The 71,368-nt window shown below is 47.7% G+C and overlaps 2 long non-coding RNA genes across 3 annotated transcripts; both read left to right on the forward strand.

The window, feature by feature from the left end:
- The first annotated feature begins 236 nt into the window (after positions 1-236).
- LOC134170316 (uncharacterized) lies at positions 237-28,953 on the forward strand. 2 transcript variants are annotated; one of them, XR_009967227.1, is made up of 5 exons: positions 237-328; positions 5,166-5,357; positions 26,290-26,479; positions 27,743-27,879; positions 28,800-28,953. It is a non-coding gene; the product is annotated as an uncharacterized LOC134170316 (long non-coding RNA). The 2 variants fall into 2 exon arrangements; XR_009967228.1 differs by lacking the exon at positions 26,290-26,479.
- A 29,990-nt stretch (positions 28,954-58,943) lies between these two features.
- On the forward strand, positions 58,944-70,802 carry LOC134170083 (uncharacterized). Its single transcript, XR_009967120.1, has 4 exons — positions 58,944-59,030; positions 59,597-59,911; positions 68,202-69,441; positions 69,823-70,802. It is a non-coding gene; the product is annotated as an uncharacterized LOC134170083 (long non-coding RNA).
- Positions 70,803-71,368: the final 566 nt, after the last annotated feature.

The raw sequence follows: 71,368 nt of genomic DNA on the forward strand, positions 1-71,368 counted from the left end.
CTTGTTTGAGCGCCCTGGCAGCCCCTCTCCTGGGAATGCCTGGGCAATGCCCATTGGGAATTTCATTGCCATTGTTTTTTCACTGCCATTGTTGGTCTTTCATTGCCATTGAAAGACTTGTGGGGTTTGCAGCTGCCCTGAGTTAGGCAGCAGCAGCTGGAGACACTCTCCAAGGCTTCTCACCAGCATCATTTCCACCTGGATGAACACTCCCACCACAGAGAGAAGACAGTGGTGGGGCTTTGTTGTGGAGGTTTTGTATCGGCGGTTCTCAGTGATGCTGTAAGTTCAGTGTTGATGCTGCTGTTGGGAGCACGTTTAAGCACAAGTATGTAAAAACTGGGGATGTGATGAGGGGATGGAAAATGGTCCCTATGAATGGGTTTCTATGTAACCTGTGCGGTGCTCTCAGGGGAGTGTACTGTGCTACAAGGCAGGAGGGGTTTGCTCTCTACTTAAGACCTCACAAATGACTTGTAATATGCTCCAAGGTAAAACATGTTGCTTGGATTATGAACAGAAAGTACAGCCCTAAATTATAGGGGACAGAAACCTGCTGTAAGGCATAGTGAGCCCTTTAATAGTAAGGGACTGCGGGCTCCAGTAGGACATCTATAAATGCTGGTGTTGAGATGTTTCTGTTGCATAAAGCCAAACAAATGTACTATAATTTTTATTATCATGATGATAATAATCTGCTGCTGCTCTTCCTCTATTTTATGTGATCTGGCACGTGGAGATCTCCTGTGTGTCTGTATCACTGCAGGGCTTTGTGCTGTTGGGGTATCCTTATTGCTAGCTCTAGGGATCCCAAAGTCATCAGTATTTCACTTCAGCTTTTGCTTAGCCTTGGGCTGTAATGAACCAGAATTTTGGGGTTTGCTCCTGGGATTTTAGGGAAACATTCTCATCAGAAGGTGTTGAGGTGGTCACGATGGAGCATTATTTCCCCCTTTGCTGCCCTTGCTGTCTGGACATCCAAGACATCCTTTATGATCACACCCTTGGACCTGCTGCTTCGGTTCTGCTCATCCAGTTTGGGGTGCAGCTGCTCTTTGCTGCAAGGCTGCATGGTTGGCTCCTGTTCAAGTTGTTGCTCACCAAAACGCCCAGGTCCTTTGCTACAAAGCTGCTTTCTAGCCCCCACCTGTTGGATGGATGGGATTATCCATGCCAGAGGCAGGGCTTTGCCTTTGAGCTTGGTGAGGTTCCTGCTTTCCCACTTCTCCAGCTTGTTGGGGTCTGTTTGAGTAGCATCTCTTCCTTCCAGTGTACTGGCTGCTCCCTCAGTTTGGTATCATCTGTGAACTTGGTGAGCGTGTGCTCTGTCCCATCACCCCGGTCTTTAATATAAGAAGGTATTTGGAAGCATTGGTGCCAGTAGTGACCCTTGAGCGATGCTGCTTGTAGCCAACAAACATCTGGATGTTTTGCTGTGGGTGGTCACCCTTTGCATGTGATGGTCCAGCCAATTTTCCACCCACCTTGTTGTCTACTTGTCCAGTCCAAACCTCACCAATTTGGACTTGGAGGACACTATAGGTGACTGTCAAAGGCAGTTGCAGGTCCTGATCTTCATCAGAAACTTAGGCTGGGGGGTTGTCCCCCAGTATTTTCTGTCTCAAGATCACTGTAAACCTGAGGGCATCTGCATGCACCTTCTTCATCAGAGCTTTTAATTGGAAACACTGCAGCCCACTAAAACACAGGGTGGTTTTTGTGGAGCATGTATCTGGGGAAAGCAAGTCTAGCTGAAGCCTGGTTGAAAAGCTGAGTTAGGATGATGTATTTGCTGCTGTTCAAGTAGTGTTGGCTATTCTGCCTGAGCTTGACGTTCAGTGCTCCTAGGCAGGGAAGGAGAGGGAATTCCAGACTCTGCGAGCTTTTAATTGAAGGCAGAGGGTCAGTGGAGCACGGATGGTCCAGGATGCTGTAAGCAGTCTGGAGCTGGTCAGTGAGTTATGGGTGCGTGTGCCTGGACAGGCACTTTAACAGCCTCATTGAGTGACAGGCACCAGTATTGCTATTGGGTCAATGCCAGTCAAGGTGGTGATGACGAGCCCAGCTTGGCAGTGACTGCAGCACTTGCCTACATGGGGAGCAAGTAATGAGGTTCTGTTTTGGTTCATGTCCAAGTGTCCTACACTGAGGCTGTGCAGTGAGGGAAGGAGGCAGCACTGCATAGCCAGGGCCGTGGGCCACAGATGAGGCTGCTGGGTGACATTCCAAGCCTCCAAAACCACTTTGCAGAGGAAATTATAACCACTGTTGGATCAGCGTGGATAACTACTCTTTTTGGGTGCATTGAGCCAGCACCAAAATGCTGCTTAGGCTTAAAGAACATAATTTGCTTAGCTTACTAAGAAATAATCAGGAACTGTAGTGACAGGACAAGAGGTGATGGGTTTAATCTGAAACAGGGTAAGTTCAAGTTAGACCTAAGGAAGAAGTTCTTTACTGTGAGGGTGGTGAGATGCTGGCACAGGTTGCCCAAAGAAGTGGTAAATGCTCCATCCCTGGCAGTGTTCAAGGCCAGGTTGGACAGAGCCTTTGGAGACATGGTCTAGTGTGAGGCATCCCTGCCGATGGCATGGGGTTGGAACTAGATGATCTTAAGGTCCTTTCCAACCCAAACCAGTCTGTTATTCTAATTGTACTTTTCCCTCTGTAAACAAATCACCTGAAACGATAAAGTGTATCTCTATGTAAAGTGTCTCCTAGGAGAGGAAGCATCAAAGCTGTTATGCTTTGCCATAGAACATTACCTTTGGGATGGGAGGTGCGGTAGGTCTTATAGTGGTTGTTGAATCCTTTTGTAAGGACAACTTGATGTAGCTATTTGTAGAAAAAAGACAATTCTCACCTCAAGCCACCCCAACATCCCAAAATGTCGCTCAGCTCTGATCAGTATTTAAAAGAATAACAAAACATGGCAATGTCAGCACTAGGAACCAAAAGGGCCACCTCATTCCTAGCTGTGCTATAGCATTAAAACCCCATCAATCCAAAGAAAGCCTGAAGTATTTTCTTAACGTCTGTCTTTCAGACACTGTGGTTCAGTCCATGCCAATATTTGAAGACTCTTGCCTGTAAGGAAGTGAGCTCTTGGTCTGAACAGGATTACCTCCATATCTCAGGGTATTGCTGATCCTTATATGGGATTATTTTCAATGTTGGTTTGCCTGGGTTCTGCTCGTATTTACACAGCTGTTAATAAAGTACAGGAAAGCTGTGTGTGAGATCTCATCTGATCATGGCAGCTTTTAGGACAACTTTAACAACTCGATCACTTACTGATGGATGGGGCAGGAACATCCTGGTTCGTTAGCTGAGTCCATCTGTGGCTCTGTCTCCTATTCCTGGTTGGCAGACAGCTGCTGCTCTTTCCAGGAGGATCGATTTCCAAGAGCAAGAGAGGCAGCCCTGTGTATGAGAGGTGCGGCTAGCCGAGGTGGAGCTGCAGCTATATATAACCTCTATTAAGGCTTAATCTGAAGCCAAATCTGGAGGCTTTGTGAGCCAGGAGAAGTTTAACAGGTACTATTTAAAAAGTGAATGAGCTTGAAAATCTCTTCAAGCCCAGTGTCTTCATACTGAGGACCCTCTACAATATTCAACCTGAAATCTTTAATTCTTTAGGTGCTTGGATTTCACTTATGAAGGTGAAAAATCCCCAGGAGTCAGCTGCAGTGATTTGGTTAGGCTAATTTCTTTAGAAGATTAAGCTGCAACGTACTCTTAGGCCCAGCTAGCCCCTAGCCAAAAGGCTTTATCCATCACTCTTGCCTGCAGTGGGGCTGCTATTGGGATTCTAGTAGGAGGATTCCTGTAGACAGGTTACATATGTTCCCATGCAGGGCTGGATAAAAGGTTTTGTGGGTTTGGTTTTATTTTGAGTTGGAGCCATCCTGATGAAGTTCAGTGTAGTGGAAAAGCATTAATTGAATCCTGTGCTGTTGGGTGCCTGCCCTCCTGCAGGACAGATGGGTGGGATAACGAGGGGATGAGTTATTTGTGCATTAATGGTAATAGAAAGCGCAGACTTGGCTTGTGCAACTCATTGCCTGGACCACTTGGGATTCAATCAAGGACATGACGTTTGCCTGGAGAAAAGGGATTAAATGATAGGATAAAAAGAGTAAAGTGGCAAACCCAGGAAACCTCTCCCCCCCATTCCCTTTGCTTGGGAAAAGACAAGCAAACACTGCTTTATCCTCACACTTAGGAGTGATGCCAGCAGTGCCAGAGGGAGATGCTCTCTTGTATCCCAACCTTTCCAAAGTGCTTAATGTGGTAGGAAAGCAGCTTCTTGGTGACACAGCCCTGAGCTGCTCTCTGCTCCCATTGCTCATACCAGCGCTGAAGGGCCTCTTTATCAGTGTCATTGATGACCATGACCTTTCCGTTCAGTCTGTGCTAGAGTTCATGGTGCTCCTCCATGCTGGGGAGGAATCGGGCTGGGAGACCTGGCCATGCTTCCTTCCCATCTGCATCCTGCCTGTAGGTGGGATGAAAAACTCTTCAGGCTACCTGCCTCCATTTCTTGAAGCGAAGGAGATGAGGGGAAATGGAGGAAAACCCCTTACATTGCTGTGATTTTTGAGACATAAAAGCTTTTCTTTGAGAGCAAATCCAGTTTGGCTTTTTTTTTTTCTCTCCCTCCTCATGGCATTAGGGCTCAAGAAATTCCTTGGAAAATAATTTGTCAAGGCCCTGACTGATCAAAGACATATATAAAAGGACCCTTTTTTTGAAAGGGGAAAAAATCCCCCTCCGAGCTCAGAATGAATTGGCAATTCATTTACCAACTGTCAGATAAAGTAGCTCAATCCCTATCACGTCTTTAGCTGGAGCTGTGGCCAGAAGGAAGCAATTCTCGGCCCACTGTGCGTACATGTTTGGAGTATGTTAGTGATTAGAGTATTCCTGCCTGGGGGATGCAGAAAGATATGACTCAGATTCGCAAAAGAGCCATAAATCTCCCTCCTTTTATTCAAAATGTGTGTTTTATAGCCATTTCCTGGCCAATTTCTGCCTCGAATAAATATGTAACATATCTGTGTGTGTATAGTTTTGTAGGTCCAAGAGCTGGGCTCCCTCTCAGGAGTGAGCTATCTGCTCAGGAAAGGTTTGAACATGGTTCTCTGCTGTTCTTTCATTCCCAGAAAAATCCCTCATTGAGCCATAACTGGATGAATGGGGTCCTTGTGGCACCTGCTTCTGTTCTTCATCTGTGGTGGGGTGACCTGGAAAGGGACTGTATGGGAGATAGGATCCAAAGGACCCCAAAAGGTTATCCAGGCCCCAAGGCAGGATCAGCTAGACTGAAAACTGGAATTCTTGGTCCAAAGGATCAGGTAGGATTTTGGTAATCCTTGCTATGAGCCAGGCCTCCCACAGCATTGGATTTGGATGTCAACAGCAAGTGAAGCTCAAAAGCTCCGTAGGTGCTCTGCTAACATCTCATGACTACTGGGGTGATGCTCACCCAGGAGCTGGGATTGCTGCAGTGTTGGAGCCTCTGCAGCTGAAACCATGTCTAGTTCCCAATTTATAAGTAAGTGACAATATACCTCCACCCCATGGTACCTGTGGGACTGCCTTTCCCCATCTCAAGAGCAGCAGCATCCATGTAACTCTCCCTCCCATTGTTATCCTCCCACCCCACATCCTTCCAACCATCTTGGTGTCTCCCAGCTTACTGCTCACACACCCTCTTTTTCACCCCTGTTTCCCAAATATCATCTCTGGATGATACAGAAACAGAAAGGACGATGTAGAGCTGAAGGCAACGGTGGCAGGAGATGGACAGCAATGCAGGAAAACATAAAGGCAGGGCTGTTTGTTTTTAGGTTACCATCATAGGCTGCACAAGTAGAAATCATGCCCCATATATTTTCATATTAATCTTTGGACTCTTTAATTTGATGGGTAATTCTTCATTGAGGTAGCTAAGATGCTCGCCAGGAAAAGGCTGAATCATTTTTTTCTTCTCCATGTTTAGCCAGATGATGACTTGCAGGAAAAGCAACAGGAACAACGCTGGTCTCAGAGAATAATATCACAAAGCTTTCTGTTGGTGTCCTGCTCTTCCAAGTCATGCAGAAGCCTGATTCCCCTCAGTAAAACAACAGGAAAACCAATCCTCTTTGCAAGGAAAGCAGTAAATTTGGGGGTCTGGCATTGCTGATGCTTTATTTTTAGCTCTTCCTTTTAATCCTTTAAGCTCATAGTTCCTTTGTTTCCTTTTCCCCTAAACCAAGAGCTGCAATCACTTGGCCCCGATTCAAAGTCTCAAAGCTAACGGCAAACCTCCCAGATCCCATGCCAGGGAAGTCTGGTAGGGGCCTAAGGTTTATCTCATAGGAGGCTTGATCTGAAAGCTCCTGAAGCTGGTGGGAACCTTACCACTAACCCAGAGGAGCTTTTTTTACCATGCCCTTAAGCCCACCCTGCCTATCTGAGTGAGTTGTTCTAAACTAACATGTTCTTGTAAGAAATGGTGTCAAAAAGTTTCCTAAGCTTTGATTTAAGGCTAGAATTGATCTCACGTACACAACGTGATGCCTTGAATACAGGATAAACCAAGACAGACATAGCAGATTAATGACTGGGGATGATGATAATGTCATTTACTGGAGGGAACAAGATGATCTTAAAGTCCTTTCCAGCCCTAACTATTCTATCTGTATGTACTTTTGCTTTGGATGCTCTTCAGGGCACAGGCACCGTCAGGCTGCTCTTTACTGCTTCTCAGTGATTTCTTTTGGATGAACGTGGGCTTCTCATTGCAGGTTTAGACCCTTCCATGAATCCTTCCCAAAACATGAATATCCCTGCGACTCCCAAATGCTGGGAGATGTTTATTCCCCTGAATGACTTACCTCTTGACCATTGCTACTACCCCTGCATCAGGCACTACTGCTACTGGTGTCATTTATTAGCAGAAGACATCACTTCTGGGTACCTCCCACGGGCTGGGGTTAGTAATTCTGTGCCTGGGGGGGCAGTTTGACTTCAAATCAAGAAGCAGCAGGTCTGAAACCCTCCAGGCAAGTGTCTCTTAGCAATGGCTGCAGCTTTAAGCTTGGTTTCCCTGCTCCTCTCCCTCCCCTCCCTGTGGTATCTCCATTTAGGCCCACTCATGTAAACATTTATAAGCACATGATGGTTTTAACAGTGATTCATCCTATTAAAGTCCAAGTGGCTACTCACAGGATGGTTTCCAGAACTAGGCAATAGATATAAAAAGGACCATGACTTTTCTGTGCTATCTCAAGTGGCTAACACTTTAGACACCACAGGCTTGGTTTTAGAGGAGCTGGTCTCCTTTGGCTATGTATTAAAGCTGCTCAGAAACAGAGGTGGGTTATTTTCCACCCCTTTTTCTAGACAATTCTTTGTGCTCAAACATCCCAAACAGGTTCAGATTGTTGTGGCAGCAAAAGGATTTCAGGCAGCTCCAGTGATGGTTCAGAGCAGGGGGCTCATAAATGCTCCTGGGAGGAGAAGAGTGGGATGCAGCTTTCTATGCACAGCAAGTTTTTGTTGGTGGGGGTGTGAATCAAGTTGGGAAATACCAACTTTTCCTTTTTTTTGACCCAAAACAGAGGACTTCAGGGCAGCAATAGAGAGAGACCATTTTGAAAATCTTTTCCCCCTCAGCTTGTGACACTTACTGTGCTTTCCCAGCCCAAAAGGGCTTTGGAGGAGCATGATGGTGCCAGCTCAGCACAGGCGTTTGGGAAGCCACTCGCGTGCCTATCAGAAGCTCCTGGCTCTGTGTGGGGACCACGTGTGCTGCCCTGGAGAAGGCACTTAGCTCTCCGGGCTGCATTCAAGCACTTCAAATGCCACTGTGAAGTGGCCTGTGCACCCAGAGCAGCTCCGTGGCCCCTGGTCTGGGAACCCCTTTTCAGGCTGGGAGAGGAAGGTTAAACACCTAAACATCAGTGTGCTGCTGCAGACACACCAATGGTGATGTGCTTACATGGTGCTGTCACGCAGCACTTCCCACCACTGCAAGGGTTCACCGGGAGCCTGATGGGATGTAGGGAAAAGCCAGGGAGGATGGAGAATCATGGAATAGGAGGACCTTAAGATCATCCAGTTCCACCTCCCTGCCAATGGCAGGGACACCTCACACTGGACCATATTACCCAAAGCTCTGTCCAACCTGGCCTTGAACACTGCCAGGGATGGAGCATTTATCACTTCTTTGGGTACCCTGTTCCAGCACCTCACCACCCTCATAGTAAAGAACTTCTTCCTTATATCTAACCTGAACTTCCCCTCTTTCAGTTTAAACCCATCACCCCTTGTCCTATCACTACAGTCCCTGATGAAGAATCCCTCTCCAGCATCCTTGTAGGCCCCTTTCTATACTGGAAGCTCCTGTCTGTGGAAGATTATCAAAGCTATTTCAGGAAGGGGTTGGGTTTGGGGTTTCTTCACACCACCTTGTGCATTTAGGCTGAGAAACCGCTTCCCAGAGGGATTTCAGGGGATGGCTGTGTGGTCTTTTCAAGCAGACATGACCTTTGCTGCCCATGCCCTCAGCTGCCTGGACGCCAGCCAGCTCCACACTGGAAGGCATGTAGCTTTGTCAGTGCAGTGCTAAGCATGAGCTATTACCCAAAATAGGAATTAAAAATGCATTCAGTGCTTTTAGAAGTGAGTTTTAAACTGAAAAGTAGGAGGGGTTTGCTAGCAAACAGTGTTTTTCATGTGAGAGTTAGATAAAAGCACCCCCCAAAAGTTGTCCAAAACGGAAGCTATGGTAAAATGAATCTTTTTCACTACAAAATGATTCAATGCAGGGAAATGTTTCACTCTTTTGTAATGATTTATCAACTCTCTTCAAATACAGCAGGCAATTTCAGTTAAAAACTTATTCTATTAAAAACTTATTCTCTTGAGAAATTACATTTTCTCTTCAGAAAATGTTTCAAGGGAATTTCTTTGGGTACCAGGAAAGAGCTCCTGGAGAAAAGTAACTTCATGCTGTGGTGATAGGGAAAAGGAATAGAGAATGCTGATTTTATGTATTTTACATCCAAAATGTAATGGTTTAGATACATTTTATGTATTATATATAATATATTGACATAGATTTTTTATATATTATATATGTAATATATAATATATAAATATATTTATACATAATGTTATATGTATATATAATTTATATGTTTATATATATAAGTTTTACACCTATATGGTATATAGTCTATCAAATATATTTGCCTGTTTGATTGATGGACAACCAGACACTGAGGTAGGGATGCTAACGTAGTATCTTTGTGGGATACAACCTCATGAGACATTCAAGGAAGATCTCCATGCACCATTGAGACTTGTGCATAAAGGAAAGCGGTAGCAGGGTGTCAATGTGGAGAACACACAAAAGTCAAAGCCCCTGAGCATGGTCAGGCAGGTGGTTTAGGAAGAAAGAATGAGAATCAAGAGTTGCCAGGGAAAGCCTGGGGATGATGGTGGTAAGGTTGAGTGAGGGAACACCTGGGGAAGATTGATGAGGAGCTGGCCAATGCTTGTGTGTGATTTGTGAGGTGTGGTCCTGGCTGTAGCAGGAGTTCTTTGGAGATATTGCTGCTATGGTGCAGGACAAAGAACTCCTGGATGCAATGTAGTTACTGGATTGTCAAACATCACTTGATAAGGTTCCACAAGTGAGATTATTAGCTTAGTGAGGGAGAAACAGAATATGAGGGCAAATAAGCTGTGGGGCAGAAACTGTAGTTCTCTTTATGCATCCAATTCAATGTGTATGTATACGGATGTATCTATGTGTATCTCTCCATCTGTCTGCCTGTCCATCTACCTATTTACTCAGCCAACATCAGTCATTCATGATCCTCCCTCCTGGCAGCTGGGAGCAATTCAGTGGGGTGGAGGGATGGCTTCTTCAGCTGGGAGAAGGTTATTTCAGGGGCTTTCAGGATGTCCCTTGAGACTTTAGCTTTCTGGTGAAGGAGCAGCAAGGAGAGGGAATATTCTGATGGAGCTGAAATCAGGAGGATGGTGTTTGAAGACCCAGGAGCTGGTGAGTAGCCCTTTGGACATGCTGGCTGGGAATCATGCAGCAAACTTGGGTACAACCTGGGTGCTTATATCCCAGTAATTGTGAGTACAATGCTTCTCACCTTTAGTCCACTGTGCTTTGTAGATCTGACCTGGTACCCAACCGGAGTGGCTCCCCTTGGGGTAAATGCAATGGCAGAAATTAAAGCAAATACAACTGGGCTGTGCTCTCACCCCATCTCTGCTCCTCTGCATCTCCTCTGGGGCTTCTACCCTTTCTTTTTCTCTTCCACTACCATAATTTTCTGTCCAGAGCCTTCCCAATCCAGGGGTGAGCTTCAAGCCCACTGGTATCAGCCTTTCCTTTGAATGTAAGCCACAGAGCCCCCAGAGAACAATGCCCACAAGGAAAACCATGACTGATAAATCCACCCCTCCTCTTTAAAGTGCTTACGCTCTGTCCAGGGCACTGGAGCCTCCATTTTAAGATCTGATGATGTCTGAAAGATGGATAAATGAATACACAGTGTTTTCCAGTTGGATAAAGACAGGGGAGCAGATAAGAGAAGTTGGATAACTTTGGCTTTTGCTGTGAGCAATGACCTCAAGCTACATCTTGTTAATGTTGGCAAAATGAAGGAGTTTGAGCATCCCTGGAGCCTGCAATGCCCAAGGGTCTGGAGTATGCAGCCCTATAGTATATATAACTGTCTTTCAAATGACATCAGGGGAGTTTTCTGTAGTGTAATCTTTGGGTTTATTTGTTTTCATATCACTTGGAATTCTCTCAGGAATAACGACTGGGCTGTGCTCCCTTTCCTTTGATAAGCTTGTAGCTTTTGGAATTTCACATTTGGAGGTGAAGCTTTGAAAGATGTGTCTAAAAGGGAGTGAGGCAAAGGGGCAGGCAGCTTTATAGACTTCGCTTCTGCTCTTACTCAAGACGAGGTACCAAGCTGCTGCTTTCGGTTCTGCTCTCCAGAGCCTAAATAACAAGATTTCTTTCATTCCTGGTCAATAACCACTCTTCTTGGCACAGAAATGTGCACTTCTGAAACCATATGATGAGACATCAGAATGCTCTCAAGGTCATATTGGGAAGCCAGACTATTAGAGCAAAAGAGAAAGGAGGAAGGCATAAAGCCATCTCATAAATCACAGAGATCTTTTGATGCCTTCAGCCATAAAGCCACAATGGGCTACACCCCATAGCTAGAAGAAGAATATGGGACACTGAGATTCCCTGTAGCAAGGAATCAGGGAATTTAGGGAGATAATAGTTATGGCATCACCTTGGCAGAGTGACTATGCTCAAAAGAATGACTGCTTTATTGTGGTTGGAAGGAAGGTTGTTACTGTCCTATGGGGCAATCGGGATGAGTCCACATCCAAAGCATATTCTTTGCAGGGGGACCTAACTCATAAACTGAAGTTTAGCAATATAAGAAGGGACTGAGCAGGATAAAAACCTCATACTGGTGTTGGGGCAGAGGTGCAAAGTCAGTGACACCATTAGCCAAAAGGGGGTACCAGGCAAAGCTCTTCCCTAACAGAGAGTAGAATGATGGAGGCGTTTGCCAAGAAGGCCACAAAGGCTTTAGGTGCTTTTAAGACCCAGCTGGATATTTTCATGGAAAAAGAATTGTGTGTGGGAAGCTGGGAGGGAAAGGAGTGAAGGTAAGTGTGGAGGGGGATGGAATGCAATAAATGGGAACAGACATGAGTTTTGGGGCTCACAGCCCTTTTGGAGAGCTGTCTGTAGGACTGTCTCCTGTGATCTGTGTCCTGACCTCCCTAAACCTGAAAGGGGCTTTTCCAGGGCAGGATGGGATGGCTGGCAGTGTAAACTCATCCCCACATACTTTTTTCCTTGAGAACTAACTCTATCCTAGCAAAAAAAAAACCAGCACAGGGAGAAACCTCTACCTCCCAGAGAGATCAACTGTTCTTACAGTCAGGGCTGGGAGTCTTCATCATCCAGTTTTAGCTATTTTAAAGGTAGGCATCAAATCTAAGCTACCCATCCAGGTTTTTCTTTAAGCAACATGCGTGTCCTTTGGCTCCTAGAGACACTGCAGGTCAGTACCACAGCAGAAGTACAGATAAGGTGCATGGCTTTAGGGATGCACCAGCAGTGTGAGATGATGCACTGGCTTTGGGTGAGGACATGAAGTTGGCAGAGAGTCAGGTTTCTGTTCTGAGCCTCTTGTATGCCTAGACAAAAGGATAAACAGAAATGGGAAACAGTGGCTGCATCAACAGAAATGCAATTTCTATTCTTCTCTTTGCTGTTGGTGCTGGTTTGCATGCTTGTAAAGCAGAGACAAAGTCAACAACAACACTGTAATAATCACAGCAACAATAATAAGAGATCCTGACTAGGACTGTTTCCTAACTCATGCTTTGGCATGGCCTGTTTGCTGCTTGCTTCTTGTGTTAGAGCACTGTTTGGAAGTGATAAGAAGCACACAACCTCCTGTACTTTAAAGTGCACTAGAAATAGAAAGAGAGATACAGTGCTACAAAAGGAAACCGACTGGCTTCAGGCTTTCCCCAGGGCTGACTTTGTGGTTCAACACCCAGGATCCTGATGTAGCACTGCAAATCAAGAACAAATTTTCCATTCTCTTTGATGAACGCTAGGTCAAACCTGCAGTCAAAACTAAACCATCTCTGCTTCAACCAAATTTGCTGGGATGGAGGCATCAGTGAGGCACATACACCGTTGACACAATCATGCTTTGGCTGAAGGCTTTCAGTCCAGGATCCCCTTTTCAAGTGCAAGATAGGTGTGGACATGCCAGTGTGAGAAAATGATGGATTCTTTAGCAGGAAGTTGCATGGATGATGGCTCAGGGATGGTGAAAAAGAAGACAACCTCCTCCTCCTGTTTGGAAGGAAGGAGATTTGGGTGGCTTGCGGCTCATCAGATGTGGCCACTCTTTGGCTTCTATAGTTCTTTGCTGACTGTTGCCTGTTCTTACTGTTTATGGTACTCATGGCAAATCCCTTCCAAACCAACATCCACAGAAACTGGCAAGCATGCTAGGTGATGGAGCGGGGAACTCTGCCAGCAGATGTGGGCTTGGGCTTGCAAGACCATTGGCAAGTGCCACACAGTCTGGTTTCTCCGTACTTGGTGAGGTATGCATGAGAGGGAGATAGCCTCTGTAAAGAACATTGAAGACCAGCCTTAGACCAGTAAAGCCCATAATATTTAACATCAAAATTTGGTTTAGATCCCTTGACCTCAGGAGGCCATCCAGTCTCTGGCCACAAGGTAAGTGAAGATGAAGATGATGGTGTTTCTTGCTTGAAACCATTGTTGGTCACATGCTGAGCTTGCACTACTGTGTCTTCAGCAGCACTGTTCTTGTGTTTGATCTAGCACGTGCTTTCATTTCTCAGCAGTGAATTTAGCTCAGCACCTGCTCAACTGCTTTACAGAGGTGGACCCAGGAGACCAGTAGCTGCATGAGGATACCTAATCCCCATTTTCCACCCCACTGGCACATATATTCTTCTACCCTCCAAAGCAAACATTTCGGCATGCAAGGAGATGAGGATTGCTTTCCATGAATGGCTCTGCCCTGTTCTCAAAGAGACCTGGGAAAATGTGTGGAAACTTTCTCGCTGGCCCAAGTGAGTTGAGAGAAAAAAAAACATTGCTTAGAGTGAGAAAGTGAAAAGCTTTTGGGGGTTCTTGTGTCCAGAGATGAACACGAAAGGCAGTTCATGAGGGGAAAGGGAAGGGCTGGCTGTAGAAACCACAAGAAGCAGCTTTCTAGGATGTGGCTCCCATCTTGCTGTGCTTGGATTAATCTGGTTTACAACCTGGAGGTCAACAAGGGTCACGCGTGATCAGCTCCTTTGTAAAATGGACCATACACTGAGGGACAAGGGGTCTACCAGTGAAATTCAGGCCAACAAGTAACCAACCAACTGGTGCTTGATCAGAATTAGTTCAGTCTGGATATGATCTTGCTAATCTCTGCTAAAATCCGAGCTTCATCCTTCCTCTTGTGCTCCTCTCCAGCTCAAGGAGGGGGGAATAAACTGAAAGGAAGTGGTTAAAAAAGGTCTTTAAAGAGGAAATTCTTTTCTAATTCTAGGTTATGGCAGGGGCTTTGTGTTCTACACAGGGAGATGATAGAACCTACCATGACTGGAAAAGACATTGGCCATTTTGAATCCAACACTGAAAACTTCTTCCCATCTGGCCCCAAAAAGGGAGGAAAAAGAGAAGTGTTTTTGTGCATGGAAAGGGTGGCTCATTACATGGGAGGAATCATGTCCTGGCTGCTTGGGGAGGCAGGATGTCAATCTTGGAAGGCCAAGCATTTACTTTGGAAAAGCCAGTTCTAAGTTTCTCATCTGCACATGGACGTGCTTCACCCCCTCTTCTCCTGAGTCCCTTCCTTCTTGGTGCCTTTCCCAGCCAGTGTTCCCTGGGGGGAAGAGGAGCTGTGCTCCCAGCCCTCCTGGTGGCCCTGTCCCCCTTGGGCACAGTGTCACTGTCACCTGGCAGAGGAGGGGTGAAGCAGGAGCCTAGTATCCTCTTCCCAAACCCATTGCGGTGCTGCCCTGCTAGGAAGCCTTGGCTTCTTTGGTTTCCCACACTTCAGCTTGCTTGTTCCTTCCATGAGTTTCCAAAGTGCTTTGCAAGAAGCCAAAACACCTGCTTTGTGAACTTGTATCCTTGCGGAAAGCTGGCAGAGATGCTCCTCCTGGACGGGTATGATTTGTTTTAAGATTGCTGGTAGATGTGATTCCTTCTTTCTCTCCTGAAGCATCTGGCACACTGCTTCATTAGTTATCTCTTCTTTCCTCCTTACAAGAGCATCTCTTCCTCAATGTCTTCCCTTCCTGCATTGTAACTGCAGAAGTGGCAGTAGATTGCCTGTGTTGGATGTGTCAACTTGACCCCTGTCCCGGCTCCATGAGTGTGCCATTTCAGAGGCAGCAGTCACGTCTCGTCTCCAGGAGGTGCCTGCTGTCTACCAGCCAATGTCACTCTGCTTTTCCCACCGGATGAATAATGGCATTGCTTGGCCGTGCCAGCTCTTAGTTCTGCCTAATGCAACTGTCTGAAGTCAGTCCAGGAGTCTGATCTTGAATTAGAGAACGGCAGCGAGGACTTAATCTCACGTACAAGACTTAGCTCTAGAGATACAAGCAAAGACACTCAGCTCCTGCTATTCTCTTTTTTTTTTCCCCAGCAACAGTCCAGTAATTCCCTAAATCCAAAGTTTGGATTGCTCGACTATTCTTTTGGAAAGGGGAACAAAAATAACATAACTAAGCCCATTGCAGACCCTTGAAGTGGACTCAAATGGAAATAAAAGCCCTTTGCGGAGTGAGCTTTGGATAGATTTTGCATTTCATGTCCAAAAATGACTTGGAAGGACCATGTGGGCCAAAGGCCAGGGTCTAGTCTGTGTACCTGCGCTGCTGTCCAGATGGAGACGAAAAAGAGCAGATGCATCGAGATGAAGAGAAGGGTTTCAGAATGTGTTCTCAAAGCCTCCTGTTCGCTGAGAGAGCTGGAAAGCAATTTAGAAAACATATCTAGGGTTTCCTTTGAACATGAGACAAAAATGGACTTGGACAGTGCTAACATAATGCCTTCCCAGGCTTACCGCGGTGGGGAAATGTCATTTGCCTGCTAGGAACTCAACCCAAAGCTCTCCTTTGGGCCAGCTGCCTCTCTGTACTGAACAGGCTGGTGTAGGAGGAGACAAGCTCATGGGAAGTTGAATGAGACACTTGAAATATTTGGCCTTCCTGTAATGGAGGTTAAAGTTGGCAAACGGGTTGGTGTTCTTTTTCCTATGGCTTTGCCCAAGTGTCCAAGGAGGTTGTGGTTGTGGTGCTCTCGCAGGTTCATTAGTGAGAGGGAAAAAGAAGCAAACTTCTTTGGCTAGCCCAGATTTGGCTACTCATAGAGGGCTGAGGATCCCATCCAAACAGGGAGGCTGAGCAGTTACACCCACCTGAAGTGGCGCATGTGCCTTGTTGGCTGGTAGAAGTAGGTGCTTGCTTTCTAGTCCCTCAGTGAATCTACTCCATCTCTACTCAAACCTTCCTGTGCCAATAACTTCCTCAGTGTCTTTGGTCATGGGCAGATCTTCTGCCTTGTGCCCCAGAGGACCTGGTTCTGCCTAGGTCCGTTGTCTCCGGATTCATGCAGACATGGATGGATAAATGAAAACTGTGCACCCACTCTCTCACCTCATACAAGGCAAGCAGGAGGTGCAGGGAGCCAGCACCTTCCTGCTGCGGTTGCAGCATCAGAGAGTCTTCAGCTACTCCAACCAGCTACCTTAGACCTGGACTTGGAAATCAGACTCCCTCCTTTTCCTCAATCTTTTAGACATATTTGTTTTTCCACCACAAAGAGAGGAATGCTGAAAACCAGGGATTCGCGTGCTTCTTTTTCCACTGTGTTAACTGTAGGCACAGAAAAAGAAGGAAAGACTAGTATCAGCAACGATTTCCATGGAAACCAGAGGAGGGATTTAACAACTCTTGGAGATGCGTGGTGATCTACGTTCATTAAAAGTGAAGTTCTGGCAGCTGGAGCTAACGCTGAAACCACTGGATTTAACATGGAAATCAACGTGGGACTAATGGTGAGCTTGTGGGAAAACCATGGTACTTGTAGTGAAGTGCTCTAAGGCCAGCCATAGAAATCGGATAAAGCCAATATGGAAGAAAACATTAAACTTCACCAATAACAACCAAATGGAGGGCTGATATCCACTCTCAGATATAGGGACACCAGCTTTCTGTTTATAACATTGCTTTACAGCCTTCTGGCAGTACTCCTGAGCCTAAAAGTCATATTCAGTTCCCTTCACACTGAAGGTCTATTGTGTTCCACCACTATGGACTAAGTTTTGGGATAACTAGGAACTAGTCTTAACATGTCCAGAAACCACATACAATGAGAAAAGCAGAACTGACAAGTGTAAAAGTCTATTTTTACAGAGTCCAATGATGTATTTGAGGCTCAGCAAGCTGTCAAATGCAACGTGGACTGAATTGATCCAGACTCTAGCTTTTGTTGTGGAAAACTATGGAAGTTCCTCACCTCTTTGAAAAACACCTTGAAGAAGAGGCACTGAGGTCTAAGATCCAAGTCTTGCATCCTACTTAGTCTCTATATTTTGCTGTGACTCTTTTTAAGTTAATATGTGCCCAAATCTGTTGAGGAAGCATCCATCACTGGTTTCATCCAGGAGTTTCTAGGCTTGAATGTCTAATGAGGAAACACCTATGCCTTGGGTGTGGAGCCGGAAGAGACAAACAGAAAATGGGCCTGCTGTCTGGAGAGACAGCACAGGGGAAAAGCAGGAAAGATCTTACTCAGGCTCCATGGCAGAGCTATGGATGTATGAACTGGGGCTTGGGGCAGCCTGATCTCTGCCCCAGGGCTTGTTTTCTTACCATCTTCTGGACTTCCTAGGTTAGTGAATTATGATCTTGGAGGACCATGCTTGTATTGCACAATGTAGAGAGCCTGGCTTTGATGGGCTTGCACTCCACTTTACCATGACTGTGCCAACTGGTAGCCTGTGCGTAAAAGAGCGGATGGAGCAAACCCTCAGTATGATGCATGATTTTGCATGGAACAGATTGAAAATTCCTCAGCTAGATGCATAGCAGTGGAAGATCTGTGCCTGAAAAATTGCCTGTCTTCAGCTGTCATCTAGTTTAATAAAGGCAGGGTGGAGAGGGAATAGCTTTTCTTACCTCTTTAGACCATTGCTGCTACAACAGCACTGCAACAAAACTGGATCAGTATGCAGAAAGGGAGAAAAAAAATTGTCTCTTTAGAGAGACAAGCAGACAGACAAATAGACAGCTAGCCAGATCCTTCTTTGTTATATGCATGTAGCTCCAAAGCTATTAAAGGAACTATTTGTAACCAAGAACAGAATCAAACTGCTGGCGTAGTTCACTGTAAAAGATTTTCAGTCCAATCTTTGATGGCATTTTAATAGTAACAGCTACTCATCAGCAATGTCAGGGTTAAATGCTCCCAGCATGTGTGCAATTGCAGAAATACCCCAAGAAGAACCAAGGAAATATTTCCATCTTAAACTCCGATAAGAAGTGAAAACGTGCAACTCGTTCCATATGGTGGCTGAAAGCCCTGAGCCAAGCGGAAAGCCGCCGCGTCTGCCAATGCGTAAGAACTCGCAAGCCTGATAAATGAGTGCATTGCTTTGGGAAAGACAGAGACAAAGTCACAGCAGAAAGAAGAAAACAGAAGAAAAGTGAGGAGTCTTTTCCTTTAAAAAAGAAGGGGAAAAAAAAAAGCCAAGTCCTCCCCATTTGTCTTGTTGGATGGCAGCAAGAATTTCTGGGAATGTTTTACATGTCAAAGATTTAACCAAGCTGGGATGTTTGTGGACAAGCCGTTATGCAATGAATAAATAAATCAGGGGGGAAAAAAAGCAAAGGGAAGAGTCTATCTTCTCTCCTGCTTTACAAAAATGAGCCTGAACTGAGACAGCTGCATTCTTCTGCGATACCCTGCACAAGCCAGGATGAAAGTGCTCACAAACTGGAGATGGATCATTCCTGGATTTCTCCAGTATTGACATGGAATCGTAGAATCACAGAATGGTTTGACTTGGAAAGGAGCTGAAGATCATCCAGTTCCAACCCCCTGCCGTGGACAGGGATGCCTCACGTTAGCTCACATTGCCCAAGGCTTTGTCCAGCCTGGCCCTGTACACTGCCAGGGACGGAGCATTTGCCATTTCCTCGGTCAATCAGTGCCAGCACCTCAGCACCCTCACAAAAGACAATGCTTTGGTCAGGCAGCAAAGAGGGAAAGGGCACAAGGGGAGAGCCAGGGGACAGATGTGGCCAGCGAAGCATCTGAGCACTGGGTACCCTCCAGCAGCAGGATGCAGGCTCCCTGCCGCTCCCTGGCACTGCAATCACTCCCAGCACCAGGCATGGGTGCTCAGCCAAACAGAAGTGGGGCTGTGTCTGGCACCCGGGGTCAGGGAGCAGGGGAGAACCAGGCTGTGCTGGAAGGGAGCAGAGGGTCAGAGCAGATTGCGTGTCTCCTGCTCGGTGCCTGAGATTTGACAGGTCTGCATTCTTGGCTGAAGGGATCTGGCTGTGTACGATCGATTTCTGGAGAGCAGTGGCTGAGTACACAGCTTGGCTGCTTGGAGCAGAGGCTGTGCCTTTGAAAGGGTGTTTCAATGGTTAAGCAAGTCACCTTGTGCAACCTGAACACATTCCCGTGTTAAGTTAAATGAGAAATAGAGGAGGAAATCAGCCACACAAACAAAATCAGCTCCCCTTTTCTTTCTCCCAGCAGGGATTTTTCACTCAGGAGTTGCTTTGAAGCTGTGACTATCGAAGCACTTAGGTTCCCTGCAATAGACAGTAATAGGAAATCTTAGCTGGCTCATTTACCTAAGCAAATTTGTTACAATGAAGTTGTCCTGCTATATAAACACTTCTACATGGGCAGGAAGCAGATTGACCTGTGCCAGCTTGGTGACTTCACCCTGGCAAGGCAAGCAAAGCCAACTGTGTTTTATTAGGTTAAAAAGAGCAAACCCCACAGGTTGTAAATTGCTGGGCAAGGTGGTAAATGGTACATGCACTGGCTAGTATAATCTGCCTGGAAAGCTGAGAAGAACCTTGCCTTCTCATGAGCCTAAACCGTTCCTTTTTTTCTAGAGTACCTTATGTTCCAGCTCTGTGCCATGTTCATTTGCCTGCCAACACTTTTATTCTCCAGTCTGTGCTTCTGTCTTGGAGCTGCTGATGGAACAGACCTCTCAATCTCCCTGGCACAAGGGAAATAAGAGTTTCCAGTATTTGGTGTGCTGTTCTGGGGCAGCTGTGTCCTGACGGTGGTGTCCGGCCATCTAGGTTATAGCTGGGTTACCAATAAGAGGGGGTTATTTGCCCAAGTGTGCTGGAGAGGGTTCAGACAGAAGGAGGAAGTTTTATTGGGATGGAGGGACCAATGTGGACCACTGCAGTGGGCTGGGGGGACCTTCATGGTGTGGATACACAACTAAGGTCAGGCTGGGGCAATGTCCTCAGCAGAGGAAAGGTGTCTCAGCCGCATCTGGACACACAAGAGGTGACAATGTGATGGAGCTACAGCAGTGAAACAGGGAGGTGCAGGGATTTGGGAAACGATTTCCTATTCAAGGATGGTGTCTTGGATCACGTAGAGGTCTGTCTGTATATTTGCCAGTGCCTTAAACCTGCTTGGGTCTCCCATGGGGCTATGAAGTGCTTGATTAAATAGAGTCTGTGCTGAGACTGCTCTGTTTGCTGCTAAACCAGAGCAAGATGTTAAACCAGCCTGCTCCTAAGCCTGTCCCATCCCCTTTGCCTTCCACCTGCAGTACAACCTGTGTGTCATTCCTCCCCACTCGAGTGCTGGCAAGATGCTCCCCCTTGGCCATGCTGTTGTCCACCCTCCGATTCAGCCAGCTTGCCCTGCCACTAAGTGCTGTGGCCTCCCCAGGGCTGTCACCTCCCCTTTAGTGTTGCCTAATGTGATGTGCATGCTCCCAGGCTTAGGGCAGGGAGGTGCTGGATAATCCCACCCCTCCATGCCCACAAGCCTGGCATTTATTATATGCTAAGGCTTTCTTGAGGCAGCCCAAGACACTGCAGAGAAATCCTCTTCAGGCCTGGGCTGGCCAAATGTTCAGTGGGTGGAAAATCTTCAGAGGCTGAATGTTGAGACTTCTCAGGATTTCCTTTTGATTTCCATTTAAGAGCAAGTTAAAGAGCTAATTTTGGTTATGCCATCTCTGTGTCCTTGCAAAATAACCCCCTGCTCAAGGGCAGAAGCCTGGATCTTGGGGCCAGATTTTTTCCTTTGTATTTTATTTTGTGCCATCATTTACAGCTCCAAAAAATGCCTGTAAATATGTTAGGTTTCACCCTCTGTTCCCCTACACAGCCTCTACGTGGCTGAGCAGATCCTGTCAGAGGTCTTGGAGGCTTTTAAGCACCTAATTTTCACCAGTGGGAATTAGGTGCCTGAACACTGTTAGGTTTGGACCCAGCTTTCTTCACTTCAGCCCCTGATGTTATTACACAAACGAGTTTCTGTAGTGGCTGGAGAAGTCCCTGACCTAAGGGCTGGGAAGTTCCATATGTGCTGTTCTCCAGCTGCTGCTGAACGTTCACCCCTGGGTTTGTACCATGCAGAATAGGCAGCAATAGATCTGTGCTACCCCCTGCACCAGTGCTAACGTTAAGCCAAAGGTGAGTGTTGAGTAATCGGCCCCGTTTTCCAGCTGTTTGTTTGAAGAAGATGAAGTTCCAGGTTGCTCAGGTACATTTGAGTTTATTTTCTTTTACTTGTTTTTAAACCACTGTTGAGTGTGAATCAAAAGCTTGCTCCTCCAGGACAAAGATAGCTGTCGGCTCTGCCTAAATGCATGACCTTAACGTGAGTTAGATGTCCAACCCCTGCCACCCAGCCCCAACTAGATGCTATACCAAGGTTGGTCCCAGCAGGTTTCTGGCTGCTGCATGCTTATATTGCTTTTGTGGGAATGTGGATCCATTTTAAATGGTGCTTGTTGCCCTGTGAAGGTTTGATCTCTTCAGACATGAACCTCTTTGATCTAATATAAGTATTATGAGCTGCTGCTTCACTTTCAGAGCAATGGTTAGACCTTTATCTTTATCATCCTTTGCAGTGACTCTTTACTGTCTGTAATCATGCTTTAGATCCCCTGTGATAGAAGGGGATTAGACTCCAGCACCTATCTGGCATCCCATGCTCCTGCAAAAACAACCCCAATTTATGCCGTGCTCTGGGAGCTTCCTTGTAGGTCACTGATCAAGGGAAAGCAGGTCTGAAGTTTTGCCCTGTTTAATGAACATCAAAGTGTCACTAACAGTGGACATGTTTTGAAATAGGTTATTCTAGAAGCAGCTCTTCAATGGGTATCAAAAAGCTTTGTTCCCTTGATTTATTCCTGGCTGCATCGATTTAGAGCAGCAAAGGGCTTGGCTGGATCATTCTTAAAGTACTTGGATTGAAATGAAAGAGGTTTTCCCCTAGTGTAATACTAAGTCGATGAGCAGCTCTGTCAAGTTGACATCTTCCGACACTGGGTTTGCTTGGGACAAGGTAAAAACATAACCACAAGGTAAGACCAAAGCTCCATTGAGTTTCCCCTTGAAGGGGAACTGCTTCATGGATCCTGCAAAAGCAGAGAGGACACAGCTCACCTGGGAAGGTTGTTTTCTCAGGCTGAAGCTCATCTCTTGCGCTTTGGCTATGCTGACTCTTGCCATCACCACAAGTGTGGAAAACTCAGTTGCATGTTCTATGAACTGGGCTGATGTTGATGTTCTCCATGCTATTTATTTAATTTAAAGCATTGCCAACTCGGGCGACCAGAAAACGACATTTGTTTTTCAAGGTTTTAATCTCATTCATAGAAAATTCCATTAATGAAAACTCCCTTTTGAAGGACTTCTGGAGACTGAAGCTTGGAAGATGTGCCAATCTCCTACCCTGAGGTTCTGGCTCAATGCTCTAGATACAGGAGAAGATACAGCTTTTAGGTCTGTATTTTGTGGGCCTTAACCACAATTTAGGCTTGTCTGGCCTGGTGCCTTTTGGAAAGAGTAGATCTGTTATAGAGAGGTCTTGCTATGTAGATATGAGAATGGATGTGCTGGCTTAGATCAAATATGCATCTAGCCCCATATCCTGTCTCTTGTGGTGCCAGCAGCAAATGCTTAGGGCAAGATATAAGACCATGGCAAGCCTCTTGGTGTTACTTCCTGTGGTCCTTCCAACTCATGGCAATTTGCAGCTGAAGGACTTCCTGAGCTATGGATCATATCTGCATCCTTGTGTGCAATCGTCCTTGATGGAGCTTTCAGTGTCTTTAATTGCTATTTGAACCCATTTATGCTTTTGGCTTCTACAACGTCCTATGACAATAAGTGATACCACTTAATTATGTGCTGTTTAAAAACATAACCGTAAATCATAATAGCCTTCACTTGTAATAAAAGCTTTGAATTTGGATAAGATTGCCAGCATGGATAAAGTCTGCATAATTACATCCGTGTATTATGTCTAGAGCAATAAGAGCCTCCTACCAAAGTGTGAGGAATACATATGACTAGATTATGGCAAGATCTTCAAGAGAGATTGGTAATTCAGGATCCCACAGCTCCCAGCTGCCTGATGGCATGTGCTTTGGCAGGGTCTGGTTTACACAGAGCTGTCCATCTGTTTTCTTTTCCCCAGTGCAGTTAGTAGGAAAGGTTTATCCATCTTTACAGACTGTGGTTTAAGGAGAAACATCAGGGGAGTTGATGCTTTCTCTGTGACTTTTGCTTCCCCAGGAATCTGCAAAGGCTTGAGGAGCAATTCTGCTCTGCACTGCTGTTGTTTCAAACCTGGTTCCTGGTTTATGGCTCAGCCTGGAAGAGTTTCCTTGTGAAAACAAGCATAGCCTTGGGCTTCTTACTCATGGGCCACAGAGGAAAACTTGGCTCTGCTGGAGAACTCTGCTCTGCGAGGTTGTTACTGTAAGGTAAGGGAGAGCTTGTACCTGCTTTGAAGCCCAACCTCACCCACCACCCATTTGACTCTGTGCAAAGCTGGACTAACAACTGTTTGCTGGAAGGAGAGAGCCCAGAGAGGCTGGGATCAGCCCATGCTCATTCAAGATGAGGTACCCTGAACATGAGAGACTGAGTCCTGCCACTGGTTCCTCAACCTGTAGGTGGCTTCCAAGAGGGCTTCCCACCTATTAGAGCAACCTGCTCTGAAGCTTGGCCTTCATATGGTAGAGAGACGTGTCCTGTGTCCTCAAGGCAACTCTGAGAGCTAGATCTGATCTGCTTCTTGGCACTTTGACCTTTCCTTCCCAATAACTGATTTTTTTTGGGGGTGGCAGAGGCAAAAACCATGTAATTCTGCAATGTTTTTTGATTGGAAACCCTCAACCTTTTGTTTTTCCTGAGGGTGCTGGTAACCTTGGTACCACCAGCTCCTCAGAGTTTCTCTGGGTGCTTTTCTGCTGTGAGTTTTGGGGGGAAGAAAAGGGGTCCGATTACTTAATCCTTTCAGCTAAGTAAAATCATCTGCACTGGTAAATTCTCCAGGAGATGTACAGTTCACTGCTTGTCAAGCCAGGATATTAAATTAAGCAATTTTCATCAGATAACACATCTTCTGGTTCATGTAAAACGTCCAGCAAATCGCTGCACTCATAATTCAGCCTGATTGAAAGTGAGCTGCTAATCCATTTCATTTTGGAGATAGGCAAGAGCATGGCAGAGGGGCCATCTCTGCAGGAGACTCCTGTTTGCAGCCATGCACATGAATGTGCTCCCCTTGGGTGCTCTGGTGCTGGTCTTTGCTGACCCTTTCAATGCTGCGTAGCGTGGCCTGGATTAGCTGCTACACAGGGAATCCTCTTAAGTGATGAAACCATCGCTTGGGGAAATCATTCTGCTTCACTTCCCTCCTGGTAGGTATGGATGGTGGAAACCTCCACTAAGGCTCATTCCTGGGTTTCTGGTAGCTTTTCTTAGTGGCCCTGAGCTCCTGCCCATCCAGAGTTATATTTGCTTCCCACGAAGGTCTTGCCCAGCCCTCTGTGGCAGCGTGACCTCCCATTGCAGCTGAACCAGGTACCCAATGCTAGAGTATGAATTTGAGCATTCAAAGTTTATAACTCGGGATGTATCATGAAAGGACCTGAAAACATTCTGGGTGTCATAGAATCATAGAATAGTTAGGGTTGGAAAGGACCATCTAGGGTTGGTAAGATCATCTAGTTCCAACCCCCCTGCCATGCGCAGGGACACCTCACACTAAACCATCTCACCCAAGGCTTCGTCCAACCTGGCCTCGAACACTGTCAGGGATGGAGCATTCGCAACCTCCCTGGGAAACCCATTCCAGTGCCTCACCCCATTTCCCAACAGCTCTTGAGGACCCTCCACCACTGAGTTCACCCTCTCTGTGGGAAGAGGTGGGACTGCAAGAGCTCAGTGATGGCTTTTCAAACCTGAAGCAGAAGCAAAGCTGCTGAAAGGTAAGTAATAAAAGGCCTATAAAATTGCCTTTTGTTTAATAAAAATTTCTGTCAGCATCTCAGGAACTAAAATTGTAGCTGGATGTTTGATGGCTGCCAGCCTATCAAAAGCAGAAGATGAATTTCATAGAATCATAGAATAGTTAGGGTTGGAAAGGACCTTAAGATCATCCAGTTCCAACCCCACTGCCATGGGCATGGACACCTCACACTAAACCATCTCACCCAAGGCTCTGTCCAACCTGGCCTTGAATACCACTAGGGATGGAGCATTCACAACCTCCCTGGGCAACCCATTCCAGTGCCTCACCACCCTGACAGGAAAGAATTTCTTCCTTATATCCAATCTAAACTTCCCCTGTTTCAGTTTGAACCCGTTACCCCTTGTCCTATCACTACAGTCCTAATGAAGAGTCCCTCCTCAGCATCCCTATAGGCCCCCTTCAGATACTGGAAGGCTGCTATGAGGTCTCCACGCAGCCTTCTCTTCTCCAGGCTGACCAGCCCCAACTTTCTCAGCCTGTCTTCATACAGGAGGTGCTCCAGTCCCTGATCATGCTCGTGGCCTCCTCTGGACTTGTTCCAACAGTTCCATGTCCTTTTTATGTTGAGGACACCAGAACTGCACACAGTACTCCAGGTGAGGTCTCACGAGAGCAGAGTAGAGGGGCAGGGTCACCTCCTTTGACCTGCTGGTCATGCTCCTTTTGATGCAGCCCAGGGTATGGTTGGCTTTCTGGGCTGCAAGTGCACACTGCCATTAGCAATAATAATGAAAATAGCAGTAGTAGGGGAACTTACCTGATGATGCTTTAAAGGTTCACACTGTTCCAGCCTCCCAAACAATCACTCTGGGAACCATTCCCCCATTTCTTCTATTTCTCTTTTAATTAAAGCTGAGTTTCCCTGTAACTCCATGACTCAAGAAACTGGGGCCTGAGAAAACCCCAAAATGTCTGTTGTCCTGAGGGACACAGGTCCTTTCCCAGGATCAGCCTGCCTCTGTCCTGGTAGGCTAAAGACAAGTGATTTCAGCTATGTCAGGTGAATTGTGTGTTTTGCCTTTGTGGGCATCCATGGCTCGCTGAGGACTACTTGGCATACCTCCCCTAGTGAGTGTTTGTGTCATCTAAATCGTCTCACCCAATTCATTTCCCTTTAGCCAAGATGGAAAACACCCATCTTCTGCTGAAGAGAAGTGAGCCAGGGGCAGCTCCGCACCTCTCCAACGCGATTAGCAAACCGGACATGAACCGCTTCATTAAAGCCAAATAACCCCGAGCAACCACATCATTATAAAAGACCCAGGAAATCCTATCACCAGGCAGAGCAGCAGTGTCCCCCCTCCCCCTGTGAGTAGAGCCTTCCTCTTCAAAACCCGGTGACCTTATGCTCCCTTCCTCCCCAACTCCTGCTGCTTTACTGCGAGGCAAAAGCCCTGTGCGATGCGTGGAGGGGTAGGGCTTTATTCCCTCCTTCCCCTCCACGGGGGGCCCGTTTTCAAAGCCCAGCTCTCTATATCCAGCCCTGCCTGCTCATAAAAGGACTCGCAGCAAAATAAAATGGCAAGTGACCAATCCCACACAACCGGCTCCTGTCTGGATGGGAGGGTTGGGGCTCAGTGATGAGCAGCCAGGACACAGTAGGACAGGTAGTGGGAGGGAGCAGAGGATCAGCAGTGATGGGTGCTGAGAATGAGCCACAGTTAGGCTTGATATTGGTTCTTTGGTGTATATATATCGCAGATAAAAGAGACTATGTGTATACGTAGTCACTCTATTGTTATAGCACCGCAATATAGTTACAGCACCACAATAATGTTATCTCTATAGGTATATTAACAAACTTTGACTGGTTTAGATATAATAATAGCAAGGGAGTTTCTTTCCTTACTCAACTCTGAGTGCACCGTCAGCATTTTCAGCCATTCCATCTTGGCTTCTTCCCACTCAGGCTCTCATTACATCTCGCATCCCACCAGTGCATCCTTGCTCTTGCTGCCTGGTGCTGTGTGAGGATCCTGGCTTCATTTTCCGCTGGCTGGGAAAATCCTGCCTCGAGTCCTTTTTTTTGGTACCAGCTCCTTAGAACTTCTTTTCAAATCGCACAAGATTTCATCTGTAAAAAACCTAGGAGGAGTTTTGCCTTAATAGAGCTGGGTTTAACCTGTTGTTGCCTTTATCAGCTGCTCTGGAAAGAAAATCAGCTTGAAACAGTCAGGTGCTTGGCACATACTCCCCTTCTCTCCATGTTTCAGCTCTAACATCAATGACTTTCAGTCTGTTGGTTCAGCCCGCATTAGCTGTGTGTGGATTTGCATGCCACTATTAATTGCAGAGCAAATTAACCTTCTTCAGACCACATGTTGCTGCTATCATGTGTGCAAATATGCTGTTAGTGACTGTAAAAAAACCCAGAAATAAAAGCACAGTTGGACTCATGTTGTTGCCAAGAGATTAAATGCCAATGCTTAAAGACTTGGCAGTGTTTCCACAATGGGACTTTTGTCGTGTAATGTTGTATCTGCTGGGATTATCCTTTGAAAAGCCTGGCAGTGTCCTCAGAAAATGCAGCCTCTAGCTTCTAATTTTCCTTTTATCTTCTTTTTTTGGCAGCCACTTGAAGAAATCCCTTTGCCATTTTCAGACTGGAGACCTTCTGTTCTTCTCTAGCAAAGTACCAGTTCTGCACGCAACAGATTTCTCCACTCAGCATCTTTGGGACACCCGTCGATCAATGACAGGGAATTTGAGTAAGAGGAGGGGTGACTTGGAAAATAAACTCTTCACGTTCAACTGACGAAGTGGGAAACATCCGCTGCTGGCCTGTCTACACCGGCTTTGATGGAGTTGTGCCAGTGTGGAGTTTGGCCAGGCGTCCTTCAAGTCATTATTCTTTCACTGGTTATTTGCTAGAGTGAATTGAAAGCCTGAGTTTTACATCTGCTTCCTCACGGACTTTCTTTCTTTCTACGATGAACACTTTATTTTCATATTTGGCTTTCACAAAGCCTGGGTTGCAAACATTGGTTTAATGGTGGCCAGGTTTTATGGGGGGAATTATGGGCTATGTGCACGCACAGGTATAGATGCGGTTTGTTATTCTACAGACACTCATCGGCAGTGAGGTATTTTTGTGGAGCTGGAAAAAATTATATGCAGAAAAAATTGTTCTGAAGGAAAACCAGCACATATGAAATCTTCCCCTTTTCTTCTTTAGTTTTAGTAGAGTCCTATATTTAGAAGCAAAAAGCAGTTATAAAGGCACAGACATCTTAAACATAGTCCAGTCTGTCTGTAGTTTAGGTAACTATTTAGATAGTCATCAATTAGATATGAACAATCAATGTTAAGGTAATTATAGAATCATAGAATGGTTTGGGTTGGAAAGGACCTTAAGATCATTCAGTTCCAACCCCCTGCCATGGGCAGGGCCACCCAAGCCCCATCCAACCTGGCCTTGAACACTGCCAGGGATAGAGCATTTACCACTTCTCTGGGCAACCTGTTCCAATGCTTCACCACCCTCGCAGTAAAGAACTTCCTTGTTTAACCTGATTATTATATTATTATGTAGTACTTATACTATCACTATAATTAACTTGATTATGAAAGTGATTATAATTAAGTCAACTGCTTTAATAACAATTAATTGTCTTGCTGCTCTCCGTAGGTCCCCATTTCCCAACAGCTCTTGAGGACCCTCCACCACTGAGTTCACCCTCTCTGTGGGAAGAGGTGGGACTGCAAGAGCTCAGTGATGGCTTTTCAAAGCTGAAGCAGAAGCAAAGCTGCTGAAAGGTAAGTAATAAAAGGCCTATAAAATTGCCTTTTGTTTAATAAAAATTCCTGTCAGCATCTCAGGATCTAAAATTGTAGCTGGATATTTGATGGCTGCCAGCCTATCAAAAGCAGAAGATGAATTTCATAGAATCATAGAATAGTTAGGGTTGGAAAGGACCTTAAGATCATCCAGTTCCAACCCCACTGCCATGGGCAGGGACACCTCACACTAAACCATCTCACCCAAGGCTCTGTCTAACCTGGCCTTGAATACCACTAGGGATAGAGCATTCACAGCCTCCCTGGGCAACCCATTCCAGTGCCTCAGCACCCTTACAGTAAAGAATTTCTTCCTTATATCCAATCTAAACTTCCCCTGTTTCAGTTTGAACCCATTACCCCTTGTCCTGTCACTGCAGTCCCTAATGAAGAGTCCCTCCCCAGCATCCCTATAGGCCTCCTTCAGACACTGGAAGCTGCTCTGAGGTCTCCACGCAGCTTCTCTTCTCCAGGCTGAACAGCCCCAACTTTCTCAGCCTGTCTTCATACAGGAGGCGCTCCAGCCCCTGATCATCCTCGTGTCCCTCCTCCTATTTTAGGTATAAAATGCTCCCTGCTCAATAGTAAGAGCCCAATGAAGCTACAGATCAGGTAAACATTTGGGTACCAGCCATATTTAGTGTTTAGCACATGCAAAGAGGATGCCGTAGTGATGCACCTGACCTCCTGCATGGCTCCTGCAATGGGATGAGGCTGTGGGATCTGAAAACACCCTAGCAGAAAGTGGGTTTGCAATGTACAGGCAAAAGATCTTTGGTTATGGACTTCCCAAAGAGGGGGCTTTGGAGAGGAGGGATTAAAACTGCCTTGTCAGCAGTCTGCAGAAAGATGTGTGCTCACAGATAACCTAGATCTTGTCAATGTGCTTTCCAAGAGGATGGCTGAGGATGTTGCTCCTCAAAGAGCAGCACCATAGCCCCTTGCTGGAGAAGTTCTCTTAATGGCTTCCATGAAGAGCAGGCTCCAAAAAAGCCCTTGGTGGCCAGCAATAAAGGTGATCCAAAGCCCCCTGATCCTCTGATAACAACAGTGGCTTGTAAGCACGTTTGGGGAGGGCTTATCCCCCCTTTGCAACAGGAGTGTGCATTTGGCTGTAAATTTCTTCCAGCTGGAAAGTCAGAGAGAACACTGATAAGCTCCCTCTGTGTCCCCCCCCAGCTGGGAATGATGGATTGACCAGAGGTAACTCAACGTACCAGCTCCTTTCTCCTCCACAGTTGGAGCATATGGAATGTATTGTGGTCTGAGGGAAATACAGCTGAAGTATTTCTCCTGTGTCTCTTCAGGAGTGTTCCAGGGTGGATTACAGCAGGTGTCACACTTAAAGCAGGTTAAGTGACAAGCCCTAGTCACCTCCATCCAAAGTCACAGCAGACCTCAGCCCCAGGCTCCAAAAGCTTTGCTGTTGCTTGGGTTTGGGTGAGATTAGCAATGGAAGCTCCAAAATATTGGAAGAAAAAGAGAGACTTTCCAATGAGAGGGGACAACAAGGAAATAGCTGAGATCTGCCTGGAAAAAATACTGCACAGTGTCTGATCCTGGGCTATGATGAGCAGTTTCCACAAAGTTCTCTTTATTCTCTGCTGTCTGAGGAATAAAACTGAACCACCACTGGTATTGCCTGGGAGATGCAGTGGTAAACGTGAATTACAGGAGGTCTTCAAGTTCTTTGAAGTTAGTAGCAATTTAGGTATTACCAGTGGTAATATTTCCAACCAAAAGCAATAGGCTGCAGTTAGCCAGCACCTTTTATTAAGGTACCCAGCCCCAGAAAGGACGGAGTCATCCCCACAGGACAAATTCACTCTGTTTTTTTCACTAATAGCTACAATTCACTTTGGGTAAAAAGCAGGATCAAGCAGAAACACCAGCAAAGGCACATCCATTATGAGTAGTCAGAGCTTAAGCTGCCAGGCTGATGGGAACTCAGACTTGAGATAAAAATCTGTGCATTGACCCATGAGGCTGAATTACCCACTATATGGAACACCCCTGACCTAATCATCTTCCAGGAAAAGACATGGTGTATTGGAAAGGATACAGAGATGCTTGGGAAGAAAATAGACAAAGAGACCATTTCTGCCCCTGGAAGATGGGACCTACTTGAGGTGGGTGTTTCCAAAGTGCTTTTGCATGTGGAAGAGTTTTCTCCAGTGAAGTTTTCACCACAGCACTGAGCAGGCTCTGATTTACAGCCCTTAGAACACCCAGGACACCACAATTGCATTTGGTTTCATGTCAGCCCTGAATGAAAAGGCAGGACTTCGTTTAGGCTAGACTTGTGCTTCTCAGGTTTTCCTTCTGCCTTGGTGCCTCCCTTCTGATCTGCAGCATCTTCTGTATTATCTGCCCTATTCAAGTCTGTACCAAACCCAAGAGTAACCTGTGCAGGGTGCTGTTGTGCCTGACACTAATGGGAATGTCAGTGGGTTTGTCTACAGTTGGGTTTTGTCCATACCCCTCCTTTTTTCTCCCCATTAAACTGCATTTTGGTGGAGCTTGAGGCTTATAGACATTTGTTTGGGATTTATGGATGTCTTGTCAGCGATAAAGGGTGAAGTTTTTTGGCCTAACACATAACGTGAAGTCGCATGTATGGAATCAGGGTATCACCATAGTCTTGGTCAGAGCCTGGTGGTGAAGAGGCAAGGTGGTCTGTAGCTTCTCTGTGCAGCGGTGTGTGCTGATAACCGCCTGCCTTGTGCTTGTAGCGAGGGCAGAGAGAGTCCAGCCTTCTTGCATGGTGTCTTGGTAAAGGGACAATAACACCCCAGAGCACATGGGTAAGATTCAGGCACAGAAATGGAGCCAGTTCTTTGTGGAAGAAAATATCTCTGAAAAAGCATCTGGACAAATCAGTCCCTGTATTTCCCTGAAAAGGACCTTCACTGGGACTCTGCTCCATAAGGAAAGGCTGTGGCATGCAACCCTGTTGTTACATGTATTTTGATTGCCAAACTCTGAGAACACGTCTGGATCCCATCGCTGAGGGCTGTGAGACCATCCATAGTCAGTGAAGGGTCAGCAGCAGCCCAAGGGGCCACCATTTCAAACCAGTTGCCTTTTTTAGGTGGGCAGAAAGATCATCTGAGGTGTCAGTCCCTTCATGCTATCTACAGATGTGGCCTGGGGACAGCCAAGCTTTGATGGTCAAGGTTGGGTAAATACCAGCCGGCATCAACCCCATTGGGTCAAGACACAGACTGGAAGATGTGCTTTCAAGCAGAGTGATGCAGAAATTCCTTTCCCTTTGAGCTTTTTGTGAATTTGTGACTAAGATAAGGAAGTTTCAAAGCTGGGGAGGTGTTGAACGTCTCCAGGCACAAGAGATGTCTAAGGAGGTAACAAAGTGCAACTTGGGTATCCTACACCTTACCAGTGAGCCATGCTTAATGGGTCAGGCAGCAGAGGTGTAATGAAATCAATAGAGTTGGAGTGCAGATCTTTGAGAGCCAGCAACTGGGTGGTTTTGGTTTTTGTGTTCATATTGTTGTTGCTAGTTTCTTTTTAGTTCTCTTTTCTTCCCCCCCCTCCACTCTTCCCTCCCTCTAAGTTTCCTGTTCTCTAGTGAAACTTTCAGGTTTAACCCTTGGGAAGGCTGAGATTTGAAGGGCAGCTGCAAGAGAGTTGAGGTCTATTAGGACAGAAGGTATTTGGCACGATTTGCACTAAGAAATATCTGTGAGAGCAGAAAATAGGAGCCGTGACCAATCCACCAGGGAAGGGGCTGAGCTTTGCAGACAGGGCTGAAGGCTCCAGCTCTAACCCCGGCCTGACAATTGATAGAGAAGAATCTTGTGCCTGTTGTATTACAGCACTAAGGAGGAACGCGCGTTCTCTCCTGATCAAAAGTCCCAAACACAACGTGCTCCCCGCTGCTCTGCCTCTGATCTGCAAATACATCGCTGGTTTTTATCACTCAGTCTTGCTTTATCTGAGCAGAGCTGGTCTCAAGCGCTACAACCTGATTATCTCTGAGGAGGTTGCCAAAAGCATGTCAGGGATCGTTAAACGTAATACTAAAGGAAGCAGGAGGAATCAAGTGGTTGGAGTAGGAAATCAGAGGGAATTCCTGGCTCAGGTTGCCAGCCCAGTGAAGGCTGGGACTTGCAGCTTGCTGTGAAACAGAAGGTCACAGCTCATCCGAGATGATTGTAAAGTCCTTTCCAATCCTAACTGTTCTATGGTTCTAAGCTTCCTCAAATCAGTGATACATTAAATGGGAATGCCAGTATTTGTCCTCTTTCCCAGCCCTCATTAAGTTCACATTTACAAACATGCATATAACCTAGAGCAACAAGTAACGTTTAAAGCTGAGCTTCAAATCCATGCAAAAGTGTTTGTTAGACTTTGCTATTTAGCCTGTGGCTTTGGATTTGGGGACAGAAACGGTGTCGGTTCAGTTTGCAGGAGAATGAACAGCAGCACAGCTGCAGCTTTTCTGTATTAGAATTAGAAAACTAATTAGAATTAGAAAACTAATTCAGTATTTCTGAATTAGAAAACAAGAAATGATATTCTTGGGCCAAAAAACTTTCTGTTTAATTTGAAATGAATTGAATTTTGCATTCAAGAAACATTGAGAATAATTTTTGAGGAAAATGGAAAGACATTTTTGACTACAAGTGGTCTGTAATGAAACTCTTTGCTGTAAAACAACAAATCAAAGTGGCTTTTCTCCATTGTTGGGCTTGCCAAAAGATTTGTGTTTAGAAAAATACAGAGTGTTTTGTTCTGACTGAATTTCCACTTATTTTGCTTCAAAATAGAACTCTGGCCAAAAATAAGTCTTTTAGGTGTAATCAAGATCAAATTAATCAAACCCCATTTGCTACTTGCTCAAAACTACTCCTTTAGCAAAGGGGGATCTTCCCAGTTAGAGAAACTGTGTTTTAATAGGAATGCAGGGTTTTTACTGGTCTTGTAACAACTTCCATAGAAATAGGATAAAAGTAGACTAAAAAAAACCACAGTATAGGCAAGAATTGTTATTAAAACCAAGCCATCCTTTGAGCAGGTGGAGTTTTTCAAAGGTTTTTATCTCAGTCTCACTCAGGTGGACCTTGGCACCTACAATCCTCTCTAGCTCTGGGTGGAAATCCTCTTTGTTGTCTCTCTCCGTTTTAGCAGTGGTGTTTGCAGTCCCAAGCTCATCTCTGATACATCAGAAGCGCCTGCTCCAGGGGTCTCTGCTTTATGAAAGGCATTTTCTTGTATTTTACTGGCATTTATGGTGTTCTTTTCCTTGTTGAAGTTGATCCATGGGGAGCATGTCTTATAGAGGTTTGGTTTCCCGTGGCTCTGTGTCTCACGGCTGGATTATCACGTGCATAATAAGGTATGAGCTCTGATTGAAACACTTCCTGAGGTTGAAGCCTTTCAAAGATCTCTCGTGCCTTTTCCAGCATCTAATGGCCATGCTGAGCTCTAGCCACGGCTGGAGTTTTGCCTCTATCCAGATGCCTATGGCCATCAAACACAGCCAACTCCTAATGCATTTGGGGCTTTTTCAGTCTGAGTTGAGTGAAATGGACCCATGGATTTCAAAAGTTATTACTGGAGGGAGCTGAGTGACGCAGAGATGATGTGATTCCTTACAAATGACTGAAAAAATCAGGTCTGGGTTGACATTAAACCTGGTGTGCTCCATCCCAGAGGGATGTTGGTTGGGAAAGCTCCCACACTGAGCACAGCCTGGAGGAGAGCACTGCAGGAGTTTCAACTCTAACAGGGTTTAACCCACCATATGGTAAACTTGGACTTATTAAGTGACTATTTAGGACCAGGACAGGAAAGGTGGAGCCACATAAAGGTGTCAGACCTACCTTAGGAGAAGCGTTGTGAACAGTGTGGCTCTGGGGACTGCCCTGGCAGATGTTTAGTCCAGAGGCTGGAGTGATGGAAAGGTTGTCTGAGCAACAGGACATGAGCTTTCACCATATAGGTGCACGGCAGCCTCGTGTAGCAGAGTGGGATTTGCTATATGGAAAAGGAATTGCCTTGCAGGTCTGCTTTAAGCTTCAGGCAAATGGTTTAATCTGAAGATTCACAATTCCTGTGAATGGTGATTTGAGGCAGACTGTGAACATGAACTTGCCAACAGATTTATCCCAGCTGAGGCTGTGTGCATCCTATTTTACACACTCAGAAATATCAGTGTTCTACCAAGGATGCCTTAGAACCCTCAGGATGCATCCAGGGTCTGGGTGTCTCTAAACCCAAGTTTAGGCTGGACCCATGTGTGGTGTGGTCATGTCTCTGCTGAAATAGTCAATGTCTGGTTGAAGTTGTCATGGGGGTTTTGGGTGCCTACTAAATACAAATCACTTAGATGAAGGCAGGTAACAAACTCCACCTGCAATCATTTTCTCTGTATCAGAGAAACCATAAAAACATTTCTGATCTCATTTCAGGATGTTAAAGTTTACAAATAACTATAATGGAGAAGAGGAAAGAATAAGGCTCTTGCTCTCGAAATGCATATAGTGTGACCCTAAAATCATTCCCCTTGTACGCATCCCACCTTGAACACCTTCCCTGAGGTGATGAGGAGGGCTGTCAGGATGAAGGTCAGTGCTGTCACCTTTATGTCTCAAGGAAAGTGGGTCCTGAAGCCAGCAAGTGGACGATAGCTGCTTTTCCTTCTCCCTTTGCTAGCTGCAGTGCAGGGTCATCGTGCTCTTCAGCCGGGCTCTGTGGTGCTGCTGCAGGCTTTGGGGTGCAGGCAGGGCAGCAGTGCAGGCAGGAGAGGCAGGCAGGCAGAGCCAGAGCGCTGTCAGCAGCTGCCTGCATTCCCATGGGGACCGTGGCACCTCGTGTGTTTTGACAGGGGACAGGCTGTTCTCCTGCTAATAGGCTGTTGGACATGGTGTTCGCTGCCCGGCGGGAGGAGAGGGTGGGAGCTTACAGACTGCAGGCACAGCTAAAGGTTAGGGATTCAGCGGTGGCACATCCATCCGGAGTGACAAGTGCGAGGATCGATATTGCCGTGCATTATTGCTCCTGGCGGGGAGTGTGGAGGTCAGCTCACACCATTCCGGCTGCGCAGGGCTGGTGCTGTCCTGCCATGGCACAGGGGAGGTGGACTGGAAAATACAGCGTATGGAGATGTGAGGGTGGGGTGATGCAGCGTGGTCGGCATCAGGGAAGGGGAGAGCTGGCTTTTCAGGTTGTGTGCCATCGGTACAGATGCAGTGTGGGGACCAGAAGCTGCCACATTGGCTCCTGTGCCTGGGTTTGTTCCAGGAAGGCAAGCTGGCTTCTACCTCTTTCTGTTTCAGTTTCTTTCTTGTATCTTTCCTGATCGGGAGAAGCAGAGGAGGAAAAAGGCTGAGTTGGTTGCTTGGTTTTGCTGCACTACAGAGCTTGAACTCCTTCAGTTTATGAGCTAAATGAGAGGGGAAAACAATTATTAACACTTGCCAGCTTAACCACTCCTAAAATCCCTGACGAAAGTTGTCTGTGGGGCCTTCCTTGTGTATAGATAATAAGTTTTATATATATACATGTATTATATACATACATGATTGATTGATTGATTGATTGATGGCTTGACTTTGCAAACAAAGATTTGGGAAGGGCTTTACCCACACTTACTACAAGGCACAATGACCAAGGCCATACATATATATATGTACATATACACACATACATGTATATACATATATATACACATATATATAGACATATACATATATTAAGTGTTAATTAGGAGATTCCATCACACAGACAGTGCTTTTGCAACAGTGATCCCTAAGTGCTTGCAGGGAGATGTGTCTCCAAGTGCCTCATCCCAACCCTATCCACGAAGGGTAGCAGTTAGGCCAGGCTCTGAGACATCCCACAGAGGACCCATGGACCCAGACTGAGGGATGCAGAGCCGTTTCCATTAGGAAAGTCTGCGTAAGGTGTTGCAGTTGGGTTGCCAAGCCTGTGAGCCCATTAAAACCCTTGCGAGTGGAACAGAAGAGCTTTGGTTTGCATGTGTCACCTCCAGGCTAAGATAAATAATAATAATGAGGACAATGAGTGATTTAGGGGATTTTCCCAGCAGAATTAATGCTGATTTATATCACAGGGTAGCAGAGGGACGGGCTGTGATAGAAGGAGTGGGTGAAGTTTCTGAATGAGACGGGGAAGGGGATGACAGTGGGGAGTGAAAAATGAAATGTGCTTGCTAAAAAAAGCCAAGTGGAGCTGGCTGGAGCACTGCATGGAGCAAAGCAGGTGACATAAATAAACTCAGCCCTTGGCTGACATAAATAAACCCAGCCATTGCCCTTAGCAGGGATCACTCACTCTGTCATTAGATGGAGTTATTAGTGTCTTCGGTTGCTATATGAGGGAATATAGGGGTCTGTAAGAGAACGTAAGAGTGTCTCTTCATCCTGTGGAGCCAATTAAATAGAAGTGATGGAGAAAATGAGTTTAGGTAAAAAAATGACTGCATGAGTTATAGGACTTTGAGGGTGGGCTTTGTAGGATCCAAATTAAAGCACCTAACCTCTGGCTAGAGAGCTTGTTCCACAGACCTTGAGCCAGTCAGAAGCTCTGTTTGGAGAGCCTTGCCACCCACAGGGACCTGCTAGAATCCTCTCTGGTGTCCCAGGGGAGCCAGAGCCCTGGAACTGCTTCCTTTTAGATGTCCCCAGCTGTGAGCTCCTGATGCCAGTGTCCCCCCTTTACAGCACAGATAGCCCATCTGATCACACAAAGGGTGATGGGACCCTCTGGGTTGCTCCTGCTTGAGTTTAGCCATGGGATCTTGGCCGTTGACTGCAATGCATTGACTATGAATACAAGGCATTGCTGATCAGCATCAGCAATGAGATGGTGTGTACCAGGGAGGTGAAGCAAAGCTGTCAACCTGCTCATTGGGCTGTCAAGGAGAAGAGGATCGTTTCTTTGATGTGGTGCCAATGCTTCGGAGCAGCAGAAAGCTTCATCACATCTTCAGATAACAAGTTCTCTTTTTCGTTAATGTGAACTTTATCTGGCAGCAGCCCCATTACAGAAACAACAGGTTGGATCAATGCAGAAGGCTCTCCCAAACTCCCTCTGCTGGGAAAGAGGGCAGTCACAAATCTATGGGGAGCTCATTGGCCTCTGCAGCTGCCTGCCTGGAAGTAATCCCTGTAATGAGCTGCCCCCGTTTCCTTGAGACGCATTGCAGCATGGCTTTGGGGACCCAGGACATCCCACCCCTGTGGGTAATGGCCTGCTGGCTCCCAGGCTCTGGCTCCCTGCTTGTCTTTATCCTGCTCCCACACACAGCATCACCAGCTGGTGGATTCTCTCCCAGTGCTTTCATCTGTCCCACTGCTGCCATGCAAGTGATGGCTTCAGAGGCTTCCCGATGCCTTCTGTGTGTCCTCTGGGATGCACAGCCTTGCTGGGGGATGCATGGACAGATGCTGCAATGAGACAGGGGCTGGTTCTTCCTCCAGACCCCAGACAGCAGCCAAGTCCTGACTCCAGGGTTCATCTGGCTACTTCATAAGAGTGGACTTGAAGAGGTTCTCTGACTCTCAGGGACTCAGCTTGAAGAAGTAATGTAACTAAAATGCACTGGGACCAGGGACATATGCAGGACAAAGCTGGTTTGGGAGGCGGTAGGCTGGAAGGACATTAGGTACAAGAGCAACAGCACAGCTTTGGAACTGCTAAAATATTGATTGCATTCTTCAAGCCAAGCATAACATATCCTTCTCCCGCTGTGCTGCCCATGTTCAATGTGCTGATCCTCCCTCTACCTTTCTCTGCTAGCACTGGGCAGGATAAGCCCATGTCTGTCTGCATCCCTTTAAAGATGGAACAGCTCAGTATTTCAAAGTCTTTGCCTAGGAAAAGAGGGATTTTACCTCCCTGCAAGCTGATGGTTTGCAAGGAATTCCCTTTAACACACTTTCCCAGGGTGGAATGAGACATTGTGCCTGCAAGCCCAGGGATTCCCCTCCACCACCTTCCTGCTCCTGCCCCAGATGCTGCACTTTGGTCCCTTCTGCACCACACAGCAGGCTCAGCATCCCCAGTCCTGCCCATGCCACCCTCCGTGTCTCCCATCATAGCCATGCACAATGATGCTGCAGAGATGGTCGGTGGACCCACAGCCACACTGAGCAAGCTCCCCACCACTCCAGAGTGGCTGCATTGGTCTTCCTCCCCCACCAAGGAGTCCAAAAAGCCACCGTGACTCAGTCCTTTTCCACAGGCAGAGTTTCCAACTCGTGCAATACTCAGTGTTTTTCTTAGAGTCCTGGCTCCTGAGGCTCTGTAATTACTGGAGCTTTCATTTTCTTTAAATAGAGTCCATTTCTAACACTCCTACTCACAAAAATGGCCAGGAAATGTGACCTTTGATGAGCTCAGAAGGCACAGAGTGAAAATCCAAACTTCATTCTTTCTGATTCTTTCTTTTTCCAGTTTTCTTTCATGTCATGGATTTTACAATCTTCTCTTGCAGACTGGGGTTGCTGGAAGTCATCTTTCTTTACCCCTTGAGTCTTGCAACGTTGCAAAGGAGTTTGTGCCTTGGTGGTGTTGACATCTCAGGTGCATTGGCTTCAAGAATTCAGTGTTGATGTTTTTCTGCCTGGCAATGTGCAGTTTTGTGCTATGGAAGGTAAGTGGGAAGGTAGCAAATCCCAACCTACACAGCAACCATTGCTGGTCTGGCTTGTCTCTGTATGTCCTGGATCTATTGGTTGGTTTGAATTCCATCAGAAAACCCGGAGTTTATGCTGGTCAAATTTAACTGTCTCCCAGAAGAGCCTCGGGTCTTTACAAGCTCTGTTTTGCTGAGTGATGCTGCATTTCCAATGCTCAGGCAAACCACAATCCCACACCGCACCGGTCCCTAAGCAGAGAATGTTCTGGTTCCAACCCTGAAAGCTCTTGCACTCCCTGCTCTTTTTAACCCCATAGCAAGGCTGAAGGTTCCAATTTGTCCTGCCCACAGGTGCTATGAGGGTAGAAGTCACAAATAAACCTTGTGCTTCCTGGCTCACAAAACAGTCCAGGATGTCCTGGGTTATGTACAGCTATGGACAGCTCAAATTTGGCTCTGGACTTTGTGATGCAAGGGTGTGATGTATATTTTAAGCTGGTCTTTGAAGTTTAGAGGAGAAACAGAAGTGCTTTCCTTGGGTGATTCAGTCCACCCCAGCAGCAGCCATACCTTAAGCATGAATGGATGAATGACGTGTTAGAAGAGCTGCCCTTTTCTCCCTGGTTTGAAAGGTGTCTGGAAAGCTAGTTGCTATCCCCTAGCTTTGAAGTTTAACAGTAGGTGAGATGGGAAAGCTCATTTGATGCTGCTGTGCTGGGATGCGCTACGGAGAAGCAGCATTACCTGGTGACAAAGAAGGAACCCTGCCCTATCCCACCCACCAGCATCAGGGATACATGCAAAATGGAGCTGCTACACAAAGATCCAGTGATGCAGGTAATGCTCCAGCTGAAGTTTTTGGTCTATGGAACACCAGGTATTGCAGCCGTGACACACAGAGGTACAGAACACCGGCCTCTGCAGCTGAAGGAGCAATGCTGTGATTTCCTTGAGGTGTTCATGAAACCATCAGCGTTGAAGATCTGTCTTCTGTCCTCAACCAGCACAAAGTGGCAGCCAGAACACAAGGGCAGAGACCAGGGAATTGCTTTTTGAAGTCATCCAGTTATTTAACAGCAAAACACAGTGATCTCCAGCAAGTGAGAAGCTCACTATGAAAAGCAATCCAGAGACATTCCAAAACACATACTTTGTGGAGTGGGAAGGAGGAGCATGGATTTTTAGCAGCATCAATCAATGCGCTGGCCAAAGTCACACGAGACCGTGAAAAAGATGGAAAAGTTTAAACAAGCCTTGGAAGCAGCCCAGGATCTGGTCATTCAGTCTGCAGGACCTTTTATGAATAATGCTGTAACACAAGCCTGTAATAGAAGCATCAAGATCCAGCCCATTGGTTTTCCAGTCGGAGTTTCCCATTCCAAGATGAATGACTTGGATTTTGGGGAGGGAAAGTAGCAGAACTGGTTTGTCTCCTGGCTGGGAGAGTTTGGCTTTGGAGAGCTCAGCTTGCAGGAACAGTGCGAACTTTCTCCCCTTGAGATTTCTCTTGGCCTGGATCTACTCTTTAGTCTCTGTTATTTACACCTCTATTACATAGTCAGGAGATTGCTTTCATTCTACTGTAGGAGATGCTCTGCTCCCTTTGATGGACACCTGATTGCCATGTAGTAGCCAGAGCCTTGAAGATCCTGTAGACCTGTACATGCTCTCTTTTCTTTCTTCTCTCCTCTTTCTTCTCTCTCATATCCATGCTGACATCTGAAGTTTATTGTTCTTGAGGCTGCAGAATGGAGGAAGAGGAGTAATTTCACTACAAAGGCTACCAAAGTGCCTTCCCCGTAGTGTAAGTGGCTTTTCTGTAGCTCTGTGACCCCACTTTTCCAACAGTAGCAGAAGAGAGTGGGACTCGCCATAGTGAGAGCTGCTCCTGTGCTTTAGATTAAAGCTGACTTGCTCCAGATCTTCATAGCAAAACACACAGAGTATTCTCACTTCTATTTTCCCTATTCCCCAGCAGCAGCCTTAAGCACAATCCCCTTTGCCACTGCTAAGAGAAGGATGAAGAAATAGATGTGGGAGGTTGTGTTTCCCAACCATCTTATGAGTCAGAAGTCTCTGGAAAGGATGGGAGAGGATGGATGGGAAGCAGAAAGCGCAGACAAGTGGGTGTATTTCTGCCTTGCAAAGTGCAACAGGCAGCCTTTGGCATCCTGCATCAAGACACCTCCCAACTGACATCTGGCTGTTGCTTTATGGGGTCTCTCCATGGCCCCAGACATGGGGTCACAGGCAGATCGTCCATCCTCCACCAAGGCACTAATGTAGCGCATTAATACATCTTCCTTCCTGATGTTAGCAAAACCCATGAGGTGCTTTAATACAGATACACCTTTCCTGACCTGCGATGCATGCTGAAGCAGTCAAGCACCTTTCACTTGGGTTTTTATGTGGTTTGAAATGGTTTTTTTTTGGAAGTATCTGTTTATTACCGCTCAATAAAGTTTTATTTAGCGAAAAGCCATGATTGATTTCCTCTGCTTTAAACAACAAGCAGCCAACCCCCCCAGCTAACACCAACTCCTCCATTCATAAAAACGTGTTAACAATTCATTTAAAATTCACATGCAAGCCAAACACAGTTTCCTCATGAAGTTACACAAATTAATACAAAGCAGCACACTGCCTAAGCCTGGCATCAAGTCAAAGCGTGCTCGGAAGGCCTCCCTCTGCTGTACAATACATCAATGTGTTCTTGGAAGCTGCCTTCGGTTCGGCAAGCAGCAGATAGCGTTTTGAGTTTCCCCTCCCCTGCCTGCTTCCCTCTGTACACTTGATGGGAACACGATGCAGAGCAATGGTTAAAGTCTCAGGGTGTGTGAAGCTTTGTGCACCTTAGAATCAGAATGGTTTGGATTGGAAAGGACCTTAACATCACCCAGTTCCAAATCCCTGCCATGGACAGGAACACCTCACACTAAATCATCTCACCCAAGGCTCTGTCCAACCTGGCCTTGAACACTGCCAGGGATGGAGCATTTACCACTTCTTTGGGCAACCCATTCCGGTGCCTCACCACCCTCACAGTAAAGAACTTCTTCCTTAGATCTAACCTGAACTTCCCCTGTTTAAGTTTAAACCCATCACCCCTTGTCTTATCACTACAGTCCCCAATGAAGAGTCCCACTCTGGCATCCGAAGACCTTCAAAGTCTGGTCATCCTCCAAGAGGTGCATTTGAGAGTTGTCTTCCACAGACTGCGGTGGCTGCTGTGTTTTTCCATTCTGCCCAGAACAGCGTTGTGAGTTTAGGGAACAGAGGTGGTTTAATGGACAGGGGCAGCAACCAGCTTTATGAGTCTATTGGTTGGGAAGGAATGCTGCAAGGAAAGACCTCTGCTCTGCTGATGGGTGCTCAGGCATTGGAACAGGCCTTTTTCTATGGTGTCGAGGGTAGAAATGGCACATCAGTCCCACCTGTCACCATTCAGCCAATCTGCCACATCAGCTCCTTCTGTTGGCTCCCCATCAGCCTGACTCACAGGCCTGGGCAACAGGATGCTCTCAGGTCCTTGCTGCTCTTGGAAGGTGTTCCCTCAGTGAGATATCCTAACTCTGACTTAGGGACCCTTGATGTTGTCCCACCAGCCTCTCCCTGGCCACACCAGACACCACAGCAGCTGCAAGCTGGTTTTCTTGAAGCACTGACTGGCCTTGATTGACCTGAGCAGCCTCACCTGGGGCTTCCACCCATCCCACATCTTCCCATGGCCTTGGAGCTCTATTTAAGGGCAACTCTGAGGCTTTGCTCCTTCCCTGGGCTATGTGGTACATGTGCCTGGCCTCCTGGGTGGACTGTGGATATATTCTGCAGGTAGTTTGTCTCCTGCCCTGCCTCTGATGTTCACCTGAGCCATCTGCTCAAGGTATTTCTTCTCTACCCTGTCTTCTTTGTGAACTTCAGACCCGTGCCTCTTGTCCTGCTGCCTTTGTTGTAGTAATCTGTCTATATCCCTGTCTTCTAGATAGATCTTTTGTCCCAGGTCATGTCCCTGGCTTTGTCTTCTGTTGTGGGTAGGCTCTGAACCTGATCCATCACTCACCTGGAGCCTGCCAATGGCCCTGCTGAACAGCACCCCACTGGTGAGGGCATTGCCTGTGCCAGGGTAACCCTCAGCTCCCAGCTCATCCCTCCTCATGGGGCAGCCCTGCTCCTGGAGCTCAAGTCATCTTTGCTGGGTTTTCAGGTGCCCACTGTGGCCACTGGAGAAGGATGAGCAGCTCCAGAAGATTGGATAACACATCCAAAGTAAGGTGGGCAAGAAATACAGGAGCTCTGCTTCCTTTATCAGTAAATGGAGGTTAACTTCATGTTAGCAACCCTGTGTTGCTATCCCTGCTGTTCTCTCCTTCATAGTGTCTCTGCTTCCATAGCTGCATGCCTATGCTTGCAGAAGAGTCTGGGTCCTGAGCCATGCAAAATGAACAGCATATTGGGAAACGGAGATTTCCACTCGAGAGCTTCCTTGTATCCAAGAAAACAAAAAATTATTCATTCTTTCATTTGCCTCATTGTTTTCATCTGGCCAAAAGAAATGCTGCTGTTTTCCAGGGCTGCTACTGTGAAGGTCAGTTGGTCACACTGCACTTAAGGCAAAGGAAACACAAAATGTGGCTGGCCTTCCTTCTTCCTGCACCCTCGAGATGTCACCACACTTGCACAGAGGGTTTCCTGCAAGTTGGTGCCTGGGCATCACCATCAACTGCCTTCCTTTCATTGGAGGCACTCAGTATGTGCAACACAGCTCCTTGGCATCAGCTTTCCCTTCACAAGGGCTGGAATGATCTCAACATTATAACAGAGGTGCTTTTGGGGGAAGAAAAGGATATAGGTAAATATTTAGACCATGTTTAGGGCTAGGTCCTTCAGTGGCATCCAGCATTGCTCTGCAGATCTCCAGTATAGACTGATTAATAGCAATGATTTGATCTACTGAGTAAGTGTGTGTGTTTAAATGCCTATTCAGTTCCATTCCCCTTCTTTCTTCCTTCCCAGCAAGAGACATGCTGAGAAAGCCAATGCTGAAAGGCTGCTTTGCACAGGAAGCCTGGGGTTTCTCCTCTTTACCCCCTTGCCAGCCCAGCCTCTGCTCCTCTATCCCAGCAATGAGTTCCCTCGTTCCTCAGTGAGGGGAGGGCAGGCTGGGACACATTGATTGTCCTCGATGAAGGCACCTGGAAGTGGCAGGAAGGAAAGTGCGAGGCCAGGTGGGACCTCAGAACACATCCCTTGCTTCCACCACCTGTGCATGGAGGGGAGCAGGGAGTGCTGGGGTCTACAGAGCAGCTCAAGTGTTGCTTGATGCTATCAATAACTTGTCAGCCTGAATTTCCCTGCATTACTGAGGGTCACCAGCCCTGTGTTTGAAGCATCTTCCCTGGGGAAGGTGTGGAGCAACCAGGGAGGGGGGTCCTGTATGTGTTGCGTGGCCACCTGCGCAGAGAGCATCGCCTGTGCTGTCCGGAGGGACAGAGGTGTGGATGTTTGTGGATCTCTGAACTTCCAGCCTCTTCCATAGGGACCCTGTGAGGTATGTGATTGACAGCATCAAATATCCAGCATGCTTCCTCCTTTTTCCCTTTCCCCTCTGCTGGCCTCTTATCTAAAGTGCTTTCTCCTGCCTCCAGCAGCTGAGTTTCATCACATCAGGGAGGTCCAGCAACCTGTAACCCCTCGGTAAAACCCACTGCTCCCAGAGCACATTGAGCTGGCCACAGAATGATGCAGTTGCTTTTTGGCTCTAAGCTCAGAATCATTTTCCCCAGCCCTCAGGGCAGCTGAATTGTGTCGAGATGCTGTTTCGTGGTGCAGCTTCCCCAGGGATACCAAGATGGGAGGGAAGGATCCTTTCTGAGGTGCTCGGTCTTGCCTGCGGTGACATGCAGTTGGAGCTTGGCCCTAACTCTGAATCAGCTGCAAACCCAAGGGGAATCCTTGGCACTGGCTTCAAAACCTCCTGCGCTTCTGGGCAAGGCAGGACCTGAGCATGGCTTGGCTTTGCAGGCTTGCTTGTTTGCTGGAGAGCAGACCTGCATTGGAAAGTCTCTGTGGGAACATTTAGGTCGTTTCGAGCAAGATAAATCTAGTGCATGTGGGGAAGATGTGGGGCTGAGGAGGGAGACATTTCATCAGCTTCAGCTGGGTTAAAAATAGGGGTTTAGTCTAGCTGGTTTCAATCTCTTCCCAAGATCCAGATTCTTTTTTTCCCCCTTCAAATTCTCCATTGGCCCTGCACAGGCATTTTAAGCTCCTGATCACAGATTTGCTTCCCCCAGGTATCTCACATGGATCCCTATGGCTCTGATCATCGTGGACTGAAAGCTCTGCTGTGCAGGATGGCATGGAAAAGGCCAATCCCTCTGCTCCACCTGCCCTGTGTTACTCTGTGGTTGCCGATGTGCACTTGGGACCTTCAACGCTCGCAGCGTGTGTATCTGAAATAGCTGAAGTTGAGGCCGTTGTGTTGAGGGCTGCTCGTTTTCCAGGCTCATTACAGAATCTGTTTGCAATGTCAGTGCTCAGTAACTGGGAGTTGCATTTGCTGAGGTCACACAAGAGTGTATTTGAGACCTTTTCATTCCTCTTTTACCGCAAAGAAGCTGGGAAACACTGTGGTGATGGAGCAGAGTCCCAGTTCCCCGTTTGTCAAAGCTGGTATGAGCCTGGAATTGCACTCCAAGGTAAGAAATGACATGCCATGTGTCTTAACAAACTGTAGCTCTCTGTAAGATAGATACGAGTGCCCTTTATGGAGCGACGTGGTGGGGATCTCTCCCTGTAGATCTACTGTCTGTTGACGGCAGAGTACGGCCGCACAGTCAGCAGAGATGAGACACTTCACTGCAGATGGTTGAGCTTAAGCAAAATGCATCTCTATTACACTCTTTTGAATTAAATCCTCAATTGTTTGGGGAACCTATTGCAGAGAGGAAAAGGTAGATCACATTTCACCAGACAATGCCTGAGCTGAAAAGCTGGAGCTGGTTTTATAGGAGACACACTTGACTTTTTCCTCCCAACATTTGTTCTGGTTTTGCTTTTTCACAGGAGAAGGACAGGGAAATCCTTGTGGGTTAGGGTCCTTGCTGGAGAAAGGGAGTGTGGGTGAAGGCAGAATGTGAGAAGACAGTCACTCCTATGGCTGGCAGCAAGAGAAGAGGGCACCGAGAGCTGCTGCTGCTCCTCCCAGGCTAAGGGCCATAGCTGAACCATGGGAGAAAGGTTGGGAGTATGGGGATATCTCATGATCTCCAGAGGAAACACTTCCCATCTGCTGGATTCCAGCTGAATATGTGGGACCCAAGTTGCTTTTGGTCTGGGGGTTGGAACTGGATGATCTTAAGGTCTTTCCCAACCCAAACCACTTTATGATTCTGTGATTTCTGAGGGGTCTGGGACTGGGAGAGGAGAAGCAGGAAAGAAAGGTAGTGCTAGAGCACATTGAGGGAAATATTACACTGAAGATATGCTCATCACTCCAGGATGAGCAAGAAAAGAAAGAAATCCAGGTGAGAGTGCAGAGTCCTGGCTGGCATGAAGAATAGATCTTGACTCACCAGAAAGAACTGAAGGGTTGTTTTTTTCCTCTGATGCCATTCTGAACTGGGAAAAAGCCAGTATCCTAGGATTTCTGCATATTCCTTTCCAAAAGGGGAAAACCCTCCGAGAGTAGTCAACAAGTTCCATTTTGGTAGGAAAGTTGATTTGTTTTGAGCTGAATGTAGAAGATGAATGTCAAAGAAAAGGCATTTCGAAGCAAGAAAGTCCATCCTTCTCATTGAGGAAAATGTCAAAAGGGCACGCTGACATTTACAGTTCTTCCTCTCTCCACGTTGCTCCTGAACGAAAATTTGCCAAAGCCAACAGGGTGTCGTTTTCTGATGGAAATCTGTTTTGACAACGATTTTCCAACCAGCTCTTCGAGCGACGCACAAACATTTCCGCTCTCGATTCCAATCTGGATTTGGCAGGAAGTGGGGTAAGGATGAAGAGGGGCTATTCTTTTCAGTACCTGTCAGTGATGTATTGCCCTCTCACAGGACCCAATACTGCTCAAAGCATCCTGCTTGCAGGGAGATCTCAGACCCAGGTTTACACTGTTTGGCTGGCTGGCCTGGGCAGGAATTAAGGCACTCCCTTCATGTGAAATGCTCACATGTGAGTTGAGTTAGGGCTAGATACCTGCTGATCCAAAGTTAGGTCCTTGCTAGACTTCAGATGAGATGGGATCCCAGTGTTCTTTCTGCATCTATTTACTACTGCCCCTAGCAAGAGAGGTGTGCATATCATGCTTGGGACTGGTTTAGAAGTTCATTTAAGCTTCATTCAAGCTGCCACAAACGTCTTCTATCTGACAAGATGGACTGGGGTATCACTGGGAGGAAAGTCCTCAGAGCTTTTTGTTCAGCTGGGGTGAAGTGCAGTCATACTGAATGGGACAACATAGGAAATACACGCTGCTTCTGCCTTTTGAGGGGTTGTTCTGCCAAGTTACAAGCCTGTCTTACAGGGGGTTTTGTGTGTCTGGTTCATTCTGTTTGGTTTTCTGTTTTTCTCCTCTATGATGCAGCTTCTGGGTCACTGTAGAGATACCAGCTGAAGACAGGAATCTTTCTGGCTCTAGCTGAAGGCAGGGTATGTGTCTGCTTCAGCTGTTTGTGCTTTGTTTCTCCACTCCTTGGCACCTCTAGAGATGGCCGAGGAGGTGGAAAGACTCTTCTTGAGGAGTCAATCATCTTCTCATTATGGTTAGAATAAAGTTTAGCTTAGACTAGACACCACTTTAGATTGCCAATGCTAAGTGGGAATAATTTCACTCCAAATAGCTTGCAGAGATGAATTTCATAGTGAATACAGGAGGGCTGCACATATATTTTGTTCTCCTGTGGTGGAGGAGACCAAGACATGGGAGTCTTGGGAAGGAGGGCACGGATTCACACAACTCTGCACTTTAGGGCGACATCATCAGCTTGTCTTTAAGGAGGGAACCTCCTTGATGACTGCAGGCTACGGATCACAGCCAGCTCCTACCTGCTGACAAGGTGCCGCTGAGATGTATGACAACTGTAGACGGCTGTTGGCTCCAGGAGATGGCTTCTGCATGCTCTCCTGTGCCTTCATTTCAGAGTGGCATCAAGGGAAACAGCAGGAACACCCCTGACCAAGCCACAGAATAGCTATCAGAAGTGCAAAGGGAGACTTTCACGAGCAGCCCAGGTGTGCAGTAGTTTTGATACTGCAGCACTTCCCCACTGGCTGAGCTCTTCCTTGATGTTGGCCAAAAGCACCAATGACCAAGTTTAACTCTTCCTGCAGAACGTGGCTTCTTCACCCCGTCTGCCCACCCTGCTTTAAATATGCATCTGAGCTCCCTCCCATCACTCACTAACTTGAGCTTGTGATGCTGGTGCAACCCAGTTCACTGATGGCTCTTTTAGCCTGGACCACGCGTTTCTGTGCCAAACACAGTGTCAATTATTCCCCTGTGTGTGCTGGCACTGAGATGCCGAGTAAGTTATGAGAAAACATCACCCCAAAATCTACAGCGCAAATCAGTTCAGCTTCTCCTCTCCCTAGTGTAACATCTGGGTTGGAGGCAAAAGTTGATCATCTTCTTCATGGCATGCCTGCAGAAACTTCTGAGATGTTTTAGTCTGTTCTCATATAGCTCTTATCAAGCCATTAGGCTGGGAATGGGGCATCCCAATTAATACTTTGTAGGTATCAGTAAGTTCCATATTTACAGATCCATATAACATCAATTCCAGTGCATGTGAAGGAAGAGGTTTGCAGGTCTCTCTCATCATTTTGTGGGGTGGTGTCATAGACTCATAGAATAGTTTGGGTTGGAAGAGACCTTCAAAGCTCACCTAGCCCAGCCCCCTGCAATGAGTTGGGACGTCTTCGACTAGACCAGGTTGCTCAGAACCACATCCAGCCAGGCATTGAATGTCTCCAGGAATGGCGCATCCATCACCTCACTGGAGGGAACCATCCTCTTGGGGTACCTCTTGCTGGTACCTTCTTTCCCGTGCTGGGGAGGAGGACAGATCACCTTGTACTTCAGCTCTGCACACAGGGGGCTTGCACAAAAACTATCTGAGCACAAGTGCTTGGACGTTACCAGCAGGAAAAGAAAAGCCACAGCGGCAATAAAATTAATTTCCTTCTCTAATATATACAAGACTTTCTCCCAGAGAATTATGACCCAAGCTGATCAAAGTCTGTAAGTGGTACTTATGCTATCAGTTTCACCCCCTTAATGCCCTCCTGTCAAAACAAAATCCCTTGGAAAGGCTTTGAGGAAAATCACATGAGCATAATGGCTTTCAAAAAACTGGTCCTAAGTACTCGGTAACATATACAGAGCAGACTATTAGATGGGCTGGTGTAATTGGACTTATATTCAAATGTAAACAGTCTTCTATGAGCTAGTTACTGCTTACCCCCAGAGCAGAGCACAGGCTGAAAACACTGGGTTATCACAGAGCGGAGGGGAGGGGTTGGCAGCAGTGGGAACTTTGCCCTAAGACAGGATGGTGACTTTAGGCAGAATGAGATAAAAGGAGAAGGGAAAGGGTGGGGAAGGATGGGGCTTATTAAAGAACCATTTTCAGCCCTACAGAGAGAGGATGAAATTCAGGCTGCGTGCAATTCTGCTGCTGTGTGGCTCTCAGGTAGGAGGCAGAGGCATCGAACTATCTGATCCTTTATCTGTTGTAATGCGTTTGCTTGAACATGTTCTTGGTGGATTTAGTGCTGCGCTGACAGCTCTGGGAACTGGAGTCCTCAGTGCGTTCCCAGAGTGGATGCACCAGGCAGTGCTGTGTCCGGAGCAAGGGGTGATGGGGAGGCTCCATCTGCTCTGGCCAGGCCATGACCGTTCCAGCCTGGTGAGTACGATGAAGGTATCATCTCAGATGCCCCACTTTCAGTACCATTAGCTTTGGGAGGCAGTGCAGGCACTCTCCATTTAGGAGCCACATCCCATCTTTTGAGGATTTGTTGCTACACCTCTTGGGAAGCACATATTTTGGTCCTCAGCATCGTCACAGGAGTACCCCATTGCCCTCTTGAGTGATAATAATCACAGTGCTCACTCCATGTGCAGATGCTGTTGCTGCAGCCTTCTGCAGACACCTCCTGATTTGGTGTTGAGCACTTTTAATATAAACTCTATCTTTTTCCCATCATTGTTTAGGAATGTATTGGCTCTTTAGGTGTCCTTTACTATGAGCAGCAGTGCCCAAGACATGTTCAGTAGCTGGGAAAGGATGAACAGCATCAGTAGGTTCAAAGTCTTAAATGGGGGCTGTGTTTGGAGAGATACTGATGGCAGCAAAGCTGAGCATCATTGGTGGTTTGGACGCTTCTGAGCGGAAAAGCTGCTTCTGGGGAGTGATTCCATTTGTTTCACCCTGCACAAACCAAAAGCAGACACAGAGTTCAGCACTCATCAGGCCTGGCTTTCCCCTCTTGCTCCTCCCTCCTGTGCTGTTCCCCTCTTTTAGGCTGAGATCAAAAGGTCCTTCCTTACTCTTCCATGCCTAATGCCGTCCTTCCATGGTCTGCATTCCTCCTTTCTCTTTCCCATGGTTTCCACCCTTTCTTCATGCCCTGCAGACCATACCACTTCTTTGCCGCATGATTTTTATCCCTGGGGATACCAAAAAGCAGGATCAGGCCAGCTGGACAAAGGGTTTTTTTGACAGAAGCCTGAAATATTTCAAAGGCTTTAAAGGAAAACAAAAAATCCCAAACAAGCCAACAAAATAATACCAACAAATCCATACGGTTTCCATTACTTTGCTTTTTCTGGTGAGCTGAAAACGAGTCTTCCCTGATCACCCTTCTCTAGTGCTGGGGCAGAGACAGAGTCTGCTGGAGTCAATGAAAAGAGATTCATAGATCAGGCTTGTCCAGATTCCTAACATCTCATAGAGGTATTTCCCTATCTGTCCCTCTTTCCTGGACTTACTGTCTTGCTCTCCCTTTGGAGGAAATTCCTTTCCTGGTGATAACCATGTCTCTAGCTCATATTTCCTCTTTCTTGTTGACAGTTTTAAACCAATAGATTTATGAACTTTGAAGTAATAGAAATATTTAAGACATACCTACTCTTTCCCTTATCTAGAACAGGCCAGGATTAGTCTTTTTTTCTAGACACTGCACTTGTAAAGGGAAACATTTGCCTTTCTGCCCATCTTCTGGAAAGCCAACCCTAGTTTGTTTAATGAGGACTTTGGAAACCTGAGTTTCAGCCTTTAAGAATGGGTAACCTCATTCAGGGGGATGTAGGCCAGATGGCGGGGTCAGAAGTAGCCCCAGCAGTGACAAGGGGCATGAAGATGCTCTCATATGACTACATCAGGAAGGATGCCTGATTGCATCCTATAGCCCATCCCCAGTGTGTCTGTCCTGGGGGACACCTCATGCCCCACCAGTTCTCAGGGAGCTGGGCTACGCATGCTGGAGCATTGCTCTCCTTTTCATACCAAAAGCCTGCTGAGTGTAAATTCCTCCTTCAAGGACATCATGGATAGGGACAGAATTTCTTCACCTTTTCGCTTGTTCTCTCTGCTGGATGCCTAATGCATGAGAAAGGGTGGAGGGAGGAGGCCCTTCCTACAGAACATGGTTCTCTCTAGTACAGGAGATGGCTGGACAGGACAGAGCTACATCCAAGGCATCTTAACCCATGTGCTCATTTAACGCAGCAAATCCCCCAGGAGACTGGAGTTAGGGGTAAGTACAGAGGTAACAGCAACTTCCCCCATGAACATGAGTGCTGTGGTCTGAGGTGTGTGAAATTACCCGGCACTAATGACTGAAACTTCCCAGCATTCCCAATGGGCAGAGGAGGAATACCACAGGTAAGACAGCTTGGGTGTTAAGTAAGATTTTGCATAGCTATAGCCTCCAATGACCATAATCTGGTGCCTGTGGCAGAAGCATCTCTAGGTATGGCTGGATTTAGGGAGGTTGGACCTTAGTTCCAGCAGCTCAAGATCCCACTAATGATGCTGTAAAGATGGCTGTGGATAAAGCATCCCTGTGGTGTGCTGCTGTCAGGTCTGAGGGCTTGTCTTTTCATCCTGACACTGGGCAGCTTCTCCAGTGCCGTTCTGAGACCATCTATCCTGCTCCTTGACAGCAGTATTGAAGGCAGAAGAAGGTAGGATGGGGGATTGTGAGAAGACATTGGAGGTCCCTTGGGTCCCGCTGGTGGGTGCTACATGGTCTGCATTCCTCATGAGAGGGGAGAGTCAGGCTGACCCCAAACCAAGCTTTGCCTTGGGGAAAGAAGATGAAAAGAGTTATCCCGAGGCATGGAACTGGATGATCTGAAGGTCATTTCGAACCCAAACCGTTCCATGATTCTATATGGGACAGCTTTGAGTGGCTGCAGGTTCTCTGCTGAGGAGCAACCACCAGACTTTCTGATACCTTTTTTCCTGTGCTTTCAAGCGGAATTATCTAAAGGAGACCACTCTCATTCCAATTTATAGGATCAGTGTTTTAAATACAACTTGACTGATTATTCAATTGATTCACTTTATGATTGCTTTGAAAACGGCTCTTTCAGGACTCTTACCAAACCTGTGATTTCCACAATCCCTTCTCCCCCTGCACTGCTCTGCACTGATGGCTCTCTTTAATCCAAGCCTGTCTGAAGATGCTCAGTACTGGAAACAGAGCAGACTGGCTGGGTCCGTGCCCAAATGGACCCAGATCTGCACAAACAGCGTTTACCACCAGTGGATTTTGTGGTTTCTCTTTAGAGCATTTCTCCCCCTTCTGTATGGCCGGCGGCTGCGGGATGCAGGGATTGAGCCAGAGGCGGGACAGGGAAATCACACCCTGGCGTTTCCCCAGCTTTATCAGCTGTGGTCTTAAAACAATAAATCATTTCCCAAGGCTATAAATCCAGAACCTTTCACCAACTCGTACAGTAACTCACATGTGCAGAACAACAGCAGGCTGTTTATGCAAACCAGCGAGAGCATCGCCAATGGAGTTAATGGTTTTGCAGCTTTGTGCTTACCCACTGGCTATGGGGCTGGGAGCTGTGCTGCTGTCCCAGAGCATGGGAGGGGAAAACAGAGGCTTTGGGGTAAGAGAAACTACATTTCCTCTTCCAGAAACCAAGCTGGGATGTTTCTGAAGGGTATTTCTTTCTGTTAAGACCTCAATGTGTTTCTTCCTGCTTTATTCCATGTTATTTCTTAGCTGTGATTTATCCAGATCAGCTTTAGAAATTGGTACTGTAAGGGTTAACCTGATGCGCTCGGGTGCTCCTCTCTCCTCTTGATCCCCAGGTCTTGGCTCTGTTAAACATCTCCCCCTCTCTTTTACATTCAGATCCTCTTTTACAAGGCTGGGCTTGGGAATTTCAGCCCAGCCAAGAGCCATCTTCCCATCCATTAAGGTTTCGTGACAGCAGGTAACAATACCACTTCAAAAGGACAGAGTTGCACCATTTCCCCCCTCCCCAAATTAAACTCTCTGACAGCATCATCTGAGCAAAACATAGGGAGAAACAGCTGCCTTTTTTCTTTGCAAGACTTATCTGCATCCACATCCCAATGGGCCCATTTTGGGGCGCAAAGGCAGAGCTGAGCCCAGTGGCTACTGCTGCTTTTTGGGCACTGCAAGGCTGTTTGCTCAGAGACCTTTGCAGTTGCATTTTAGCTGCCTCACCCCCCAAGAGGAGCTGAAGATACTCTGCTTTATCAGCCTGCTGCTGACCTCTTACCCTGCATCAGGCCAGCGAAGGCTGGATCATGTCTTGGCTAATCACTGTGGCTGCAGAGCCCTAAAGGTCTGCATCTACCGTGGGATGCGGTGAGCTCACTCTCTCAGGCTGCCTTGCTTCCAGCCCTTTATCCCCCCTTTCTTTTCTCCTCTCTGCTGCCTCAGTCTCACGTTTCTCACATCTTTATTTCCACGTCTCCTGCCACCTCTCACACATCTTGTGCATCTTCCCCATCTCCTCCCTCACAGGGCGCAGGTTGCTCTGTGCTGCTGCCGTGCTCGTGTGTGGTCCTCCACCTGGGAGGAAAAGAGCCCATCAGTGTGACTTTGTCTCTCCTGTCTGGGCACCACTTAGTGATAACAATAACAGTCAGAGGAAGGTCTCTTGCGAGGGGAGATCAAACAGGAGGTGGAATGTCGGGTTGGACAGCGCTGGGAAGGCAGCCCAGGAGGTGCCAGTGTGCTGCAATGGCAGGGAAGGAGGCTTTTCATGCCTGTCTTTCCAAATATCTTTTCTTTCTGCAGGAAATATGGAGAGAAATAAATAAATCTGATATCATTTTAGGTTTTTATAAGCAGTTAAGTGAATATAAGTCTGCAAACCTGAAGCTATGCGCCCTAGTCTCTACCTGCAGTTCCTTTTTACTGCTTATTTCTCCCAGCAACATCAAGGTAAAAACTTTTCTTTCTAAGACTCCTTCTGCCAAACCCATCTAACTACAGAGCAAGCTTCAGCACTCACAGACCCCTCACCTGAGTTAGGAGCTCACGCTGCTCCGGGTTTTGGATAGTGAAGCCTCCCAGTTTCCAGTGAAATCTTTTAGGTGACTATTGGAGGAGCTGCAGTCCTCCTGTGCCACCCCAGAACCCTTCAGCCAGCCTGGACAGGATGGGGATATCTTCTCTAAGGGGCTAGTAATGAGTTATAGTGTGATTGAGCTGTGTGGTGTGTTAGTGCACATGGTTGTGCAAGTATTGCAGCTCAGACCTAGGCTATGCCAATGCCCTTATTGCACATAAGGGCCTGAGGCTGATGCCTTGTCCTGTGGTTTGTAAAGCAGCAGAAAACCAGCCCAAATATCCAAAGTCCTTCTCAAACCTCGCTCTGAAGGGCAGGAAAGCCTAATGCTAAGGGATGCAGGGGTACCTGTGGTCATGCCACCAATCCATCTCCTTTCTGTGTCCCAGCCAGCCACTGTGGACTCATCATGCCTTCCATCCCTGTGGTTTTTGGCCCTCCTGAAGTCCCCATATCCTAAAGGACACCCACTGGTGGGCACTGCTGTTGCAGAAATAGCTCCCTGCCTTCAAAGACAGGGAGATTCTCTGGCTGTGAATGGCTCCTAATATGTAAATACTTCCAGGTTTTTAAAGAGTGAAGTAGATTTGGACCTGTGAGAGCCCTTGGGGGACTCTTTCTGATATCTTTTAAGACTTTCTGATATCTTCTTTCCTGTGCTTTCAAGGGGGGTTGTCTAAAGGAGACTGCTCTCATTCCAAGTGATGGGGTCAGTGTTTTAAATACAACTTGACTGATAACTGAATCAATTCACTCTGCTTTGAAAACGCCTCTTTCAGGACTCTTACCAAACCTGTGATTTCCACAGTCCCCTCTCCCCCTGCACTGCTCCATGATGGGTGGCTCTGCATCAGCACCCAGACAAGTGTGGGGTGCAGGGAGCTGCTTTCTCTGCACCAGATCCCTTCCCCAGCACGTGTCAGGTCCTTTTCACCCCACTGATCTCCAAACACACTGCATGGACAGTCAGGGTTAGCATCCTCCCCCTGCCCTGTGTTTTCAGGTGGGGAAACTGAGGCACTTTCAAACTGAGTGATGCGGCTGAGCTCAGTGGGCAGGGAAACAATGCAGACAGAGGCAGAATTTGGCCATTGAAATAAAGGCTGTAGGACACTCCTACAGCTTGTGCTCTTTTCCCCATCTGCCTTTTAGGGCAATGGAGAAGACACAGGTCCACCACAAACACTGATGTGCATGAAATGAGTTATTTCCAATGAGCTCCTTGTGGTGTCAGCCTCTCCCCACGCTGCCCACCACAACAAACCCAACCTTTTGCAATCAAACCCTCCACAGGTGAATGCTAACAGAAAGCCAAAACCCAGGTGAAATCAGGGCTTAGATCCTAGCATTGACCCTGCTTTTGCATAGGCCATGGGGCTGCTGCCATCCTTCTCCAGGCTGCCCGCACTGCAGCCGGGAGGGAGCATCCTGGTCCTTCCCTCCCCATCTCACCATGGGCTGACAGAGATGGATGGCAGCGTGACCAGGAACGTGCTGTCGGGCTCGGGCTTTCCTCCCAGGAGAAAGCTGCAGGCCTTTGAGAGAGCCCCGTGATGAAGATGTAAGAGCAGTGTTTGACACGGAGCTCCCTTGTTGGGGCAGCTGTGGCTCGCGTCAGCCGTCTGCCAGCCGGGTCCCTCACCTAAAAGGGTCGCTGTGCTTCAGGGCTCCTTTTCTGGCTGCAAGAAGTGGTTGGGGGAACACATATTGCAATAGGAGATATGCTTGGGGAAGAGCTGTAAGAGCCATTGTTTGGGGGGGATGAAGTCATGAACTGAAACAGGGGAGGCTCAGGTTAGATAGAAGGAAGAAATCCTTTACTATGAGGGTGCTGAGGCACTGGAATGGGTTGCCCAGAGACGTGGTGAATGCCTCATCCCTGGCAGTGTTCAAGGCCAGGTTGGACAGAGCCTTGGGTGACACGGTCTAGTGTGAGATGTCCTTGCCTGTTGTAGGGGGTTGGTACTGGATGATCTTAAGGTCCTTTCCAACCCAAACCATTCTATGAAAGCAACCAGGAAGACTCATGGGAGGGAAAAATGAGGGAAGAAATGCTCATTCCCCCTGCAATAATAGAAGGATGAGCAATGAGAGACAAACCCCTCCTGGGCAGAGCCCCGCAAGCCTGCACCCGAAGGAGTTAATTCCCCAACCGGTGCACTAAGTGGTCAGCAGCCCAATAAATTATGCCCTGGAAAGACAAACCACAATCATCATTAGTCACGGCTCATTGGCCTGTTAAGGCTCCTCAGTGAAGTTTATCTCTTCCCTCCTGTCCACCGGCAGCCATATTTCATGCTCCGAAAACAGATGACCCCGGGGGTCAGCGAAATGAAAGCCCCATTCAACAGGTCTGCGAAGGACTCGCCACGGAAAGAAACGGCCGAGGTCAAAATAACATTGAGATACGGGCAGCCCTGCAGCCGCTGCCCTCCCGGAGCAGACACACACCACACGCTCAAGTGACCAAGACATGTTAATCCGTTTCAGGATCAGGCAGGGTCAGGCTGGGGCTGGGAGGAACAGTGGCATAATTAGGTGAGGGTGACCTCCATAAAACAGTAATGGGCTTCCAGAGGCACGCCGGCGTGCTCTGCACCGCTCTTCGCAAGATGGGGATGCTAAGAGGGATGGAGGGAGTCATAGAATAGTTAGGGTTGGAAAGAACCTTAAGATCATCCAGTTCCAGTCCCACTGCCATGGGCAGGGACACCTCACACTAAACCATGGCACCCAAGGCTCTGTCCAACCTGGCCTTGAACACTGCCAGGGATGGAGCATTCACAACCTCCCCGGGCAACCCATTCCAGTGCCTCAGCACCTTGACAGGAAAGAATTTCCTCCTTATATCCAATCTAAACTTCCCCTGTTTAAGTTTGAACCTGTTACCCCTTGTCCTGTCACTACAGTCCCTAATGAAGAGTCCCTCCCCAGCACCCCTATAGGCCCCCTTCAGACACTGGAAGCTGCTCTGAGGTCTCCATGCAGCCTTCTCTTCTCCAGGCTAAACAGCCCCAACTTTCCCAGCCTATCATCATATGGGAGGTGCTCCAGTCCCCTGATCATCCTCGTGGCCTCCTCTGGACTTGTTCCAACAGTTCCATGTCCTTTTCGTGTGGAGGACACCAGAACTGCACACAATGCTGCAAGTGAGGTCTCACGAGACCCAAGTATTGTCCCACTCTTTGCAAGATGGGAATGGCCAAGAAGGATGGAGGGGGTCCCGGTATTGTCATGTACAGCCTGGCTTCTCTAGGTGGTAACAGATATTTTGACTCTGGAAGACACGTACCCAGTAGTATAGTTTTCCTCATGCTGGAGGTAAAATTTGGGGCTGAACCCACTTTGACATCCATGTCTCTATAAACAAAGCATTTTCAAACCAGCTCCCCTCGTGCCTCTGAGCTGTGTTTTTGAGCACCATAAATCAGAAGGTGCTGGCTCAGGGCTTTTCCAGCGAGGGAAGCAGCAGAGGAGTGAGGAACAGAGGTAATTCCAGCTAACGTTCCGCTGAGATAACTTCTTTTCAAGACAGCTTGTGGAGATCACGTTTCGAAACAGCTATTTGTCTGCCTATTTATTGCAGCGTGCGTCATGGGGTGGTTGAAAACAAAGCAATAGAGATGATGTGACTGGGGACATTCAGTCTCCCTCCCTCCCTCATTACAGCTGTGCCTGGGCACAGATAATAGCTCTGGTGCAGGTGCAGTGCATCCCAGCCCTGGATCTCTGCCACGGCTGCAGGAGGAGTCTTATAAAGGGAAGGGATGATGAGTAGGGCTGTGTTTTCTCCCTCTCCTCATTGCTGGTTGGAGGTGGAGCAGCTCCTGCCTCTGAGTGCTGTTTGCAGCCAGTGACTTGCAAAGGAGACCTGCAGGATTTGGGTAACCAATGCAGGAGCCCTGGCTGGTGGGGATGGAGGGGAAGGAGAGGTATCCTCCATCTCTGCAAGGCTGGTGTTGGGTCTGTCTCCGCTAGCTCCTGGGGTGCAGGATGGGGTCCGTGTCTCTGCCCACGGAGGCTGGGATGCTCTGCCTGAGGGATTTCAGGCAGCACAAGGATGTGAGGGAGGTATCAGGGAGCTGAGCAAGGGGTGCTTACAGTGGAGGTGTGATGTGGAGTCTCTATCTCTGCCCCAGTATTTATCTGGGGTCCCCCAGCCCTTAACTCTCCTGCTGTGTAGCTCAAATGACTAAAATAAGCAGCGTCATCCCTCTTCCCTCGTGTTTATCTGCCAGGAAAACTTCAAACTAACAAAACCATCTGTTCTAGATAAAAGTTGTGGGGGTTTCCAATGGATTTGTTTTTATTTTTCCAGTTGGAGATGGAAGTCTCTGCTGCACAAACTCATGTTGGGAGAGTTTTCTGCAAAGCCCATATCCCACTTGGAGCTCCAACCTCTATCCCTATTTGCTAAGCCCTCATAAAGACCCTTCTTCTCCTATCTCAGGTTGTGGGGTGGCACCGGGTCTTATCCAAGGAGCTGGGCTCTTGCACTACAAATGCCATTAGCAACCTCCCAACCTGCAGAAGGTCACAGCAGTTGCTTGTGGCAGCCTGGGGAATTGAGCCACGATATCCCACATCCCAAATGAGCATGCCAGCCTCCAGCCCGTGCTTCCTCCCCACTGCCCACCAGCTACTTCAGATGACAACGCACAGTCAGGACAAGGTGTGAACTGACGTGGTATTGATTTGTTTCTAGACAAGGAAGATGAAAATGGATAGCACGGTATGAGCATGAAGGATGTGGAGATGGCAGCAGGTAAGGTCTGTTCTTCACGTCACTCTATTTACAAGCTGGCCAAAAGCAGACCCAGGTGAGCCTGGGAAGTGGGACAGTATGTAATGCATATGGGGCTTTATGCTCCAGTAAATAAGGAAGCCATTAGTTAAGCTGTAATTAGCTTCTTATGGTGGTGGTTCGTGTGCTGCACACAAGCTGGGGATGAGTGCTGCTAGGCTGCTCTGTCTGCATGGAGCACAGCAGAGCCTGTTGTGTGTATCAGACGTGCCTCCCTTTAGTCACCTAAAGTCTATCCTATTTTCTACCTTTCCCTTAAGTCACCTTCCCCTTGCCATTGAATTAAAGCCCATTGGATCAGCTCCTTTGAAATGCCTGCATCAGCAAAACAAAGTGGCAGCAGAGATGGGACCAGGCAGAGCAGGGAGGAGATGCAGGAGGAAGGTGTGAGCAGGGTGACAGGCACGGTGCTGGTGGAAAATTTATAGGCTCGGGCTCTGGGCCCCCTTTTTATTACATTTTACACCGAACAAGCCAGATTGAGTTACCATTGTGTTCTCATCTGCTCTGTCAGGGCTGCGTCCAGATCCAAAGGCTGCAGGGGTGGAAAGAGGGAACCACGGAGATGTCGGTTCTGGCCATCAGCAAATACATCAGGTGTATAAATAAAGAGCAGGCAGTATTTCATAAGCTTAGAGTGGGATTTAGCTGTCCAGGAGAGTCTGGAAGAGAAGGAGCGCAGCTACCATTTCCCCAGCCCCTAGCACTGTATAACTTAGATGAATCTCCACTTCCCTTTTGTCCCTGGGTAACAGAGGCATTTCTAAGCTCTGTTTGCTGGCTTCTCCCTCATCCTTGCCAGCTTTACCAGTGCAGAATGGCTGCTGGCAAAGCTGGAAGTGCAGAAGCGAGCCTGGACAGTGAGATTTTTAATAGCTGGTTTCCAGAATAACAGGCATGCTGTTCTGGAAAGCTCTGGAGTTTGGAATGAGAACTAATGAGGATTTCATGTGGTGATGTACACATGAAGATGCAGAAGAAGGGGAATGCACCTGAGGGCTACTTGCAGCTGGATATGCCTTCTCCTGAGGTGCTCTGGGAGGATGAAATGGGGCATCAGTAGCTGTGTACATGTTTTAATGGCTTCTCACCTTTGAAAGATTGAAGCTGGTGGATGCTGGTAGGCATGGACCTGTGCCCACTGAGTGAGGAAGTGCTGAGCTTCACGAGGGACTGTAGCGATAGGACAGGGGGTGATGGGGTTTAAACTTTAACAGGGGAAATTTAGGTTAGACTCTTTACTGTGAGGATGTCTTTACTGTTTCAACCCAAACCAGGATCATCCTCTGATCTCAGTTTGGTTATGCCAATGTAGACACCGAGCCACCCCACAAGTCCTGTGTTTAATCTTGGGGCTTTCAGCTTTAAGTTGCAATATTTGCTTGAGCTGTAAGACATCTACTCTGCCCTCACCAGCACATGGTGGTAGTAGCTAGTTTAGCTGAAGTACTGCAGCCCTTTTCTGACTGTTACTCCACTTCTACAGACAGAGCTGAGCTTGGCATCCTTGGTAGAGCTTAATATTGCTTCTCCACTTCTAATCTGCCATGGCCTTATTGGAACATCTGCATCCTGGCCTCTTATTAAGGCTTTAGCAAAATAGAAGCATCTAAAGCCTGAATAGTTTTAAATTTGGAAGCAGAGTGGGAGTAGATAGAAGAGAATACATTCCCCTTCACGTAATCATCAGAGGAGGACAGTTCTGAACAATGACCAGATCGTCCTCACACTAATGATGACAGCAATTTCAGACTTATCGCACCCCAGCACTATATTAAGGCACTGAGATTACATTGTTCTCGATTAGCACAACATCTGCTGGAAATCAGCATGGAGAAGGCTGGTGTAGGGGCTAAAAAGCCTTATGGTGGGACAGAGAAAATACTCTCCCATGGGGAGAATAATATCTTTGCCCTTCTGGGTGTTGCTCTGTGCTGATGCTCTGTAGGAACCATAAACATGAGATGCAGGCACTTGCCTCAAGTTGGTGAGGACATCGGTCACTGATATCAGCAGGTCCCAGGCCTGTCCAGCCATGTGGTTTTGGGTGAGTTTCTTCCCTTTTTCTTGCCTATTCCAAGTCTTTTGCATACGAAGACAGGCTGAGAAAGCTGGGGCTGTTCAGCCTGGAGAAGAGAAACTGCGTGGAGACCTCAGAACAGCTTCCAGTGTCTGAAGGGGAGTTACAGGGATGCTGAAGAGGGGCTCTTCATCAGGGGCTGTAGCGATAAGACAAGGGGTGATGGGTTCAAACTGAAACGGGGGAGATTTAGGTTGGATTTAAGGCAGAAGCTCTTCCCTGTGAGGGTGCTGAGGCGCTGGCACAGGGTGCCCAGAGAAGCTGTGGCTGCCCCATCCCTGGCAGTGTCCAAGGCCAGGTTGGACAGAGCCTTGGGTGACATGGTCTAGTGTGAGGTATCCCTGCCTATGACAGGGCTGGAACTGGATGATCTTGAGGTCCTTTCCAACCCAACCCATTCTATGATTGTGGGCACAGCTCCCTGCATGGCACACCAAGTTTAAAGCATGTCACTGCTGTGCTTGCCATGATGCAGGACAAAGACCCCATTTCCTATATTAAAATACTCCCAAGCTGGCTAGTCTCAACACATTCATACCAAAATACTTTGATACATAATGAACCCAGACTGGGGTAGGAACTTTCTGCCCTTTATCCAGCCTTGCACGGAGACCTGCTCTACCCTGAAAGAGCCTCATCTTCCTCGGTTTCCTGAGGAATAAGGAACAAAACTTGTGGATAACTTTAGGAGTGACTCACTGACTTGGTTCCCTGCCTGGCCTGGTTAGTACCTCAACTCCATGGCCCTCCTTGCTTGTAGCTCAGAGGAACATCTCTTTGTATTATATTTGCTGATTCTCATGTTGAGCAGTTGCAGCAGCATTAAGGAGTTTGTTAGAAGCACTGCTTTGCTTTTTAGAGGCCATTTATGTTATCCAGGATGCAGGAATAGTGAACACTGGGGCTGTGAGGGTATTCTGTGGTCTTGTAGCTAAAAATGCTCAAAGGCTCTGAATTATAAAGATCTGGACCTGCAATGGTGGTGGATTTTCTTCTATCTGAAGTATGCAGTTCCAGAAGCTGTGCTGTGCTTCTGAAGGTGATACCTGAGCCTCGCCATTCATCACAGTCCGTGGCAGCCCATGGTTTGAGTTCCTATGGGACATGGATGATCTGGGGGATGAGGAGCGTTATTGCCAGGCATTGTGTTGATGTGTGGCTCTGCACAATAGGTCAGAAATCCAGCTCAGCCTTCTTCAGGCTGCCCTGCTTCTCCTCAGGAATCGCTGACGCTGATCTGCAGAGCCTCAGCTCAAGGAGCTTTCAAAGGACCATTTTAGCAGGCAGTGCAAACCATCCATCAGTGCTCCTGTCTACGCTCAAACTTGCTCCGTTCTGGGTTGCCTTAATTCAGTTATGATGAAACTTAGAGGAACTGCTCCTGACAAATGAGACTTTCTCTAGTGGGTTGCTCCTTTAAACCATTAACACATGCTTAAATCTGCTCAGGACTTGAGAACATTTAAGCCCTCAGAGATCCTTCACTGCTGAAGGCAGCTTCTATTATGCAGGGGATCACTGCTACCCAAGTGTGTGTCAGCGTGAGGGTATCCTTGTCCTGCTCATCCACCCCAAGCATGTTAAGAGAGTTGCATGACAAATGAAAAGCAGCTTGAGGTTATAATAGCAGGATAACTGTTTGTTTATAAGCAGCAGAAGAGGAAGGTGATGGAGAGGTAGAGTGAATGATGCTGACTTAAGACTTCTCCACATGGATCTCGAGGAGCTTTGGCTTTCAAGGAAAAGCCTTGCAATAAGAATAAAGGTTTTAAGCCCCTCCTTCCAGATCAGATGCCTGACATCCATTGCAACTAAGCCTGTCCTCCAAAGAAAGAACCCCCAAGAGTTCTTCCTCCTCCTCCCAACCTTTCCAGCACCAGTTTCCACTGGTGTTGCTGTGACAAGTCTCTCTGGAGGGCACCAAGAGCTCCGATGGCAAATACTCATTAATTGATTCACTGGGACCAAGGAAGCATCCGATCCAATTAGAGATACATAATTTATGCCATCGAACGCAGAGATTGGGACACCATCGATCCAGGGCGAGAAAGGGGCTGACAGCTGTTCTGGTGTCAGGGTTGTGGAACCTGAACTGAGATGATGATCCTTCAGCAGCAGCTGGCGGTGGCAGGGGACCACCAGCCCGAGATGAACCAGCTGAGGTCTCCACACACTGCAGACCCAACCACTTCTGTTCTTTAATCTTGACCACAACAAGGGCTTTGAAGCCCATAGAGCTCCTGAAGGTTTCAGTGCTCTATGTGCCCAGGTACAGCGCAGGTTTGAAGAGGTAACAACCGAAGGCAACTTTTTACCGTGGGACCACACAGCCCAACCACCTTAGTTTTCAGAAAGCCATTGGTCATCCTAGTAAGCCCATATCCTTAGAGTACATCATGCTTGGAGTAAGCCCATACCCTTGGAGGAGGGAAATACCTACTCCAGAAGCACCAGGGAGGAACTTGGTTGCAGTAATAGGACAAGGAAAAAACAGTTCCACTACAATTTTGGGACTTGATGGCTTCAGATAGCATGAGAAGCAGCAAGGGGAAAGTCCTAATGAACATGCAGGTATGTGCCATGTGTCAGGACATGGAAGCTTCAGGTCAGACCACTGCACGCTGTGCACACCCAATTCAAAGTGCCTTTGGAAGATGGGAAATCCTGGTGTTCCCTAATGTCGCTTTCATTCTCAACCTTTGCTCCCGATGGAGCAGCTGAGGGAGGAGGAGAGTGGTTTAGGGTATAAAAATCCTAATTTTGCTTTCATTCTAAAGCAGGTATATCCTTATATCATTTAATCCTTAAGAGAGGGTGTTTTTATGAGTAGGATTCTTGTATCCTTTTAATTGTAAAGCAAACAGATCCTTCTAATCCTAAAGCAAATATAACCTTATATCCTTCGGTATGTAAGAATCCTAATTTTTCTTTCATTATCAACCATTGCTTCATGTGAAGGGCTTAGGGAGGAGGAGAGTGGTTTGGTTTTGGTATATGGAAAGGAAGGAACAGAAGGAGATGTTGTAGCTCATGACATCAGGAGGCCGCTGTCATAGCCATACAAATAACTGTATATGACTATTGTGGCAGCCGGGGGGCCTGTGACCTTAAAGGCATCCTACTATGGGAGGAAGAGTGACTGAGGGCCCCTTTCCCGTGGATCACTCCCCTGTGTCCATTCCTAATGGAAGGACATCCCAGGGATCGGGTCTGAAACATGGGCAAAGAGTTTTCTGAGGAGGCCAGGTTCAGGTTCTACCATCCATCCTTTGGGGTATTTTAATGGCTGTGGGATTGCTAACATGAGCCAGATGGAGACTTCCCACCCACTTTGATGGAATTTGGAGCAGACCCAATGTGAGTGGGTCCTTATCAAGGGGGACAAAAGGGGAAAGCTTTTTGAGGTCTAAGTGGTCCAGAGAAGCAAGGATTGCTCAGACGAGATCCCCCTGGAATGAGCACATGGTTATTCCAGGCAAAAGCAATCTGTTATTTCCACTCCTGAACGTTTATTTGGGTCAGGGTGGGAAAATCCGATTGACTTGCCAAAATCCCACTGGGGTGGTAAAAATACAAATCCCACATATTATTATGTGTGTATTCTGAAAAGTGGTTAGTGACTGCGTTTATTGCATCTGGCCACTCGCAGGGAGTTACCCTCTCTCTGCCCCTTCCCCTAAATTCACATGCTTATACGTGAATGAGTCCTGCTGGGACCTATTAAACTGCTTTAGGGGGATGGAGATGGAGTGATCCTATACCCAGCTCCTCCCAGGGCTTCCAGCAGCACATCCTGCGGGGAGGAAACGTCTGTTGGCCCTACCTGGTGAGCCACTGCATGGATGTGGTGTGATGCTTTCCCAGCCCCAAAGGTGCATCATCTGCTCAAGGACCTGTTTCATGAGTCAGATGGAGACACCAAGGATGTGAATTGTTCACAGCATGATCCCTGGACCCTTATCTCCGAGAGGAGCAGGCTGTGTGTTTCATCCAGGTACCATTGAGTTTGACCTGTGATGGATCAAGTAAGGTGGAGGGCACAGAAGATGAGTGTTAGGAAGATGCTGTGACCTTTGCACTTCATTAGCAGGAGGATAGGTTGCTGTAAGGGTGGATGGAATAGGGTTCTGGACATGATTTATGTTTGGCTACTGGGAAAATGAAGGGGAGCTTTACCAACTATACGTGTGAAGACACACAGCATCTTAAATAACAGCAACTATCAATCCATCCCAAAAGCCAAGTGCTTTGTGCACAGCAGTGCTTCCAGACTCAGTTCTTGGCTCTCCCAGTTCTGGACAAGCAAAGGACAGCGAGAACCTATTGCAATTTTGGCAGCCCTAGGAATGGTTCAGATCCATGCTGCTCCAGCCCTCAAATCTCCATCCAAAAGCCACAGCTGCCCATTCCGGCACTGTTCCTGGATGCATCTTTCCACCAGAGGAAACCTCAGCTGGAGACGATGGCCTTCCTAACCTTCGTATCCAACAATTACACCTTGGGTTCTGGGTGTAACATAGGACAAACAGCGCATTCTGAGGCAGGGCCACTGTGGCTTTCAAAGTGAGATGTGAATCTGTTCTGTGACTCGTGTATCTTGATTTTATAGAGAGGGTTGGGATGTGCTTGCAGACAAAGTGGCCTCTGAGCTGGATGAAGAGTCCAAAATATCCCTCTTTTGGCTACTCAGAACTGCCAGTGGATTGGTGCCTCACATCCAAATGGTGTTTTCCAGCTCTACATTCCCAGCTCTGAGCCAGAGCCCTTCACTGTTGGCTTCTCAAGCCCCTCAACTGCCTTATAAGCTACAGTGGACCTTATTAATTTGAATCGGTGCCATCCCCTTCTCTCATTTAGCACTTACTGCAGGGAGCTTGGGTTATGTGCATGTCAGCATTGGGATGCTGTGAGCTCCTGCCTGATGCTGGCTGAACTCTGCTGCCTCTGCAGCCTGGGACTGGCCTGGCACTTTTCAGGCAGGAGGAAGGTACCTCTGGTGCTATCAGAAAGCATCAGCATTTGTGTCATAGCAACACCTCAGAGTCCTGCTGGGTTAAAACCACCGGCTTGAGTGACTGTGAAGGACACGCAAGCTCCTGCTCCTTAGGAAGGTTATGTCTATAGCCAGCATTTACCCCTCAAAGCGGCCCAAGGCAATGAGCAGTTCCTCATGTCTTCTATGAGCACAGCAGCCCCATCTCTAGCAATGCCCAGCAATCCAAGGTGAAAGAGGTGCCAAGATACAGATAAAAGGTGACCTTTGCATCCATGCTTGTAGCATCCATCGCAGACTGGTCCCTGCGTGTGAGCTGTTGGTGCTGAAACAAGACACAAACACCCCCCCCCTTACCCACCTGCATTGATGGTGCTGCATTTAGCTCACGTTCAACGTGCTCTGTGAAGCAGGGAAAGGCATAAAAGCAAAGGGAAGCCATCTCCCTGCCTGACCCTGGGCTCGCAGGACCCCATGGACTTGCCCCTTTTTCTTTGTGAGGCAACTGCTGGCATGCACGCTTCAGGATAACAGCTTTTACCAGGGAACTCTGGAATCCTTAGGAGGAGCAGAGAGGTAGAATAAAGCAGGTGCTGTGCAAAGGAGGCAGCAGAGCCCACAGAAGGAGAGGTCCCTTTGCAGGCAGATGGGAAATGCATGCTGCTAAAAGGGAAAGAGGGCTAGGGGAGGTTTGGTCCCACCGAGGTGGGGTTGGTTATGGAGCTCAGTGATCTGCATAGCTTGGGACTTCAGTGCACATCTCCATAGCGTTAGCTCAGGCACTTCCTTCCCCAGCCTCTGAGGGGTTGCTTGTTACTTGCATTGGCTTGTATGTTATTTGTGTTTGAGGCTAATTAAACACTGAGCTCAACCCCCTGATCACAAGGAGAGGGCTGAGCCCGTGAGCAGACCACAGTGGAGGATGCCACAGCCCCCAGGCTGACCCCACACCGCTGCGGACCCCCCGTTTGCAGCTAGGACATTATTTACTCCGATACCAGCAACGTTCTCTTGAAATATATCGAAGGAGAGATTGGGAAAATGAAGTGTATAAGATTTATCCTGCACTAGAGGATTTCAGCATCCAAGAACGCCAGAGCATCCAGTCCCTCAGACTTAATAGAAACCTCCTGCTTTATTAATATTGCCTTATTTATTATTTTCCCCCTTGTCCACAGGTCCTGGGCAGAAAGTCAAAGCTGTGTTTGAGGAGCCTTCCTGGAGGTTTTCATTAGTAACAAGGCCAGGGAATCCACTGCAAATGTAAAAATAATCGATTTGAGAGCCCTGAAAGGATGGAGAGTGACTCGCTGTGGAGATATTAAGGGAGAAAGTGGGAGTGGGAGGTTCCCATGGCTCAGTGTTGCCTAGCTGTGAGCTTTGAAAGCTGCCTGAAGGCCAAGGAGATGCTGAGCAGGAGGTAAGGTTGCCTCCGAGCGGCACTGAAAGGCAGTGCTGAGCACTGATCTTCCACTGCTGGGTATGCCTGAGCTTAGGAGTGTGTCAGGGTCCTTCTAGGGCTAAAGAGAAAGGGAATAGGTGGACAGAGAGCTCTTGTCAAGCAGATCTGCTCCTTGTTCACTTCTTGGAGATGAAGGTCCAGTGTGATGCTCACAGGAGGGACGCAACAGAAGGATGCTGCTTGATGCTGGACAAGGCAAGGAGTGTCCGGTTCTTGTGGGGATGCTGAGACCATGTCACCTCCTTCCAAGTGACTCCAGCAGCAGAACCAGTGCTGCTCCTGGGCCTCACAGCTGTTGCCTGGCCATGGTGTCACCTCCTCACACTGGTTTGCTGCACAGGAAGAAGGTGCCACCATGTCCGGACCAGTCCCTGGTGCCTGGAAAGGTGCAGGAAGAGCAGGAGACTGTTTCCCACCTTAGCACAGATGTGTCAGCCCCAGTGTCTGAGCAATTGTAATCTTGTGTATAACTCAGGCTGCAGTGTGGGAGCCCCATAGAGGCCTCAGGTACCACAGGCTCTTCAGGGGTACAGCCCCTTCTCCTTCCAGTACACCCATTTCTCCTGGCTTTTGTGGTACCAACTGCATGGATGTATTTTCCTGTGGGTTTTTGTCCTGCCAGCTCCATCTGAAGCTGTTTCTTAGCCCCAGCTCTGTCTGACACATGCCACCCTGTACGTCCCATGTGCTGCTGTACTCATATCCTTGCCTGCAATGACTGGATCTGGTCCAGTCCTCTTTTGCTGCAGCATCACTTCAGCACAAGACCATCCATCCCAGCACTGTCCTATGGGACCTGGATTTAAGCCCTGACAAGGAGGAAGAAAAAGCTGTAGTGGCATTCAAAACTGCTTCAGTTTGAATGGGAAAAGACCTTGGGGCAGGATCCCTCCTACATGTGGACCAGTCTCCATGCACCAGGCATCTGGGAGAGGACAGGGCTGTTGTGGTGCCAGGTAATGCTCTTCTGATACGCAGCAAGGCTTCTTCGAAGCTGCATGGTCTCAGGGTACAGGTTGGAGGGGTGTTTCATTTGGGCACTCCAGCAATGGTACTATTGATAAGCCTTATTTTGCAGAGCCAATATGAGAAACCCCGACAACCATCAGCATTCCCAAACCTGAATGTAGATGGATCCCTTCCAACCCAAACCAGGCTGAGATTGTGTTTAAGAGCCCCTTCAAGTTGCTTGAAGGGTTTGCACTCCCTGCTCCGCATCAAGTGGTAGGAATTGGGGAACAATCTGCTAAACTTCATCGCTTATACTGGTGGAAAATGGGTTTAAAATGGTACAGATCATTAGGAAAGGAGAATCACAGCCTTTCACTCCATGCCAGTCCTCCAGGTATGTGCAAAGAGAGGTTTGTATGGAAAGCAGAGCTCCTGTGAAAGAGCTAATGCACACAAGCAGTGGTCTTGCAGCCGGGGGACCTCTGGCCACCAGCCCTGTGGAGATAGAGGGAGGAAGAAGCGGGGTTTATGTACCAGCTGGGAAAAGGCGGCGGTGAACACGGATGCAGATGGAGACTGACTGCGGGGTCAGTTGCCAAACCAGCCTTGCTAGAGCTGCTGGTCAGACCCAGGAGCAGCCCTGCAGCCTGTTGGAGAAGCACTTCAGCTCCTACACGGCTCCTCCTTCGGTGCTTTTCAACAGCTCTGCGGCCCCCCCAAGCCCAGCCCACTGCGCTGGTGGGCCGAGGGGCTGGAGGCATTTTCCCAGCGCTCTAATCTAACAGCACCAGTGGGAATGTTTACAGCACGCTGCCACTTGAAGCCTTATCAGCCTCCTCCCCTATCTCCCACCGCCCCAGGCTGATAAACGGAGGGGCTGGTGGCACCCAGGGGAAGCACCCAGAGCAGGCGATGGAGCTGGGGACTGCTCAGGCACAAAGCCAGCAGGGCTGGGGTGCTCCTCCGGTGACCCCCGTTGTGGTGATGGGGATGTGGTGGAGGGGAAGCAGCAGAGTACATCTCTTCCCAAAGGAACGCTGCGAGCAAAGGGTTGTACTTGGGAGCAAGCAGTTTCCAGGCCTGGACCAAAGGAACATCCCATGGAAGAGAGACAGGGTACATTGTGGGAACAGGGAAATGCAGCCCCATAGAAATCAGAGGCACACCAGGGAGGGTGGCTCCAGTGTTTCCAAGCAAAGTGGAAACCTGCTGCTGGCACCTGCACCTTGGGCAGGTTTTCCTTAAATCAGCCTAATGAGCAGAGGAGAAAAGGCAGCTCACGTGGAGTTGGGCTCCCTGCTCTGCGCTGGAGCCATAGCTCTGAGATGGAAGAGCCTGGGAGCGTCTGATGTTCTGAACGCCGCATGGATGCTAAAGGTGCCTTCAACCACTCCCTTTCCTCACTTGCAGTGCTTTAACAGAGCAGAGAAGTTCAAAGAGACTTTCTTTCTCTCTCTCTAGATGTATTCAGGGAAGAAAGCTGCCCTGAAATGTCCCTGTGCCGCCCCCCTCCTTGGGCAGCATCCCTCGCAGCATCCCGCTGCAGCCGCTCCCGGAGTGGGACACTCCTCCATTGCCCTCTAGCGGCCCCCGGCCCGGGAAGGGGCTGCTCCCCTCCTCCAGCATCCCTGCAGCTCGGGTCCTCTCCCCTTCGATCCGTGTTCCCCCCCCCCCCCAGCAGCTCACCCGCTCGGCAGCCCCGTGTCCGTGGTACCCTGTAGGTGGGGTGGGTCGCGAGCAGCCGCGTTTGGGGGTGTTTTGGGTTGATTTTCACATGTTTTGGGGTGAAATAACAATGGCTCAGAGCCCCCGGGCATGGCTGATGTGTGCTGACCCCTCCCGTGGGTTGTTTCCCAGTCTGGGAGATGTTTTTCCCCAAGCAGAGAATCTCAGATTTGAGATTTTGGAGAATAATTGGGATAGGGAGTTTGT

Source organism: Pezoporus occidentalis, unplaced genomic scaffold, assembly GCF_034315485.1.
Source record: "Pezoporus occidentalis ecotype Australia unplaced genomic scaffold, CSIRO_AGI_Poc_V1 ctg37, whole genome shotgun sequence".
NCBI lineage: Eukaryota > Metazoa > Chordata > Aves > Psittaciformes > Psittacidae > Pezoporus > Pezoporus occidentalis.